This window comes from Glycine soja, chromosome 19 (genome assembly GCF_004193775.1).
Source record: "Glycine soja cultivar W05 chromosome 19, ASM419377v2, whole genome shotgun sequence".
NCBI classification, from domain to species: Eukaryota; Viridiplantae; Streptophyta; class Magnoliopsida; order Fabales; family Fabaceae; genus Glycine; species Glycine soja.
Window position 1 is genome coordinate 1,965,589 of NC_041020.1, and position 72,089 is coordinate 2,037,677.

The 72,089-nt window shown below is 31.2% G+C and overlaps 4 protein-coding genes and 1 long non-coding RNA gene across 10 annotated transcripts in view; 4 read left to right on the plus strand and 1 right to left on the minus strand.

Moving 5' to 3' along the window:
• Positions 1 to 9,368: 9,368 nt before the first annotated feature.
• Positions 9,369 to 13,075, plus strand: LOC114399778. Its single transcript, XR_003663820.1, has 2 exons — positions 9,369 to 9,613; positions 12,414 to 13,075. It is a non-coding gene; the product is annotated as an uncharacterized LOC114399778 (long non-coding RNA).
• Positions 13,076 to 17,015: 3,940 nt separating this feature from the next.
• LOC114400229 (beta-glucuronosyltransferase GlcAT14A) lies at positions 17,016 to 20,954 on the minus strand. The gene is made up of 4 exons (XM_028362569.1): positions 20,116 to 20,954; positions 19,909 to 19,984; positions 19,678 to 19,793; positions 17,016 to 18,108 (listed from the first exon to the last, which is right to left on the minus strand). Exons 1-4 carry the CDS (start codon positions 20,714 to 20,716, stop codon positions 17,594 to 17,596), a joined length of 1,308 nt encoding a protein of 435 aa, XP_028218370.1. The 5' UTR covers positions 20,717 to 20,954; the 3' UTR covers positions 17,016 to 17,593.
• A 10,995-nt stretch (positions 20,955 to 31,949) lies between these two features.
• LOC114400392 lies at positions 31,950 to 39,575 on the plus strand. Its single transcript, XM_028362834.1, has 3 exons — positions 31,950 to 32,625; positions 34,110 to 34,398; positions 39,442 to 39,575. Exons 1-3 carry the CDS (start codon positions 32,002 to 32,004, stop codon positions 39,573 to 39,575), a joined length of 1,047 nt encoding a protein of 348 aa, XP_028218635.1. The 5' UTR covers positions 31,950 to 32,001.
• A 6,335-nt stretch (positions 39,576 to 45,910) lies between these two features.
• On the plus strand, positions 45,911 to 53,229 carry LOC114399178 (uncharacterized protein YtfP). Of its 2 annotated transcripts, XM_028361307.1 has the most exons (17): positions 45,925 to 46,005; positions 46,122 to 46,164; positions 46,738 to 46,863; positions 46,953 to 47,012; positions 47,329 to 47,442; positions 47,528 to 47,615; positions 48,440 to 48,585; positions 48,667 to 48,768; positions 50,501 to 50,572; positions 50,636 to 50,735; positions 51,004 to 51,086; positions 51,564 to 51,641; positions 51,735 to 51,833; positions 51,913 to 51,963; positions 52,058 to 52,114; positions 52,210 to 52,251; positions 52,989 to 53,221. In XM_028361307.1, the coding sequence occupies exons 1-17, from the start codon at positions 45,950 to 45,952 to the stop codon at positions 53,064 to 53,066; spliced, it is 1,395 nt and encodes a 464-aa protein (XP_028217108.1). In that variant the 5' UTR covers positions 45,925 to 45,949; the 3' UTR covers positions 53,067 to 53,221. The 2 variants fall into 2 exon arrangements, with proteins under 2 accessions (XP_028217107.1, XP_028217108.1); XM_028361306.1 differs by having other exon boundaries at positions 45,911 to 46,164; positions 52,989 to 53,229.
• A 3,637-nt stretch (positions 53,230 to 56,866) lies between these two features.
• Positions 56,867 to 72,089, plus strand: part of LOC114399110 (inositol hexakisphosphate and diphosphoinositol-pentakisphosphate kinase VIP2-like) — a 21,852-nt gene continuing 6,629 nt past the window's right edge. Inside the window, exons 1-20 of one of the 5 annotated variants that reach the window (XM_028361218.1) lie at positions 56,867 to 57,129; positions 57,317 to 57,376; positions 57,980 to 58,026; positions 58,701 to 58,784; positions 60,569 to 60,632; positions 61,222 to 61,375; positions 63,168 to 63,238; positions 63,733 to 63,837; positions 63,960 to 64,052; positions 64,626 to 64,700; positions 65,387 to 65,472; positions 66,632 to 66,838; positions 66,913 to 67,012; positions 67,214 to 67,284; positions 69,673 to 69,754; positions 70,370 to 70,525; positions 70,674 to 70,716; positions 70,999 to 71,081; positions 71,257 to 71,319; positions 71,401 to 71,475. In XM_028361218.1, coding sequence (XP_028217019.1) covers positions 57,079 to 57,129; positions 57,317 to 57,376; positions 57,980 to 58,026; positions 58,701 to 58,784; positions 60,569 to 60,632; positions 61,222 to 61,375; positions 63,168 to 63,238; positions 63,733 to 63,837; positions 63,960 to 64,052; positions 64,626 to 64,700; positions 65,387 to 65,472; positions 66,632 to 66,838; positions 66,913 to 67,012; positions 67,214 to 67,284; positions 69,673 to 69,754; positions 70,370 to 70,525; positions 70,674 to 70,716; positions 70,999 to 71,081; positions 71,257 to 71,319; positions 71,401 to 71,475 — 1,770 coding nt within the window. In that variant the 5' untranslated portion in view covers positions 56,867 to 57,078. Of the gene's footprint in view, positions 57,130 to 57,316; positions 57,377 to 57,979; positions 58,027 to 58,700; positions 58,785 to 60,568; positions 60,633 to 61,221; positions 61,376 to 63,167; positions 63,263 to 63,732; positions 63,838 to 63,959; positions 64,053 to 64,625; positions 64,701 to 65,386; positions 65,473 to 66,631; positions 66,839 to 66,912; positions 67,013 to 67,213; positions 67,285 to 69,672; positions 69,755 to 70,369; positions 70,526 to 70,673; positions 70,717 to 70,998; positions 71,082 to 71,256; positions 71,320 to 71,400; positions 71,476 to 72,089 lie in introns of those variants that run through there. The other 4 variants (XM_028361216.1, XM_028361217.1, XM_028361219.1 and 1 more) reach the window with 4 other exon arrangements.

Below are 72,089 nucleotides of genomic sequence, written 5' to 3' on the forward strand. Positions count from 1 at the left end.
TGTATTAAATGAAGTGATTCTTCTATCTTATTGTTACCAAAAGTAATATCTTTTTTTCCGTTTTTTAAAACACATTCAATTGTTTTGTACTACCTCTAATCTTTATGATAAGATCTTAAAGTATGTTTTGGTCTTTTTATAATAATTTAGAATAAATTTAATGTTCTAAATTAAACTAATCAAATTTCTTATGAATGAGTTAGTTGAAACATATAACAAGGATTGATTGCGGTATATCTTTATTTCTTTACGCATTGCATAATGCTATTTAATTATATGCCTATAACTTAGGAATCTCATATTTTGTTATACTCGAACTAGATCCTAACATTTATAACTATTACGTTTTAAGTATTTTATTTTTCCTTTAAATATTATACACTACTTGTTTCTCATTAATTATATACACATTTAAAATAACATAAACCATTCAATTTTTTTTATCTAATAATATTTTATTAAATTATAGAACAAATAAGTACGTATCTAAGACTCTCAAAGATTAATTGCAATAATCAAATTTTAATGTAAATTTTTTAACAGGAAAATTATGATATGTTGAAATTAATTATCACTATATAATTGATCAATATATACATTAGTAGTTAATTAGTTATAATTAGTTCTTGTAGAAATGGATTAGGTAATTAAATTCTACCTATTAGAATGGTCAAAAAAACAAATCTACCTATTAGCTTATTAGCTAGTTTGAATCCCGAAGTCACCACTCTAAGTTGAGATTTATTTAATCACAATAGTGAGTGCAGCTAATTAGTTAAGTTTTATCTCACAATATTGACTTGAAGGTTAATCCCAAAATTTTAAGCGGATTCTATGTTAAAAACCTAAAATTGTCCTAATAGTACATAAATTATAGTAATCTTGATAATCATTTAAATGAATCTATTATTGGAATTTTATAAAAACCGGTTTTAAAAAATCCATACCAATTTTATCCAATTAAATTGATATGAATTTTAAATCTAATTCATTTAATAGGACTTGAATTGAATATGAATTGAATTAAAATCCAATCCATACCAACTACTATGATAATGAATCTTGCAATAGTTTTAGCAAAAATGTCTCATAGTTGTTAAAATATCAATAATTGAATGTTCATATATATGTAAACTATATCAATTATGTATTTTAAAACAACATTTGGTAAATGTATTACAATGCGAAAAAACATAACTTTATGTCTTTTTTTTTATATTTGATGTATATTAAATATAAAAAAAAACAAAATGAGAAATTAAACGTGGTACATTTTAAATTCACCGAAACAAAAAGAAATGAAATGAAGTATAATGTTCTGTTTGTTTTGTTTGTGCATCAAGTGTGGCTTGCTGTTGAAGTCTTAGATAGAATTTAAAATTAATAAATTTTCTATAATAAAAAATATTACCAATAATTTAGCAAATTTTTTTATACAATAATTTACGAAGTAAATGAATTTAAATTAAAGTGTATGGATGATATAATATTTTTTACATTGTCTTGTATCCATAAATTGTTATGTATGGTAAGTATATTGATTTTTGTAATAACTATTTTAAAAATTATATTTAAGGTAATCTATAGTTGATCGATAATGTAAAAATATTTTTTTAAAAAAATAGCAAACTCTAAGAAATTTATATAAACATCAATAAATTTAGTATGATCTAGAATCATGTACAGTTCATGAGATTAATTCAAACAAATAGTGATTAAATTTCTTATAAAATTTATCTAATGCTAACATTAAATTATCTCAAATATAATGTTTAAACTAAATAAAATACATACAAATTGATTCAAAATGGAAATGTTAGATGAACCCTAAATGAAAACTACTTGCAAATTTAGTTTAAGTTGTTTAACAATTTTAAATTAAATATATAACCCATGCATATATTTTATAAATTTAGTTATGATATATAAAAATAGATAATATTCAAAAGATCGAAAAATAAAGATCAAAGATTCATAATATTTGATATTTCTCTTTATTAGTACGGTTCAAGTAAAAAAATAGGCATAAAAATATCTGTCACCGACAATTAATTGACAACTAAATACTAGTATTGAATAAATTTATTATTGTAGCCAACTGCTTTATGAGGGTACGAAATTAAACTAAATGAAATATTGTAGCAAAGAGGAAATGAGTGGTCAAGTTAATTATGAATTTTCTTCTATCATAAGTTTTTTTTTTATGCATATAGTATATTTAAAAGAAGTCATAATTGGTTCTAAGTACAAGAAAAACATTTGGTGATGTCAGCACTTTTTCTAAGTACACATCATCATCATCTTAACTCTTAACTTTTTCTTAAAGAGAACCCTTAACTTAATAAAATCATCATATACAGATTAGTTTCCTGGAATTTGAACTTTAATTAATTAACACCGTTTTTATTGACCGTCCAAGTGATTATATCTGTGTGCATAAAGAGCTAGTGAAAACGAGTTCCTTTTTCTTACGTACAAACCCGAAATTAAATAACAAAAATCATGTCGTATATAGAAAAGTATTATATGGGATTGGGAAGAAGATGCAGCTGTACGTATCTTAGAAACTTGACCTGGTTAGCGGATGGTGCATTATTCCACGACAGATCAACAAATGCATGCATTTCACTTATTTCTTTCAGTCTCAATAAAAAGAAGATATAATTTTATTTAAACGATAATAATATATTATAATAACGTTATTCGATTAACTTTCTTCTATTTCATTTAATAGAAAAATCAAATCATGAAAATAACATTATACATACAATAAATAGTACATTTTTAGTTTTTTTACTATTAAGAATACCTTTTTAGTTTTTAAAATAACAAAATGAAAACAAATAGAATTAATTTAATTATTATATATAATTCAAGAAAGGAGAAAATATTAATTTTAAAATTTTAAAGTGTAAACTGCCGAAAGTTTTCTCCCTCGCCTCGGAATGGGAAGGAATCAATAATGGCAGATGATAGCATTACTCTTTGTCGTTTTAGGATTTGTTTGTGTTAAAATTGATTGAAGTTGCTGATTGGATATTTTAATAAAAGGAATTCAAAATTTTAGATTTTAAAAGGGATTTTAGTTAGTTGAAAGAATATAATTTCAAATTCTATCTTCAAGAGAGTGAATTTCAAATTCTCTGAACCCATCAGCACAATGGACATCCTCTTCGCCCGGATCCAAGTTGACCTCCGCTCCAACGACGCCCTCCACCAGTCTGGTGCCTTCCTTCAGGCCGTCCAGCAGTCCGCCGTGGGTCGCGACATCGCCATCATTGCCAAGACTAATTACCCTAACATCGCCATCATCGCTATTTGGATGGGTGAGTCATTGATGGCCTAAATTTGAGTGGGGGAGAGCCTCATAGTTAGCGACGCGACTGAGACGGAGTCGACGGAGCCAACAGTGTTAGGCTTGGCGGGGTTTGTCCGGAGCCTGAGAGCGACCTCGTGGGCCGTCATGCGTATGTGATCGGCAATGTTGTTGGCGGGGCATGGCAGGGTGTTGGCAAGCTCAGGGAAGGCGTCGCATGAGGCAGTCCGCGTGGGGTCCAACATGCTCAACTGCTCCGGCGGCTTAGTGTTGTCAGCGACAGTAGGATTTGAAATTGGAACATTTGAAAGGAATCCAAACATAGAATTTTAAAAATATAAAGGGATTTAAATTGAAACATTTAAAATTCTCAAAATTTAAAATTCTTTAAAATTTTAAATTGCCTCATTCAAACACACTCTAAAAGTAATTAGAATGTGTGTTTATTAAATTAATTTCAATCATAAAGGGGTTTTTTTTATAAAAAAAAATCATAAAGGGATCGGAGGAATTAAATTTAATATTTAAAAACAACACCCACTTTAAATATTAATTAAAATAAATTTCTCCATCATAATTTAGAGACCCCTTGACTTTATGTGATATTTTTTTTTTGGAAGGCACTTTATGTGATATATGTTTAGATGAGAAGGAAAAATAGTAGTAATAAAGAATAAAGATAAAAATACATTTTTATTACTTATTAAAGAAAAAAGGTAATTAACTTCTTTTCTTATTAAAATCAAATTTGATTTTCTTTCCTCACTATATTGTCTAGCTAATTTTGTGGTGGACATCCATTTCCTCCTTATAAATAGCAGAAAGCTAGTGATGTACTTTTGGTTGGTATAAAAGAGCTAATATGAATAGCAGGAAATAGAATTTATTATCATGACACATGCTTTAATATGAAAGCCCGCATGATATAATATAACTATATGTAAGTCACAGCCAGGCTTATCTCCACGTGACAAAATTGTGTGCAATTACTTTCTCTTTTCATTGACTTATACCAAACACGATGCATGAATTTTGATGAATAATTGAGATATGAAAAATAGTATAAAAAATATTAGAGGATTCGTATAAATAGTAATTTAAAAAAGGTACTGTTTTTATACAAATATTTAAAAATAAAAAATAAAATAAAAATAAGGCAACATTTTTCTTATTTAGAAGTAAAAATAATTTTTAGAACAAACTGAACCAGCTCATTAGTTTTTTACAGGGAGTACAAGGGCACTTCAACTCATACAACTCCTGTTATATACAACAAAAGAAATTTTAAGGAAAAAAAAAACCTTATAATAGAAAATAAAAGCTCAAAACTGGACTGAACTCTCATCAACCTATTTTCTCCATATACATGATTTAGGATTAATAAAATGTACAAATTTGTATAAGAGACAACGACCAAATTAATTTCCAATAATCACGAGATAACTTTAATCTTATCAACAAGACATGTGAGAAATCAACTTCATAATACCGTACCAAATCGTAATCAAACCTTTTCTTTATCCTTTGTGTCAAACACTTCATGTTGTACTAGTTGTAATTTACGTGTGAAACCTAATATATAAATAGCATCACTCTATTTCTTTTAATAACCACTATTAGAAAAAACGTTTTCAACTATGGAAGATTAACGACTGATGTATAAAAACCGTCTTAAAAAAACGGTGACATTTTGGCAGGTTCAAAAGTCCGTCAAGGGCAGCCAGAGCTACAACAATGAGAGGTATCATTCTGTCCGCTAAATTTGATCGTGAAGGTTAGAAATGTTAATTTTTAAATATTAAAAAAAAATATTTTCTGAGATAATTTCGAATAGAATCGACATAGAAATCAAGATTTTAAGTTGATTTAAAAACCGTCATAAATAGTATTATTTTTATATGATCACAACTTTAAAGATAATTTCTGAACCGTCATAAAATATACTAAAGAATTGATGTGAAAAACATTTTTTCTATTAATGAAAAACTAATTAAATACTTCTTAGTTGTAAATGGCTTAAAGAGTACGGCAAAAAAAATTAAAAATAAAAACAGCATTTTCAATATTTCGCTGATGTGTGAACCTTTGAGAGGTGTGCTGGGAAATTTCAATAATTATCCCTATGTCATACAAAAAAAATTAAACCTCTTTAATTTTTTTGGATATTTAAAAATGATATTTAAACGTGTCGTGTGTCAGGATGATGAAAAGGCGACAACATTAGAAAGTTGATTTTTAGTTAACGTTAAAATATTCACATTTTATTTTCTACCCGTTTTTCATTATTTTTTGTCCTTTTAATCTAGCTAGAAATTAAGGTTGTAATTTTCTATGCCTATACTTTTCTAACTTTGGATCATTGATTGCTAGCTTGTAACTAACCCAAGAAAATTATTTTTCCTATAGGGTATGTTTGTTTTTTAAGGGAGAAATAATACTTTAGAAAAAAATTATATTTTTTTTGTATGACTCATATTTTTTTATATTTTACTTTAATTAAAAAAACTATCTTATATTTTCTTTTTCTTGATTTGCATCTTCTAAATCAAACACAACTATAGAGTGTGCTTAATTAGTCACACAAGATAAGACTCTTGTGCTACGAGAGAAGTGAACAAGTCAATAGAGTAGATCACTGCAAATTGCTTGGCAATTGCCTCAAGTCTATAAATTTTTCTTTCGGTCTACGTTATTTGGTCTATGAATTGCTTTCAAGTTTCTTTTGTGTTCTGGCCTTCAGGGAGTAGAAATTTATATTCTGGTCCAAGGGTGTAGAAATATGGACATAAAACTTTCATTTTGTTTCGAACTAGGCTTGAAACTATTTTCCGTTGTTCACAGCCATTTTCGTCATCATAAATAATACCAACTCTTGGGGGTTTAGATAGCAATGAGGGTGCCAATAGCAAGACACGTTTTGGTTTCATTTCCCTACCCATGTGGAGGCATACGACCCCAAGACTCGGAAGACAAATTGCACCCTAGGAAAGGAAGCATAGAATCTTCAACATATATTTTTTTTTTTTTTTGTCTTGGATTCGAGAGATTATGTTTGTCTCTTAACCCACTAGATTAAGACTAATCATATTTGTAATATAATTATTGTTAATTTAAGAAAATTTTACATATGATAAAAATCAAACGTAAATTATCACCTAAATAAATCGTTTCCATAACTATATGTAAAGTGAGACTCAAACTTATCATCACAACCTTTGTTTAGTAAAGCAAATGATTCTATGAGTGTATCCAAAGTATTGCTATATTAATGCTCTTAATCAGCGTAAATTTCTTGTAATTTGATATGATCATGAGGTTACTTTTTTCCATTGTTGCCCCACTTGGAACTTTATGGCTATTATTTTCATTTAATCAATTGTTGACAAATTATTAGTGGAGTTATTACATGGAAGTTGGAAAGAAAGAGAGGAGAATTTTCATAGTCTTGACATTGTCATTAGAGAGAAGCTGTGCGGCCCATGCCCTGCATAGTCGATCAGTCACAAGAAAACACCACATTAGGTGAAACATTTTCCATAAATTTTAGGAATTTTTTATACTATAATACCCTTAATAAAAAAAATGGCTAAATCGTCCCGATCATAATTTAAATATTTGAAATGTGATTAAGTATTAATCATCATACTAAAAAATATTAATATTCTAAGAAAAAAGGAAAGATGGAAAAACCTCCAATATTTCGTAGTGTTTTAGTAAAAAAAAAAAAAAAAACACGTACATTTGCTCAACACAATTTCAATACCCAAGTTAATAGTTGAACCATGAGCACGATAAAAAAAAAAATTGATAGTTTAATATTGTATGATAGTGTTTGATATACAGAATTATAGATAAAATAAAACAGAACAGTTTGTTTTACTCTAATTTCAATACCCAAGTTTTATTTTATTTTAAAATAATTAAGCATTACATCTATAATTAATTGACAACATTCATTTTAATCAAATTTTTAATTTATCAATTCATCATTATTTAATAACAAGTGGACATTGTTAGTGACGGAACTTGACAAAAAAGTTTGAAGGGACCAAAGTAATTAAAATTATAATGTATAAAACTACATACAATAATTATTAAGTATATACATACATAAGAGACAAAGTTTATGTTAATACTTAAACACAAGATAAGAATCCAATTTAAAATTCTAGTCTATTAAGTTGAAAAGCCTCAAAATTTAATACTACATTAAATAGTTTATTTTAACAATTTATTTCATCAATCACAAATCATCAAAAGTAAGAAAATGAAAAAAATTATTTTGTCTAATCTTTTCTGATGGCTTACAAAACTAATTCCAAATCCTTCCTATAGGGTTTAAACCCTCAACTTTTAAATATGAGCATGGAAGACCTAGTAGACTACAATTTTCACATGTGAAATGAATTCCACAAGTTGCGGCGCCTCTGTTCACACATGGGTTGTTCACATTAATTTAGTTACTGTGACATTCAGTGGCACACCTACATAATTATGAAGTGTATACTTATATCTTTTCATTTTTTAAAATTTATTAAATTTATAAATAAAATCTTATATTTTTATATTTTATTTTATTTATATTTATATAATTGAACACATTCATTTTATTTTTTATAATTTACATTAGGGTCTTAAATTCACCTCTGATGACTTTAACAGTTTAACCAATATCATCACATAGTCACAGGTGAATCACAGTATAAATAAGTTACTAAGGGGTAACCAGTCAGGACTTGCCTAAGTGTAGTTCACAATTTGATTAATTTTTTATTAACTCAAAGTGCCCCACTAAGCCGAATCAGGTAATTATTTCATGCCTAATACTTTCACTTTCTTGTCTCATTGTTTTTTTCGTGACATGATGTTATCTACCTTCCGAATAATTTCTTATGGTTGTATCAAGATCGGACTTTTTCTTATGTCTGTTTCAGCTTGGAGTTATTTTTAGAACTTTTACTTTTATTAGATGTCTCCCTCTCCTCCATGAAGAAATTTTATTCCTTAAATACGCATATTCTATATATAATATTATATATACACAGAAATAACATATGTTGTTTTGATTCAAGATTTTTTTGGGTCAGCAAAAAGAGAATTTCATTAATTAATAAGGTACCAGAAAGTTACAAAGTAATTAATGTGATTTAATTGACCCTGCACCCTGCAATCAGTATACTATCAATACATATACAATGCCCACCAAATAATAAAAGCATATTGTGAATAGCACATATTTTGATTCAATTCTTTATATGAATTTCCTCTTAATTACTTGAACGTCGCTAGCTAACAATTTCACACACAATTTAATTTAAAACGCGTGTTACTTGATTAGTCACTTGGCTATTTGTGATAAGAACATGTTTCATATTCTAATCATGGATTACGTTTCACTAGTGATGTACATGACCTCAATCTATGAAACACAATGATAATAAAACTAAAACTGGCATATTATATTGGAGAGTTGTTTTCCTGCCTCATTTCTAGCTGTTTTCAGCTCCTTTGACAATTTAATAATGAAATTATTCAATCATTCGAAAATCCATAAATATATTCGTAATATCTTACATACACATGATTATTAATCAATGCCTTTACCAAATAGTACCTAACCCAAGTCAATTGATTGGTCTTTTGAGAGAAAAGGATAAAACCTAGATATAATATTTATTTATTGTTAGCATTGTTTTTATTTAATGAAAATCAATATTTTATCTCCATTATTATTATTTATATCTATATAACCTAAATTAACAAAAGGTATTAAAATAAAATGTTGATTTTTATTAATTAGAGAAAAAATAAATAGTTTATGCACCAACAATGTAAATAATTTTTACATTATCATCGTATTAATTTACACATTTTAACTATCTAACAATATTTTACACTAAAGTGCATAGAAATAATTAAAGTCTTAATAAAATGAGAGTAATTATAATCCTAGTTATATGTAAAATATTGTAATATGAAAAATTGAAGATATATTTATATAAAGCCGGCCTTTGGGAATCATCTGAAGATACTAAGAGACCCTTTTAATTTCCCCTATAAATATGGTCTTTCTCTTGAAAAAATAGAAGCATGCATGAGAGATTGAAGGAGCTAGATGAGAAAATGTTGATAGAAGAAAGGTTTAGGGACTCCTGTCGTAGGAGAGATGACGCCTTCTGTTAGGTAATTAATATGTTGCAAAGCCAACTTGAATTAGCAGTAGCTGTCATCTTTCCTCGGCTGAAGCCCCTTCACAGATTTCTGTTCAATTCCTAACTTGGCTGAGTTATTTCCAAGGTAAGAACCTCTTGCATTTTAATTCATTGTGTTTTTGTCTGTCAAAGGTTTTACTCTATTCACACACTAAACAAGAATGCAAATGGACAGGCATGCTGATCATATGCAAGTTAATTTATCATTGATTGCGTAGATAAACTGATATTAGGTTTGAGGTTCTTCAAGTCACTCCCAGTCATTATGAGTTCGAGTATTTTATATGTACTTAAAGGAAAAATTTTATTGTTTATAATAATTTTGTTTGACTCGAGTTAAATTATCTATTTCGAACACTCACAATAGTAATTATTGATTGTTCAGTTGTCTTAATATATAGGTGATCTCATGGAGAGAGTGGAGATGGGTTTTAATTAATTTCTTTCTCTCTTGTAATTTCATCAGTTCATGAATTCAGACCGCAATTCTTCCTTAAATTTTGCCACCACCCTTGACATTGTATATATGAATTAGCAAAATAGGGAAAGGGCTTAATTAATTTAGAATGAACAATTAATATGAAGATTCTATTCAGGTTAATTACTTTTTCATGACTGTTTATAAATCAAATTTAGAATTATATTGGATAAATCAAGCTATTAATTAGTCATGACAGTGGTTTAATAAAAATGATTTATAATTATTTTCCATAAGTTGAAGTGACCTTCCATTATGAATGTTAATTAACAACCACATTCTTTCTCCAATGTTGTTGAAATATTCATGAAATATGCTAGTCTTCCAATGCGGTGTATGAGGCTTCTTTCTCTCCTTTTTGGGGGATAAAGGCCACGTAGATCTATTTTCTAATTCATGTTAATATATTTGTGGGGTAATTAAAATCATAAATAAAATTATTTACACTCACAAAGTATGGTGAGAACACAATAAAAATTATATCGGATAAATAATAACAAACACAAAAATTTAATAGGTTCCACACCTCTTACTACCCGAACCATCTCAAAGAATATTTTATTATCTAAAAAATGATCAAAAATAATTACAAGATTATAACTTACCCCAAATAATGTATCACTTTAAAAATTCGAGTATCTCACTCAATGATTACAAATGATAAGACTCTCACACACAAAGACACTTATCTCTCAACAAAGTGACTTTGTTTCATCATCTCTCTTCTTACACACTCTCTTCATGTGTTGTTTATCTGCTAAATCTCTTCTCTATTTATAGTGAAAATTGTCACCAACTATAATAAATAAGTTATCTTGCTAGTTGAAATAAAAATAACTTTAAATGCATTCATTCAACTAAAGTTCATCTAATAAAATGTAATATTTCACTTTACTTTTAAGCCACATAAACCTTAATAATAAAAATCAAATTCTCGAATACACCTTATCTTTTAGTTTGAAATTCTTTGCTATTTTGATTTCCTTATGCTCTCTCGATCAAACACTGAAAGGCAAAAGTAAGATCTGCAGTGTAATTGAAAAATCCTTTCTCCCCTCAGCACAAGCTATAAATATATTTTGATTAATTATGTAGAGCCAATGGGAAGAGGAAATCTCTGATATATTGAATGAAAAGTGGTTAATTTTCTTTCTCCCGTACGTTTCATGCATTAATTAATTTTCTAAAAAATTATACCCCTCCCCCCAAAGTTTAGATCTGCATAAGCATATACTCTAAATTAAGAATCTTTCAGAAGCTGAGCTGTATCCTGTGGAACAATGATCATAAGAGCTAGCTCTTTATTATATTTATGTGCGTGGGTGAGTTTAATTTATATATTATGATTTATGAGGATGAAGATTAATTAATCTTTCCAAATATGGATGAAATGATTTTGCCTCCCGTGAATCCAAAACTAATGGATAATGATCAATTTGCAAAGATTCGTATCAAGATTGGTGTTTTTCTTTTCCTTTAATTAGCTTCTAATCATCAGAGGTGCCATCATGAATAGTACTACAGTACATGAGCCAGACAGGTTTTGAAATTGACATATCAAAGAGTTTGGGTAAGTGTGATAGGATGGGGGAAAGATAGAAAAGAGTATTCAAGAGAAAATTATCTATATAAGATAATTCAGTTTATACTCATTTTTTATGTCTTTAATTATTTGAATTCCATCCAAACTCAATAATATTAATGGGATTGACTCGACTCAATTTGCAGATATCAATTTTAATGTTATATATATAACTAAATAGATAAATAGCAAACTAAAGTATATTTTATATACGAGATATATTTCACAAAATCTATACAAAAATAAATAAATAATAACGTTAGGTTTGAGGAAGAAAAACACAGAACAATCAAAAGAGAGTACAGAGCAGGACTGCAGAAATTCTTTTACAAAATTAGTTGTCTCGGATGCAATAGGCGTATTGGTTCACCAGCAACGTTTGTCTCGGAGTAATAGTTATCAATATTATTATTTTTTATTTTCAATAATTAGCAAAACACATATATAAAATAACAAATTTGTATTCTTATTATTTTCTTTGTAAGCTTTAAAATAAAATAAAAGGAAAACGACATCTTTTTTTTTTTTTGCTTTTATAAGCAAAAAGACATTTTATTAATAAAAATAAATTAAATGCATCGTGCTTTCTAAAATATTAATGAAAAAACTTTTGAGGTTGAGGGTGTGGCTATTTATTTATTTTTATAACTAAATATATTTTGTTAATCTTTTTTAGACAGAAATTATCAAAGTGTTGCCTTTTAATTTATTTTTTTTACTGTGTATGATCCGTGATTAAATAAAGGATTTATAGTGAATACTGTGACTCTTTCGTGTTGCATCTATGTCCATTTGAAGTTTGAACCCCTCCTTTCTCCATTATAGGAGCTGCTAAACAATGGGACCTGGAAAGTCAACTACACATGCCATGTTTTACCCCTAGTAGTAGTCTCTAGAACAACATATATACGGGGGATATGATGACAGCCTACATTTGGAATCACGTACGATAGATTCTTTAAGAATAATAATTTTAAATTCTCCTCTTGATTTTAAGGATCTGTTTAGGATAATTCCAAAAACTATGTTATATTTTTTATAAAAAAAAAACTTTCAAAAGCATCATAACAGGAGGAAGGGATTCTAATTATGTTGGCACAGGTGCATGTAGTAGTTCTTCAATTTCTTCATAGTAACAATGTGTTATGGTTTTTCGGTTGGTGTGGGAATGGAAAGGAATTGTGTGAGATTCAAATTGAAAAACCCCTTTTTTTGAGTTGTAACCGATTTTAAGGAGTGTTGAGTGGGGAAGAGAGAAAGAGAGTGGGGTGCTGAGAAATTGTTGAGGAGAGAGGTGTGTTTGAATGGGGATGGAGATGATGTGGTGTGTTGGTTTACTTCTTTAAAGACTCAAGATGGAACAATACAGATGCACCAAGAGTACAACACAAGAGCTTCTTCTTAATTTTTTATTCCTTGTTACTTGTTAGCACACTTTTCTTATATAAATTATAAATAAATAATAAATAACTAACAACTTGTTAGTATAATGGGTTTTCAACCCAACCCTCTACTAAAATTGTGATTGAGACTAAAATTTTAATAAAAATGTTTGGACGGGTTCTAAAAATAATAAAAAGTCATCGAAAAAACTTACCTTATTTTATATTAGTAACATTTTTCAGTTAACTAATGATCAATTAGTGAATAAAATCTACTACCGACAATCATTCATAGATGCAAATCAGTAATATTTTTTTCAATCTCTACAATTAAAAAATGATAATGATGTTTATCCAATGTTAATATGTAATGAATAATACTCGCGTGTTGGTCCTATAGAATTATTATGTACCATCAATAGAACATCAAATGGTATACTCAACCTACTTCAATCCACTATTACTCCTACTGATCCAAGACGGGTTTTTGGGTTAGTCATTCACTAGAACAAACCCAATAAGATTTGACATTCCAATAAGATTTGACATTCCTCCAAGATGTAGCATGGACAAACTCAGAGATATAATCAAGCAAGTTACATTTTTAGGGGTTCTCCCATATGGAATTCACGAATCACAAGTGGTCAGACGATTATTCTTTCGACAGTTAGACCATGTTAAATATTCAAAAAAATTAATCGAATAGAAATAATAGAGTTAAAAAATGACGAAGACATACTAAAGGTGTTAGTAGAATTCAACTACTGGAAACGATTCTGTCCAATAGAAATTTTAGTTATTTGTAGCAAACCAACCACCCAGATGGAAGAAGACATGCCTCCTGCACAACATCTTTAAGACTATCATTAGTTTCGTCATATTTATGTTGCAATTGTATTTTTAGTATGTTTCGTTATTCTTGTCTATCATCTAAGTCATCGCACTATTTAATTTTATGTGTATTATATAAGAAAGATATATCAATTATTTATTCACGATGTTTTTTAATTTATTTTAATACTACAAACTAATTTTCTCATTTTTTTAACTAACTTACGTAACAAAACAAAACCACTAATGACACATCAATTTAATTTAAAAATACCTACATCATAACTAAAAATTATATCATAATCTTCTCTAATTTTATAATTTTCATTATTTATATTTCTAAAAAATATTTTAAAAAAAATATTTTTTAAAATTAAAAAAAAGAAACGAAAAAACCATGTCGAGAATTCAGGTTGGGGAACCCGAATTATCAACTGGGTTGTTAAAAAAAATTTGCAAATCACATTGTAAATTTAGGTCCCTTAACCGAATTTAATATGTATATTTGGGTAAATAATGTGGAGAATTGTATGTTTTGATAAAAAAAAAAAATGTTGTATGTATGGGGGAAAATCTTCTAATTATGTTGGCACCATAGCTCCTAACTATCATTTACAGCAAACCCTAATTGATATTAACAAATAAAAAACAAATACAAACAAGGGAAAAAAACCAAACCCATGAAGAGAAATAAAAAAGAGAATCTATAAGAAGGTAATCCTAATCTATTTCTGTTAAAATCCTCCAAACAAAATGGAGGGACACTAGCAGACCAAAAAAATGACTGGAACCATATGCCATGATTAGTTATAGAATCCGCACAAGTATTTTCTTGTTTGTATGTATGAGAAACCCTAAAATCAAAATCTTTTGTGAGCACCAACAATTTTTCCATAAATTTAAGACCTTCCAAGAGACCCCATTAGAACTAGAAAAGGCATCTATCACTAACTTGGAGTCACACTTCAACCAAAGTTTTTTCCTACTTGCAAGTTCTATTGACAAAATTGCTCCCATTAACTCGACATGCACATAATTAGTTATGACAAAGGTAATCAACAAAACAACCTATTATGGCTCCCGAACAATCACGAAAAATACTACTACAGCTACCACCTTTCACTAGTGGTAATTTTCACCCAAGAAGAAAGGGGAGAGGAAACTAGTTCACTTGCTTGATAGAATCAACCTTTGGAGGATAGATCTCTACAGAGAAAAGTTTCATTAAAAAAAGGTTTTTTTTATACCAAATTTCTACTCATGTCCTAAATTTTTTTTTTTTTAAATAATCATTGACACAAGTGATAACAACTTGTATCTCTAATCAAGTGGTCAAGAATTTGAATTCTGACTAATCATTGAATATGAAATAAATCAATAAGAGTGATTTACCATAATGAGAACTAATATCCTAAACATGATGAAAATTTGATAAATAAATAAAAAGAAGCTTTAAAAAAACTATAAAGCACGGTGATTAGTTAAATTTTTCAACAGAAATTAATTATTGATAAAGTTGATAAATATTATATACTAACATGACTAAAAAATTATGAAAGTTGTATGCACACGTGAAGTGATGCTTAAGTATACGTGACTAGATGTATAAAAAGAATAAATTTAGAGAAAGATTAAAATAAAAAATATAAGAAAAAATACATAAATCTTTGGTTTCTATAATCTGTTCTTGAAAGTTGCTACTCACAAAATTTCTACAAATATTAACAAGTTGGTCCTTTCGTGAGTTAGATTTCAAAACAATCCAAACCGCACACGTAAAATGATATAAAGAAGATACATATTAGAAGTGGCAAAATGAATTAACTAAACCTGTCCCACTCTGGCAAACTCAATCGCCTTATTTTTATGATGGGTTGGAAGTTATATAATCGGCCTAAATAATAATAAAAAATAGAAAAAAGACAATAAAAAAAGATAAATGCAAAAAAGTGGTGGAAATAGATATGAAACTACAAATGGAAAATGGAAGTAAGAATTCAGAAATAATGAAAATTGGATTAAAGTTACAATATTTGAAAACCAATAAATAAAACAAAATAAAAATTTATCTGATAAGTTAACTTCTTAACTTGCTTCAACCCACGAGTTAGTTGGATTGGTTACTTTTTGCACTCCCCGTTTCTACTAATAGCACTATGATTTATTTTTTCAACTATTATTCCAAAATTATCCCTATCTAAACAAGTTGAGTATGTGGTTTTTTTTTTTTCAGAAATCCCTCATTCTTTTTCTCTTTGCCCACTTATTTTATTCTTAAAATTAGTTTTCAAAATATTTTTTTGGTGAATTTTTAGTTTTTAAATAAAAATACATCCTAGATACTATTTCTTTGAGATAAAAAAAAACAGGTGTGAAGAGAAAAAGGGGAAATGGGAATAGAATGTGCCTTTTTTTTTATTTAGTATGATATACTATTTTTCGGACATTTCTTCTTGTACCCCCACAGAACTCGTTCTAGAAAGGATAATTCAAAATGTACTTTTACCTTCAATATTTTACTATAATGATAATCCGAAAGGATAATCGTTTAAAGGTTGGCATTGCATGAATTATTTTTGCCTTCAATATTTTGCTATAAGAGTACCCTCTGCCGTTGGGCCTTAAATTCATACCATGATTCACTACAACGACCCCCACTATCTCAATGGGGTAAGGTTTCTTCCTATCTCCATATGCTATACTTTCTAAAACAATTCGTCCTTGATATCATTCTTTTCCAAACGGTACAAATGCACTTCATTTTCATTTGTCCTTCATTGCAATAGAAGGTAATGTGTGATTCAATCTCCACCATGCATTTGATGATCATCCCATTAGCCAATGAATGAGGAAATATGCAACTTGTTCAAGATGCATTTGGTATGGGAATTTTCTCACCAATTTAGGCTAAATATTCATAGTAGACTCAATTTGTGAGTTGACTTACCTGTAGAACAGGTTTTGAACGTAATGGAGGGCTAAATAAGACATTACATACCATTACTGATGAATCAAGAATATCCAAGTCGAATAGTCATCTCTACCATACTCATCCACATTGACATAGTCCAAACTCAAATTCCAACTATGACATGCACGGGCTTGTAGATTATGGGTAGTTTAATATACCCGTCAAAGAATATTAATTTAACGTGTTTTACAATCGTTGAAACCAATTTGAAAGCAAAATTAATAGTTGGGCGAGTGTCAATTATAGAAAATTAATAGTTGACATCAATGCGTTCAGTACCAAAGCATACGTAGAGATGCATTGAGTGAAGGATAAAGGAAAAGTTAGCCGTATAACAAACATCAATTGGAAAACCAAATATGAGAAAGAAAGAAAGAAAGAAAGAAAAAATACATAAGAAAAAGTATTACCATTTTCATTTCACACAGTTTCTGTTCTTTTGTTCCCCCTCTCCTACCATGTCATCCTCTTTATCCCTTGTGATAAGCTAGGGAACCTTCAATGCTGGTCACTGATTTTGCTGAGATTGGTCAAAGGGAGGAAGAGGTGACCAGGGACAACAGAGTCAACTGACATATATACCATACTATTACAGTGTGTGATCCAACTCTCTAGTCATCAACATTTCACCGGAATTGTCTCACACTTTTTTCTTCTCAATATTGAAGAGTGTGTATGCTTTCACTATTTCTTCTCCTACTGAAAAGAAAAACTAATTTACTGATCATGCTAACTAAATGTGCACATGTAAACTAAAGCCAGTGGAAAATAATCCTCCAGAACTGTCTTTGGCCTTAGCCAGTTGATTCTTGTTTTTCACCTCACATGCACTGTCTTGGCCGGAACTTTTCATTCGACAACAATGAGTTGATTAATGTTTCAAGTCTCTTGGAACCTGGGCCAGGCCTCAGAACGTTAGTATCACCGACTTCAGAGCAGGGATCGGTGCCATTCTCCCTTTTCCCTATGCACCAACCTCCGGGAACAGTCATTCCAGGACCTCTGGATAATAGTTCAGCATCAATTTTATCCAAAACTGGATCTTCTCTGTGGAATTTCCTTGCAAACGGAGCATTGCTGCCAACCATCCCTTTCATGTCATCAACTGTAAGGTAGTGAGGATGCTGCTTGGGAGGATTGTCCCAAGAAATGAAATGTAAATCACTGTTCACAGTTGTGTTCCTGAACTCTTGTGCATTGCAAATAACTGTGTGGAAGTATCCTTCAGGGGAAGATATGAAATTTGAATAGTACATGAGTACGGTTCGAGGTAGGTTGTCCCATCCCCATATGCAGTAATCAATGAAAGATTTTGACAGTGCCATCCAAGCCGAACCTAACAAGAGAGAATTTTTAGATAATCATTTATGACAATATTCACTTTTCATAGGCACACACAACCCAAACTTCAAGATATTTTCATTCTATGAACTGTATTTACTAATTACAATTTATTTTTAATAAATAAAAATCAGTTAAGCGTGAACAATCCACATTTTGAAAACAAGTGCAGTTATTTCCAAATAAGAAGACCAATTAAACACATCTTGATAACAAAAGTCAAGCAGCACACAGTCCACTTGTCAAGTTCAAGAAAGAAGGCTGAGTCATGATGCATAACAGAATTACCATACAAGATCAGTTAAAATACAATCCACGCATCAAGTTCATTATGGGAAGATGAGACACAACACATAGCAACATTATCACACAAAAGCAGTTCAAAGATAATCAACAAAAGAATCTCAAAGCACCACAATTGGATCTATGATGCAATGGACAACCAAAATGGATCAGTTGGATTTGGCTGCCGCTAGAGGATTTCAATCAACCCACGGACATTGGGAGTATTGTTGTACTACAACTGTTATACTTGTTACAGCAGAACAAAAAAGTGTCAATATCAGTTCAATATTTGATGCTACGCAAAATATCATTAATCCTGCAGGATATACCCTCCATCTAACTCCCTTATTTTGATAGAAACATGATGAGCCCTACCAAAGGCCAGCATAAGTGGTATAATAGCATATAGCAAGAATATGTTGCTGCACTATACTCATCGAACTGGCAGAAAAAATCATCTTGCTATTAACAGAAAACTTAATGTATCCTTCCAAAAAGCTGTTCCCTTTTATTAAAGTTGAAGCAAAATCCTGTAAAGTGAGCTTGTCCCCAAAGTATGGTATATACACCATTAAATTTTAGTAAGTAAAGATCACAATGCACTTTAAAATAAATAAAGAATGCATACACCCTTGCTTGCTTTAGAGACAAGCTCACCTTTGAGGAGCCTTGTCCAAGCCTCCAAGATGAAAAATTTAAGTACCAGAAATATTCACACCTTTCTAGGTGTCCTATGCAAAGTCACCCAATGCAAAATCAGATGCTACATCACCAAATTTGCCCAGTTCCAAGAACAGATTCCAAACAGAGCAAAGCGGTCATTTGCCTCTTTAAGAAAATCAGTGTAATTATTAGGTTCACTTTTACAATTACCTCACACAGGTTTTACCCCTAGTGTCCAGATAAAGTACATTTCCAGCTAAGTCATGCATTAAGAATATAAAAAAAACACTACAATTGAAACTAACAATTAGAGAAATCACGAAACGCCCAGAATCAGTCATGGTGCATACAAACCCCAGAACTGAACTGATACTACTACACAAAACATTTCTTAACCTTCAAAACCTTAATTGTCTAACAATCTCTTCACATAAAGCTTCCTTTTAATAAAGAAAGCCCTGCGCAAGCCAGGATTCATACCTTGCCAAAATTAACAAAAACCTCTATACAAAAATAGAATACCTTCCCACTGAACCACATCAACAAACTTGATTTCCTTCCCCTAAAAAGAAAGGAAGCCAAAAGCAATATTAACAGACAAGAAAAGGATCTTCACCTGTGAAAAGCTTGAAAGCCGTTGGCCTACTCCTCCTCTGTGTAATCCAAAACACATCTTGCTTCTTATTCATATACAAACCCGGATCAACGATGATCGGCCTCGCACGCTGATGACTAACCATCACAAAAACCCAATCACATAAATCACCAAAACAAAACCCACACACAAAATCAAAATCAAAATCAAAATCAAAACAACACCATCATAAAAAAATAAAAAAAGACTCACTCTTTCCATCCAATGTCACTCGTATGATCAATGAAATTCAGATCCCGCGGCAGGTACGAAAACGTATGCAGCAGATCTAACCATCAAAAAACAAGAGAGAAAAAAGACATAAGCAAACAAAATTATAGAGACAACTGTTAACCAGTTACATACTCAGGACTCGAATTCGAGAATGAGACAACTGATTAAGCTGAAACAACCTCGTACCATCTTGTGTGACAAGTGGGTAATCGGAGGCGCTGAGATTGATGAACCAGTCCCAATCCCCAAGCTCCCTCAACAGAATCGCGGCGGCGTGAAGCGTGTTTGCGACCATGGTGGGTCCCCTGTACGTGACGAGATTCGCCTTCTTTATAACCCTCACATTCCCGAACCGCTTGAACAGCGCGTGGCCCTCCACGAACCTCACCAGATCGGAGCGTTCCTCCGGCGAGGATTCGAGGTCCAGGTGGACCACGTAGCGGTTGTTGGGGTGGTAGAGGGCCAAGAGGACGCGGGTGACGGCGGCGCCGTCGCCCTTTGAGCCGGAGACGAGGTAGGCGAGGCGCGGCGGAGGGGGGAGGGAGGAGACGACGGGGAGGGGGCGGAGCTTGGATTCGACGAAGACGGAGTAGGAGGCGGCGGTGATGGAGCGGTAGAAGGGGAGGATGGGGGTTCCCTCCGGGGAGGTGAGGGTGGCGAGGAAGAGGAGGAAGAGGGAGAGGAGGGAGCCAATGGCGAGTGGGAACACCCACTTGCGCTCCGCCGCGGCGTGGTGGTGGTGGTGGTGGTGCCGCAGGTGCATGTAGTAGTTCTTCAATTTCTTCATAATAACAATGTGCCTTATGGTTTCTTGGTTGGTTGGTGTGGGAATGGAAAGGATTCAAATTGAAAAACCCCTTTTTTTTCTTTAGTTGTAATCGATTATAAGGAGTGTTGAGTGGGGAAGAGAGAAAGAGAATTGTTTGAATGGGGATGTGGTGTGTTGTTGGTTTACTTCTTTAAAGACTCAAGATGCAGCAAGAGTACAACACAAGAGCTTCTTCTTCTTAATTTTTTTATTCCTTGTTACTTGTTACCACACTTTTCTTATATAAATTATATATGACTAACAACTTGTTAGTCTAATTGGTTTTCAATCCAATCCAACCCAACCTTTGAGTAAAATAATCGTGATTCTGAGACCAAAATTTTAATAATAAAAGTGTTTGATGGGTTTCCAAAAAATAATAGTCATCGAAAAAACTCACTTTATTTTATATAAATAACAATCTAATCATAATACTTTCTTTATTTTTAAATATAAGATTTAGTTAATAATATTAAATTTATATTATTTTATCAAAATTATCTTTAAATTTATTGACATTCATAATTTTTTTTCCACTTAATTGCTTTTTTATTTAATTAATTAATACCTGTTGTTTTTTTATCTCATCTTTTAAGAGAGATAATGTGTTTATATTTTAAATATATAATATTTATTATAAATAATAAAGAATATTTTTGTAAATAAATAATTACTGTAAAGGAAAACTTAAAAAGATTCTAATAGAAAGGAATAAATAAAACTAAAAAAAGAAATAAAGAGTTTTATATTTAACGAAGGAGGAAATATACGCTGTTATCCGGATATAAGTTGATATCAGTGTTTTATATGGTATAAATTTACTGCAATTAATTAATTTAACTAATAATGAAAAAATATTAGAAAAAACTGTGGTGGAAAATATGTTGTTAACACTTCTCTATTAATTATTATTATTGTTTGTTTTTTTTGTATTACTCCGCAACTTAGGGGATAATTAGGTGTGAAGGCTTTGAATTCACTCTTTTGCATTGATTTTTGGTGCTGTTTTTTGGGTTGATGTGAATGGAGAGAGAAAGGAAGAATGATGTGGATGGATGACTAGTTAAGATTGGATGCAGACAATGTTTAGGTCCTGAAATGGGTAAATTGGATGTGTGTTTTCCCCTAAAATATGCTGTCTTTGTTTGTGTTAGGGAAACCTAATCTTTGTTTAGAGAAAGAAAAAATATCACCAGTTAGGCTAGTTAATGCTACTGTTAGTCTGTTACGAAATGTTCCCAAATTCGTCTGAAACAGAAAATATTAAAGTACTTGCTTTCAATAGTAGAAAAGAAAAAGAAAAAAAAAGTTAAGTTGGGTGTTTAACTCTTTAGTAATAATAGTACTAAGTAGTAACATATTAAAGTAACAATTGCAAATTGCCTTCCAAGAAAAGTAGTAATTGCAAATTACGATGTGCGTGTATTTTGCGTTTGTAAAGGAACGTTAAGGGTGAGTTTATTTATTATGGAATAATTATGATCTTATCTTTGTAAATTGTAAACTCATGATGAAATGATGAAATAGTTATTTTGTATTTGTAGTTTTTCTTAAAGATTGTATTTATAGTTAATGTTCAAAGCAATATTTATTAATTATTATAGTCGCTCTGTCTCACTATAATTATAGAGAAAAAAATCATTACAAAATAATAATTATTTTAATTTTTTAATGTAATACTGATTATTTTTTTTATTTAGATCACTTATAATATTAATGATGGATAATAAAATATATAAATAAATTAATGATGATATAAGATTAATTTTATAAAATTTTTATTTTATTTATTTATTATTTTTTAAAATTTTTGTAAAACAATAATTATTTTTGGAATGCAAAAATATTAAGATAAAGTCTTGAATTAAAGTGGTATATATATTTAATTTTTAAAGTCTTTAATTAAAGCTAAATTCATTATAATATAAAAAACCAAAATTTATTATTGATATATATATATATATATATATATATATATATATATATAACCAGTCAAAATAAATAAATAAAATTAGTTTTAAAATTTATGTTAACTGACTTATGAAATATAAATGCAAAACCAGATATAAATTTTGAAAGAAAAAAAAAAGAGAGTAGAGAGAAAAAAATTATAACAATATTCTTTTTTCTGTTCAACGTATTGTGAGATATTAACTCTTTTTGCTGAACTCGGTTAGCAATAACAATATTTTATTTTTTAATCAGTTATTGTTCTACCTTAGTCAACATTTTCAATAAATGAGGAGTGATGTATAACTCTTTGAAAAAAGCAACACACCATGTATTGAACGGTTAGAATAATACTAAAATTTATGTCTTCTTAAGTTTTTTTTTTTTTTTAAGACATGCCTTCTTAACCTAAGACTTAACAGACATGATAACAACAAAAAATCAATTCGTACTATCAAAAAAAAAATATACCAGAATTAAATCTTTTTTTATACAAAAGTTAAGTTATAAAAATCATTAGTTTAACCTTAAATATGTTTTATTTCCTTAAATTTGAAGTAAGTTTAATTTTCATCATCCAAATTTAAAATTATTTTTTTTAGTCCTTATAACTTAAAAAACAAAAAAACTTAAATCTCTATCTAAATTTGAATGAATATTAAAAAAAACGCTACGATATTTGATTATAAGAATACAAAACCAAAAGGAGGTATCATGTAAACAACTTGTTGTTATTTATAAGATAACCTAAGTTTCTAATAACATTTCAAGAAACTAAAACATAATTTTCTTAAATTTTGGAGATTAAAAAGATTAATTTTAAATTTGTGAGACTAAAATCAAATTTAATTACTTTAAATTTGATAAACTAAAAATATATTTAAATCTATCTAAATTATATAAAACTTGCCATAATTTTTAAAGGAGGTAACGAAGGGGAAACAAACAAAAGCAATCTTAACAAATTTTTAAAATTAAACGTGTCAATTATATTTTTAAACCAATAAATAAATTAACTATCTTTTTCATATATATTTAGATCATGGGCCTTGTAATGGAAGCTTGTTTTTTATTTGCTCAATACAACAACAACATTAAATGATTAACATTAAACAAAAAAAATTATTTAATATTGACCATTGAATGTTTATTTGCTATAATATTTAGTTAATATTATTTAGATTATTAAATATTTATTAAAATATAATATTCTTTCAGCTGTAAGTGCATATAAAAAAAAACTAATTATTTCTTTAGGAGATAAGGTTGATCCTGTGATTTTGGAAAAGGTTGAAAGGAAAAAATTATGGGTTGAATCTTCACAACTGACCTTATAATAAAATTATCAAATTAACATTTACTAATAGAAAAAAAAAAACTTATCTTTTTCTTGTATTATTATTATTATCAAGTTTTTATAATGAACTTGTTACGTATTAATATATAATATTTATTTTGTTTATGAATTTATATGACTTATTACAAATTGTTAACTTTTAAGCTTTTTAATTTGTCTATTTTTTTTTAAGATCTTTTTTTTTTGTACAATTTTTATGGTTCTCTTGGTACTGAAGAAATATTATCAACGAGCATTAATATTCGATCTACAAGTCTACTCTTGCATCTTTTTAAGTCATTTTACGTGATAAGAACTTCATAATGTAATAACGCAGAAACTATAAAACCAAACAGTTTACTTTGACTTTCAGGTTTATCAATTTCTTGCGAACATTTTACGTGTGAATTATTCTAACTTATCCAAGTCAATTGTCAAATTATAGTACCATTTTTTTTAATTCTAATGTTGTCATTGTGCACGAGTAAACGTTGAATGTAAAATTAATAAATGATGTTATTTAACTTGCAGCCAATTTGTACGTCAGCTTCGTAAAATATGTCTTACCCAAATGCAACACATTTAATTTTGTCCACTGGCATTCAATTTGGTAAGTTAATGTCTTGCCAACTTCAAATGTGAGATCATGCGACTTTATTTTATTTTTCCTGGGTGATAAATTAGTTTTTTTATCATGTTATTAGAATGAAATATTTATTAATTTTTTTAATGATTAATTTTTTTAAAAAAAAATTAATTCATCTTTAATAAAATTCTTTTATTTCAATCATATTTATTTCATCTATAATACTTAAACTTGATATGTTAAAGATTAAGCCAGTACAATTCAGATGAACTATTAATTTGTTATTATTACGTAATATAGCTGAATGATATGGTTGGTCCTCAATTAATCACATTTATTTTGATAATATGTTCCTATGTAAAAATTGCACATTTGTTTGATGTATGGGGTTATAATTTTAAATGTGAACCTAAGAAGCGCAAGGTTGGTAATTGCAAATACTGCTATTTATTTATTTAAAAATCATTTAATTCATTCATTCACAATCGAAATAGTTTATTTAAATGAATTAAATCAATATATTTATATTTTGGGGTGAGTAACTTTAATTTGATTCTTAGAGATTGGGGTACCAAACTAGGTGAGACTTGAGATTTCATCCTCTATTGTATTAGTTGCTTCACCTTTCATTTAAAAAAAAAAGTTATTGTTAATAAGATATCTGTGCATTCATATTTTTAAACTATTAATCCATAATCGAATTAGTTTATTTAAATGAATTTCACCAATAATTAGTTATTGGATGTTGAATAAACTATTCACATTTTTAAAATTAATATCTAAAGATAAGAGCAAAAGCATATTATAGATTCTTCAACAAATTATTCTTATAAGAAGAAAAATAAAAACGAATAATACTAATTAAAAATAATTAATCTAATGAAGAAAAATAAAAGCAATCCAATTAATATTATTAGAAATATTGCATGAGTCAATAATCTCTGACATAGTTAGATACATTTATTTTAAATTATAAATACATGCACAGTATTTTTTATAAACAAAGTAAAATTATTTAAATATGTGATACGTCGATATCTATAAAATCCACGTGCCCTCTATTTCCAAAATTTTGGTAAACAATTCCAATTTCTAAATGTTGTACTAAGAAATTTTAATGGCCTCCGAACATGGACCCCACTATAGAAACTTAGAAACGATGCTTCCACCTTTTTATATAATCAATTAAATAAATATATATAAAAAATAAATGATCGCGGCCCTCCAAGAATTCTACTCAATCAAGAGTGTCAATTTCCATGTAACCTCTCCTTTTTTTTTTTTTTTTGGGTTTTTCATGTAACCTCTATTCTCCAAGTAAAATGGATAGAAATAAAATTATTCTTATTCGATCAGGAAAATAAAAAACTTTCACATGCATCATGTGCTTCTAAATAACACAAATATTCAATAGTTTCATACTGTTTAATATATAAAATATAAAAATAAACAACTAATATTAAATACATAATTGTATAAGGAATTATTTTGTGTTTTTGACTTATAAATAAATAAATAATTAGTGTTAGTTTATAGATAAGTTTTTAGAGAAAAAAATATGAGCATATAGATAAGTTTATTAATTTTTAAAATAATTATTTTAAAAATTATATTAATATCAATGATGATTTATAATTAAATAATAGCATAAAATTGTTTGACATTGTTAACGCATAATTATTAGACTCAATTTTTTAAATAAGAATGTAAACACTAGATTTACAAGTTTATAATTTAGTTATTTAATAAGTTTGTCATATTTGATTTGAATTATTTAAAAAATTATGTTTGTTATACGTAATAGACATATATAATGTTTTGTAGTTAATTTATTATGCTAAATTTAAATTTATTTAATTTTTTTATTTGTTAGTATTTATAATAAAAATATGAAATAAACTTTATTTAATAAAAATATAGGTAATGGACCTGTATATGCGTGTCTAGATATTCATGGAATACGAGAATAGAAATATTACCTCTAATCCTTTTTATATGTGATAATTTAGCTAAATCTTTATTTTGAACTACTTGTAAATGTAAATTATTTATATTTATATTTTGGGGAATTTCTTTAACCCGATAATATTTTTTTTCTCAACAATTCCCATCTAAATTATCATTTGAATTTAACATATTCTAAAATAGTGCATGATAGATTAAATAAGATGTAACGAATAATAATGCCACCCCCCTTAGGATATTTCTCAATAGTTGTTGACAAGATTAGAAGAAAACTTACATCTTGGAAGCACAAATTTCTTTCTTTTGATGGGAGAGTGTGCCTGATCAAGTCGCTATTAACATCGATATAACTGTTCTACCTTTTCCTGTTTAAAGCACCCAAGATGGTAGTAAAAAAGATCAGAAGATTACAGAGAGAATTCTTATGTGGTATGCGTTTGCAGATTGGTGTGGAATTCAAACAGCATATAATCAGTCAGTGGAGAAATTCTTTTGGGTTGGTGCAAGGAAAAGAAACAAAACTAATGTGGTGGAAGAATGTGTGGTTAGCAGCTCTATGGACTACTATTTGAACAACAAGAAATAATCTGTTCTTCAATGACTATCCTCTCGATCTGGAAAAGGCTATGGAGCTCATCAAAGTCAGATCTTGGAAATGGAACACGGCCAAATTGAAGCACTTCAAGTGTTCCATGTATGATTGGATTTCTAATATAAAGGTGATTATGAAACAAGAGCCATAAACCAACTGTCACAAGGTGGAACTGGTATATTCAGCAAAATTAACAGATGTGGAGTAACAATGAATTTCCAGAGGCAAAATGGTATCAGTCAATGAATTGTGAGAAGAAGGGTACTAATGTTTTGATTTTAAAATCAGACTTGGAGTAGTCATGTTACTCAAGCTGTGATAATTTTCGAGGGGTATATGGAAGTAAATGGAGTTATGCTTTTTTGGTTTCTCAGTAAAGTCTAGTAGCTTGATTTTCTGTAATTAGTTTGTGTACTGCTGAAGTTGTTGTGTTGTGGGGGACTTAATGAAGGGTTTAAATGTGTGGTGTATTAGGAGAACACACTTACAGAGGCACAGGGAAGGGAAGTTTTCTTTGGAGGTTAGAGTTTATTTATAAACAAACTGTTTTTGGTATAAATAAATTTTAACCTCTGCGTTCCTTTTCTCCTATAATGCTACACTATGTACTCTTTACCTTTAGGTACCTCTGGTACCATTTATTTTATAATATTTGATTGGCTGATTAAAAAAAAAAGAAAATTTAAATTGGGATTTGATGGTATCATTAAAATTGTTTTTTTTTTCTACAAATAAAAAGATGTAGAATTTTTTTTAGTATGATTTGAATATAATAATAAAAAAGTTAAATATCTTTTGTTCCGGAAGGGCTCTCGGCCATGCTAAAGCCAAGGAGAAACTTTTCTTCAAAAACCAATAGTAGATGTAGAAAAAAAAAGGGGGGGATTGCTTGGCACTTCCAGTTATTGATATTATTCATGTGGGTGTCTTTTTGCTTTATCTCATCATTCTCCCTGGACAAAAATATACCAGGATCAGAATTCTATTGTGTTATTAGAATGAAAAAAAAAAAAAATGGAATTATGATTGTTATACACTTGTACGTATTTTTGTTATTTTTTTTCACATACGTTATCAAACTGAATCACAATTTTGTTATACATGAGTATAACGGGATGAGAATTCTATGGTTGATTTTTTTTGTCCTTAATTGCATAACAAAATCATGATTCCGTTATGTTATTTTATTTTCACCCATCGTTTAGTAAAATCATGATTCTGTTGTATTTTAATTTTAAAAAGTAAAATTTAATATTTTACATTGTGATTTAACAATCATATTTATGATGGTCTGACAAGTGCCCTTGTAAAATCCAATGCAATCTGAATTGTCTATTTTATCGATGCAATTGTAGTCGTTGGTGATAATTGACTCTCAAGAGAATAGTACAAGATGCTAATAAATACAAGTGGTTTAAGGGGCAGCTCAATGTATTGTGTTGATATTTCACCATATTGGGTTGAAAATGCAGAAATTCGTTGTTGTTATGTATTATGACAGTGATGTGGTATCAAATTTTGAAGGGATATTGTTTGAATATCCTTATGGTCCTAAATTCATTAAAATCAGTGAGGAAATGTCACTTGTTGTTTTGAGGAAAGCAATTATGAATGCCTCAAAGGTGGAAAAAACTTATTTGAGGTTTTTTTTATAGTAAACATGTATATGTAGGTGATGGTTGTGTTGAGTATAACTATGGAACTTAATTAAAGACAACGATGAAGTGGGAAAGATGTTTTTCATTTTTTGGAGTTTAGTTCTAAAGGACCAATCGAGTTGTATGCAATTGTTAATCGATCTCCAAAAGAAATTCTTGTCTTGTTGTCTAAACCTAGAAAACCAACATCAGCCAAAGAGATCATTACTTTGATGCGTGAATCAATAACGACAACAAACTTTAATGAAGAGGATAACTCTACGTAGTTATGTTTTTAATTGATGAAATTTATGTTTGTTGTTGTTTGGGTAAGCATAAAAACAAGACAAGCATAAAACTGTTAAATATAAGTTCATAGAACATAAAAATAGAATTTTACAAACAACATCATAAGTTGAATACATAATAATTATACAAAATGAAGAATGTCTTTAACAATGATCAATCGCCTTTGTTGGGTTTCTTCCTCTACTGCTCCTCAGGTAAACTACATCCAGTTGCAAGATCCTCATATGCCATCAACAAAAGTTTTGTAAGAATTGATGACTATTTGGTGCCTTCAAGTACAACTTTCATGTCCAACAATATCTATGTGAACATTGACATCATCAGGAATCAATCTACATAAATATTTAATAATACAATCAGTAATTTTCTTTTCATTAAAAATTAAAACAAAATGGTGACAATATTATTTGCATTACTTGGCATGAGTAGACGACACCTAGTACATAATTTGGTATCTGACTACCATTAGGCTGAGACTGTTTGTGGCAAAAAATGTATAGGACTAAGTGATGTCTCTTCTTTCTATGGTGGAATTAGGTATGGATGTGAATGTTCATAACACCAAGTAATTTGTAGTGTAGGCCCATGGAGCCCCATGTGGAACAGTCCCACCCAACGACACAACATGTAGCTCCCACTTGTTCCATGTCTCACTACACTTTTGTGAGTGTCGAGTCCACATGGACATTATTTGAGCTCATATTTTGTATATACCAAATTTTAAGTAATGGAATGAAGAAAAGTTGGTATATTTTAAGATAAAAGTATAGAAATGTAGAGTTCAAGAGTAATAAAAGACATGAAAAATAGAGCAAGGTTCAAAGAGACAAGAAAAACAAACACTTTGAGTCTAAAAATGACAACTTGGTGTAGATTTTGTAGAAGTATTGGGTGTTTGGCCTATCAAATGAACTCTAGATGTAATGCTAATGATTTTTCACCATTTAAATTTATTCAACTATTCACCAATTAATCTACTCTAACCATGATCCTTGAGAAGAAGAGTCTAAGTCACTTGATTTCACTCATATTCCCTTAGGAAGCTAAACCAAGTAACTTGCTTTAAGAGTAAAGATGCATAAATAAGACTAACTAACACCATTTCATCCCTAGATATGAGTTATGTGAAGATGTGTCTCTAATATTAGTTTGCAAGCTGCCAAGTTAGTTACAAACAGTTTTCTAATAAGTTAGTCGGTGACCAACAACTAACTATTTTTTTAGTTTTTTTGTTTTGGCAATTTTTTCTTTGATATCTTGTTTTTCTTGAGTGATATATAAACATAGGAGTATTTCCTTATGAGCATGTTGCAACAGAGGTCCCGTTCATGTAATCATATTGAGAGGAAGATCAGAGTGTGTGAGAGAAATAAAGTGAAACTTAGGGATCCTTGATGTTTTTATCTCAACCGTGAAAGGACCAAACAAGATCTTATTTGTACACATAGAAATAAAGTCACTAGCAAATCTACTTTTCTTGAAACAACAACTTTATTCTTTCAAGATGACAGAGGAAAAAATGTTGTAAGATCAAATTGCTAACTTAAACAAGATTCTTGATGATCTTGAAAATCTTGAAGTGAAGATGGAGGATGAAGACAAAGCTCTAACGCTACTCAATGGACTTCCAAGCAGCTATGAGCATTTTAAGGATGCTATGTTGTTTGGAAGGGATCAAACCATTACCTTTGAAGAAGTGCAGTCATCAATTCGAACCAAGGAAATGCAAAGGATACATGAATCCAATACTAACAACAATGCAAAAGAATTGAATGTGATGAGGGGTAAATTAGAGAAGAGGAACTCAAAGTCAAACAAGCACATATCAAAATCCAGAAGTCAATCTCAAAGCAAGTTCAAATGTTTTCGCTGCCACAAGAAGGGACACTACAAGAAGGATTGCCCCTGAAAGGAGAGGCAAAGATTCAAAGAAATCTCAAGAACCAAAGATGTGGACAAAAATAATTCAAAGATAAATAATAAAAATATGAATTAAGAGAAATATTTAAATTCATAAAAAAATAATTCCTTTAGTCCCTCAACTTAACAGAAAAATCTTTTAAATTCCTTCACTAGAATTTGGCAGACTAAAAAGATAAAAATTTATTTTAAAAAATGGACTAAAAAGAGCATTTTTTGGATTTGAATGACTATGAAGAATTATTCATAAGGACTTGGAATATCAAAGAACTCGATTATTTATGTCTCAAATTTACATCCATGGATACATTAATTCTTTCTCTCTAGTCTTGTTATTATATTCTTGGGGATTTAACATAAAATTTTATGTTTATAATAATATTTATTATTATCTAATTTGTCATAAGATTGATTTTCTTAATTATAAACTCAAGGAATAACCTTTCTATAGTATTGGATAAATAATATAAAAATATTGAAAAGATAGTAATAGTAATAATAATAATAATAATAATAATAATAATAATAATAATAAATTCATTAATAAACAATTGTACGCATGATCTCAAAAAATATCATTTGAACAAAATTAAATTATTCTACCGTTAAATATATCCTCAATCACCACTTGCCAATGAATGGTTTCTCCATATTCACACCAGATTTTAGTTAGTTTATATCAAAGCATAATAAGCAAACTAAATGAGAATTATGCATAGAAAGGTGAACTTCTTGTAACAACTAACAAATTTTGCATCATTTTAGAATGATTCATCCGTATGTAATTGTCTCTCCTTACTCTAATTAGACATGAATGACTTTATGACACGTAACTTATACATACACATAAACGTGTACTTCCCAACTTCACCATTTTTCTATCTTAATATTGCCTTATTCTTTCTACCCTTGTTGCCTCAAAGTATTTGCATCTCATTCTCCCTTTTTTGCTCATCATCAACCTTTTGAATGGAGTTCTTTCAAAAGGCTAAAGTGGTGCGCTTGAGAAGCCACCATGATAAATACATGTTGGCTGATGATGATCAAGAAAATGTCTTCCAAGACCGTAATGGGTGCTACATGAATGCTAAATGGATTGTGGATGTTGTGGAGAATTCCAATTTTATAAGGCTGAAGAGTTGTTATGGAAAATACTTAACAGCCTCAAACATGCCATTCATATTGAGAGGCACAGGAAAAAAAGTGTTGCAAACATTGCCTACTAGGTTAAATTCTTCAATTGAATGGGAACCTATTAGAGAGGGGGTTCAGGTGAGGCTAAGAACACGCTATGGCCAATATTTACGTGGTAATGGAGGGTTGCCACCTTGGAGGAACACCATCACCCATGATGTTCCACACAGAACAGCAACAGCTAATTGGATTTTATGGGATGTGGATATTGTGGAGCTTCGTCCACAAACACAAGCTCCTAAACCAAGACCAAGGCCTACACCTATTACCCCACCTAATCATTCTATGAATCCAACCCCAACAAATCTTTCACCTTGTCCTTCTCCTTCATCATCACCATTAATTTCGGAGATGGATTCCTTGGTCAAGATTGATCTCAGGTCTCCCACAACATCTGAGGTTCGTCATATGAAATTTCGAAAAAAAATTAAAATACAGAGAATCTTGGCTATTAATTTTTTTTCTTTAACATCAAATATGAGATTGAAAAATATAAAAATAGATTAAATTATGTCACTCTACAACTTATGTTCAAATTGTTGGTGATCCATGTCCACAAAGTTTATAATCATCTTAACCATAAGAATTTGAACAAGAAATTGTTCATAAAATGGAGGGCTCCTAACTTTTTAGTTTTGTGCATGGCTTGACACATATGTATTGAAGTTTCTCATGGAATCAAGTAGGTGTATTGTTTCCAACAAAGCAATATGATAATAGAATGATTTGTTTTCCTTTGCACAAATCATTTGTCGCTTTGTATGTCTCGTTATAACTTTCTTGTTATTCCATTAAAAGAAAGCATAAAATGCATCTAAAAGATAATAATAGTTAAAAAGGAAGAATGCTTTATTTTAAAAGATAAATTAATTTTTAGTTGCATGTTGTTTTCCAATATATAAAGAGATAAAAAGACTTGTTATTTTAAGTAATCAATATTACTTAAATGCATGTAATAACTATATCTACATAGTTTCAAAAATTATTTTCCTTTGATCCATTTATTGTTATTCATTTCATATATTTTTTTAATTAACTTCTTTACATGTCGAATTCCATTGTTGTTTTGAAATATGATAAATTACAATTAATAAAAAATTACAAAAATTAATAAAATATATTATGCTATAAGATAGTATTATTTTCATTCTAAGGGAAAAAATGACATATTATAAAAGCTAAAGACAAATATTACTTTTTTTGTTTCCAAAATTCATTATCAACTCATTGTATTTGTGCCTTTTAAAAAAAAAAACTCACCATATTTGTTAGCCTAACAATGTAGTCATATGTATCTTTGTCATATAGCAAGACCATGTTGTTCAAAAAATATATATTCATTATTACTAAAAATACATGTTGGGGTGTTTTAATATATTATAAGTATTGTTTTTTCTATTTTTTAGTTATTATTTAGCTTTAGTATATACAAGTAAGTTTCCTAACATTGTTAAGTATTCTCATCTTTAAAATGTTCAACTTGAAAAATCTTTCATTAGTAAATTATTCTTATTTTCCCTTTAAATCTCCGTTAAAACTACAATATTTCATCTTTAAGAACTTTATATAATGAATTTTGTTTATCGTTCATATAATTTTCTATTATTTTTCTTTTTTCTTGAGAAAATTATGATACTTTTGAAAATAGATTAGAAATGTCGATAAAAAAAATGTAAGAACAATGCACTTGATTTTTTCTATAAAAACTTGAGGATGGTGGGAAAGTTCTTCATTCACACAAATAAACAACATAAAAATGTATATGTTATTAATTTAGTTCCTTTTTCAAGTAATATCTAAATTGACATTTCAGAGTTAAGGTATTGAAATTAAAAACACCACTATTTATATGGAATAGTCATTTTTTTCTTTTGCATATGCAGTCCGAAGATGAAATAGAATGCTTGTCACCGTTGAAAGAAGGAAGAATTATATTTTATGATGTGGGTAATGATAATGGTGATATTGATGATGCAAAAAAAGAGTCATTCTTTACCTTTAAAGGAAGTTGTGCGAGTGAGTTAAAGGATAAATTGAAAGAGGAAACAGGACTTGATGATATTATTGTATGTTGCCGCAATCCGTTGACTACAAAACTTTATCCACTTCACTTACAACTACCTCCTAATAGCATTGACATGCATGTAGTTGTGGTTCCTTCTTCATTCAAACGTGAGTTTTTCTCTACCTATTTGTTTTATGATGCCATTTGCTTGTTTAACAATCCTTCTTTTATTAGGAATGTTCTTTGATCTTGAACATAATAAAGTGCAACATTAAAATCTAGATGGAATGGTATTGATTTGTTTTTAATTCACATAATTCGTGCTAAACAAAGAAACTAGAAAAAAATTATCTTTAACAATTGTTAGAAGCATAGTGTCCTAGATCTTGTTACATTTCCTAAGCTTCATATTTGCTATCTTTATATGTGCCATGAAATTTAGACTTTATTTCCTTCTTACTCATTTTTTTCTTCTAACAATATACAAGTCTAACAAAAACCTCTCACCAGTCCAATGATACCAGGAGGTCACAATTTGTTTAGCAGATGAATGCTCCAATAGTTGTGCATATGCATATTTCCTGAATTGAACCTAGAAGTGCGAGTGATACAACTAATCAATCATTCAAACAATGAGTTGATATGAGCAACCAAGAGGAAGTAAAAATTTTAATTCATTTTTAAGTGGTTGCTAAAATTTATTATTATTATTTGAGATGTAACGCAAATTAATGATGTATTTTTCTCTATAATTCTTCACTAGAAATTTTATTGTCTCTTACAAGAACAAACTATTGGCATAACTTGGAATGAAGTTGTAATTTTCTAGATATAGACTTCTCACATTTGATTAATATCCCTACTATGCAAAAAGGTGTTAGCCTAAAAGTTCATATTAACCTTTTTGTGAAATTTTTAACACGAACAATGTTGGCAAAATGAAAAAAAAAATCATATCTTTGAGTTTTGGTTGGATTAGCTGGTTCGAGTTGGATATTAAAACATTGAGAATAATAGATAATATGTAAAAATATATTATTAATTGAAACTTAAAAATGCAATTAAAGCAATTGATTTATAAATGTAAAGTTACATGAGCTTAAAATTAATAAAAAACTAAAATTATAAATATCCTAAAATATATTTTTATCATTAAAATAAAAATAAAAATAACATACAAATATCATATGAACATGTTCATCTATGTCATTTTACATTTTTTATTTACTTCAACAAATATTTTTAATCACCAAACAATTATAACTCAGGAAGCTAAAGTAGCTTTCAACTACCAATTTTTAATCGCCAACAAATTTTATAGTTACTTTTACTAAACATAACCTAAAAGTTAAATCAATAATTTTAATTTAGTTACAATATTTTTTTTAGATCGACAAAAAGTATTTATTAATATGAAAAACACAAGAAGTGTGAATAATTACAACAATTTGGAACCACTCATTTATGGTCCATGTCTCAAGCTAAGGTTCAACAACAACACAATGTCTCCATGAATCTTACATTATATAACTCAAAATGAATGCATAAAATAAGATCACATAGACTTTCATCAAGAATAAGTCACATGAATTGCCAATCCACTCTCACACTTCCTATACTCTCCTCAGTGCATGTCTTTCACAGCCAGTCAAGCTCCTTGCACCACAAAGCCACCAAATATTGTAAAGGCAAATATCACAAGAAAAGATGTTGAATTGTGATTTTATCATTTTTAAAGCATTTGTGTAATCAAATAAATTTTTTGTCCAAAAGAAATACTTTGTAATACAGATAATAAATTTTTTAAAACATAGACAAACGATGGGATGCAATTTCGCAAAGCATAAGAAATTTTCAATTGTCTAAAAATAAATCCAAACCCTAGGTCAGTTAAAGCATAAAAAAAAACAAGTAAAAATCAGGCACAATGAATTATATTGGTTCGCCTCTACCACTAAGACAACGTCTAGTTCTTGACAAACCATCAAATTCCACAAGCTTCTCACAAGTTACAAGTATTTTGTCATGACCACTTTTGACTCTACAAATCAAGCTCTACCCTAAGCTTGATCAACACCCCATATTTTTTTACCCTAAGCTTGTGTTAACATTAATTTTTTTTAATATAATGTTTAATTCTTACGGATAAAAAAATAACACAATATATGAATTATCATAGATAATTTGCTTGAAAGAATTTTCATACACTTTAAAATCAGAGTTTCTTTAATTAAATCCTCAAGCTTACTGATACAACTTATTTAATTTTAAAATAATTCAAAGAAAGTCTAAAACACATGCAACTTGAGTTATCCTTCAATAAAAAAAATATTATTTTTTTTCCTCATTGAAATTTATGTATACAAATTAATGTTCTTTATTTTCGCCATTTTTAATCTCTAAGGTAATTCTTATGTAAATAAAACTAGGTAAGATAAAATAAATGTGCAATTTAGGGGCAACACTTTTAAGATCAAATGGTTCTCACTTTCTAGGGATAAAGAAGAATGGTCATTCTAAGTAGCAAAATATATTGCATATTTAATTTATAAAATTAAGGAGTAAATAAAATCGAATGAATTAAATAGTGTTTCTTAGTTATAAATTTGTAGAATTGCTTTAAAGATACTAAAAAAAATAGTGCATCCTATAAAAATATTCAATTCATTAAAGTTGATAAATAATTCTAGGAAGCTTATTGTTAATTATTGATACTATCTATAAAATATTATGTTCACATTAAAAGTGGCTGATAAGTTGATACATAGATATTGACTATAGTGATAAAAAAGTATTAAATACATATAACATTTCTTATGTGTAACTTCAACAAAAGGTTTCTAGAATTTCGAAGTATAGGGACATAATGTCTCAATGCATAGTATAAGTATCCACCTATTAAATATTTAATTTAATAAATATCTCTTCTTGCGTGTTTTCTAGTTCATCTATGTACTATCTCGAGGTTCAATTTTTGAAATAGTATTGAAAGTAAAGTGTATTTTATAAAACTTGTTGCCTTGAGTGTAGTTAAATAGAACCATTGCTATCCAATCTTAATGATAGCAGTTTCCTTGCTATTTCCATTTTAGATATACATCAAAACTTTTATAAAATTTTAAAAGATAATGAAAACATTGGTCAAAATAACTCCCCACTCATCTTTAGTCTTTTTGGATTCTATGTGTTTACACTACTAGTTTATGGAAAATTGTTTAAAATTAGCATCAATAAAAGTTTAACCAATATGCTTGTACATTAATGCATATTAACCAACCATATTTGCAAGGCGAGTAGATTTTTGATAGCCCATTAGGCTCAATTGCTATTATCTGGCCCAAACATGTTTCACATAGACCTGCTAGGTTTAGTGGCTTTGTCTAGAGTCTACAATCTAAACCGTTGTGGGTTACTTTTGCCTTTTCTCATTCCTAGAAGTCTCCTATTATCTTTTGACAACTGTATTGTTACCAGCTAAATTTTAGGGTTTTGTTGCACTATTTAACTCTGAAATTTTATGAAAGGAGACAAATTAGAATTTTGTTTGTTTTATTTATTTGTTTTCATCTTTGGAGACCTTTCCCATTTTCGAAGTTGGGAAAATATTTCTATGAGCTAACAAATTGGTGCTTTTATTTTACACTATGCCAAACAAGACAAATAAAGATCTTGAGGAGGCTATTTTGGCCTTAGTAGTTGAAATGGAAAATTTGCAAGCTCGCCATGAGAATCGCCACGAGCAACTCCAATCCACCATGGATGCTAGGAATGACGCCCTCCATGGAGTTTTGGCCTCCATTATGGACAAACTAGCCATCATTTCGTCAGCCCCAGCACAGGTATTCTCCCCTACTATTTTTGCCACTACTTCTCCCACATTCCACATGGCTTTTGATGGCACTATCCATATCACCACCTCACCATTTGGGGGTCATATTCTGTCCTCTTCTACCTTACTACACCAACATAATTTCTCCCCTCATCACACCCCAAATTTTTCTACCAATCCCTTCATCCAGTAAAACCTTTTTTCTACCCCCACTTCTCAAACACCTTTTCCTTTTTCTATTGGGTCACCCACATTTGGCCAACCTTCTCCTCCCATCCCCCTAAACTATACCTCCTTTTGTTTGATGGTTCTAAACCATTAGATTGGTTGTTCCAGGCAGACCAATATTTCCAACTATACCAAATTCCCCTTAACTAATGAGTCCTTATGGTTGCCTTTTATATGAAAGAGGATGTAATGGGATGGTATAAATGGATGCACTAAAACCAACAATTATCTGATTAGGGTTCCTACTCACGAGAACTAGAGTTGTGGTTTGGTCCATCTACTTTTGGTAATCACCAAGCTACTTTGTTCAAGCTCAAACAACAAGGCTTAGTCACATCTTACCAACTTCAATTTAAGTGTCTTTGTAGTCGAGTCCATGGCCTCACCTTAGACACTATTTTGAATTGCTTTATCTGTGGTTTATCTCCTAAGATTCAACAAGATCTAACTATTTGATGACCACCCAACATTGCTAATGCTATTGGGTTAGCAAAATTGATAGAAGATAAGGTCAAGGATGCTAGACCTAGATCCTTGAGTAGGCCTTATTTTACCCCTGCACTGAATTTAACACCCCAACCCAACCAGCCCCCACCTCTAGGCACTACCACACATGTTTCCAATTGGCCAATCAAATAGCTTATAAGTACGCAACAAAACAAATGATGTGTCAAGGGTTTATGTTTCTACTGTGATGAGAAGTTCCATACAGACCATCATTGTCAGGCAAGACAATTTCTCCTTATGTTATTGGAGGATGATATGCCCGATGATTCCTCCACGGGTGACGGTTTTCCAACCGAAATAGAAATTGTGGATATCTCCTAACTCAACTCGATACATTTCCAGCTCTCACTTCACAATTTGGAAGGCTTCTCTTCTCCGAAAATGCTTTGTTTTCAAGGCCTTATTCATAACCAACCGATGAAAGTGTTAGTGGATTCAGGTAGTTCACATAATGTAATGCAACCATGCATTGCAAATCATCTAAATCTCCCTAAGTCTTCTACACCTAGTTTCCCTCTTATGATAGGTGATGGGTCAAGTCTAACTTGTAATGGACGTTGCTTTGATGTTCCTTTATCTATTCAAGGATTTTACAACTCTATATCTTTCTTTTTGTTGCCAATTCATGGAGTTGGTCTGGTTTTAGGCGTAGAGTGGTTGAGCACCATTGGACCTGTGACATTTGACTTCTCAGTTTCATCCATGTCCTTTACGCTTGATGAGGCTCTGATTCTTCTCCAAGGGGATAACATGCACACCAAGGAGGTTTCCTATCAATAGATTTGTCAATTTTTGCTTACAGACTCTTTGGCATTTGTACACCTTGTATCTATAGAGGGCACCTTCAACCAGCCTTTGCACCCATCCCCACAAGATATTACCCAACTACCAACTTTTAAACACTACCCGTTTGCTCTCCAAATAGTTTTGTGCCACTATGCCAAGGTTTTTTTTTTCCCGAAATCCTTGACCTTCCCCCAAAACGACCCCATGATCACCAAATAACTTTACTTCCCCACACTCCACTTATGAAGGTAAAACCCTGTCGTTATCATCATGCCTTAAAAAAGACCATGTCCAACCTCATTAGTGCCCTTCTTAAGGATGGCCTCATTGTCCCCAACAACAACTCTTTCTCTTCTCTGGTCCTTTCAGTGAAGAAGAAAAATGACACCTGGAGAGTTTGTGTTGGTTACAAAGGCCTTAATGTTGTAACCATTAAGGATAGTTTCCCTATCCCCGCTATTGACAAGCTGTTGGATGAACTGGATGGTGTGTCTATTTTTTTAAAAACTGACTTAGGATCCGATTATCATCAAATCCATGTGCTTGTTAACTCGTTGGCAAGTGTATCAAATCGTCACAAGTAGTAAAGTTCTCGGAAGTCCGAGTGTCGAATCCACAGGGACTTTGTTTGTACTTAGATTAATGCAAACCCAATTTAAAAACAAGAGATAAGAATTTAAAATAAAATATAAAGAAAGATAGAAGATAAGGTAAAGAAAAGATAAGATATTTAAAGATAAAATTAGAAGATAAAAGAAAAGATAAGATATTTAAAGATAAAATTAAAAGAAAAAGATAAAAGATTGAAAGATCAAAATAGAAGATAAAATATTTAAATTGCGATATGATAAAGATAACTACTTCTACAAAATTCAAATAAAGTCTAAATCTACAAGCCTAAATACTTACTAGAGAATAACTACTCCTAATAAAAGCCAACAGAAAAATAAGGAATAACTACTTCTAAGAAAAGAAAATAAGAAACTTCAACAATAAAATAGGGAATAAAATCTATATAATAAAATTGCTAAAACCTAACAAGTCTAATCAACCTAGATATATGAATTCAGGATTTGTCTGTTATCAATACCAATGAACTAATTCCTGCCCCACATCTATCCATCTACTTGCCCCTGATGCCTCATGATGACAAACCTACCTTAATTACTTATCTTCCAAATGCCCTTTGCGAAGACTCAATAACTAAGATGCATTAAGATTACATTCTAGATGCTTGCTAAAGCATGGGCATTGGGGCATTAGGTCATGTGAACCCTATGATTTCTTTCTTTTATTGTTTTATTAAGTGTTACCCTCTCCCGAGTGGCCTAACCCTTAAAACCGATTCACGCATTCATTCCTTATCCCTAATTAGGCTTTACCCTCTCCCGAGTGGACTAAAGACTAACAGAAAATAAAGTCCGAGATGCAGAATAAATAAGAAAGAAAAGCAGATAAAAGAACCTGGAAGGAAAACCCTCTAATGATAACCCGATAATTTCTTCCTTTTAGTGTTCTATTAAGCGTTACCCTCTCCCGAGTGGCCTGACCCTTAAAACCAATTCAAGTATTCATTTCTTACCCCTAATTAGGTTTTACCCTCTCCCGAGTGGACTAAACCCTAATAAAAAGTAAGGTCTGAGATACAGGGTGAAAAAGAAAGAACAGTAAATAAATAAAAGAACCTGGAAGGAAATCCTTTTTTTATTGATAACTCTTGAAATGCTCCATACATCATTGGCTTTTTAGGCCTGCCAGGCCCTAGCTAGGGGTTTAGCCACTCATAGTCATGAGGGCTTTACAATAAGAAGGGGGGTGAAAGAAAGAAAGGGAGTAAATGAAACTCCTAGGAGAGGGGGTTCTGTGGTGGTGTCTTTTTTCCCTTGGACTGACTTTCTATTTATAGCTACTGAAGTGGGCTTTGGGCTTTCGTAGGCGCGCTTAGTGTGACACCCCGCGCTTAGCGCGTGTACTTCCTGGTCCGCTTAGCCTGTGACGCGCGTATTGGGTTGGGTCTTCTTCAAATTTTTTTCTTTTCTTCAATTTGCTGCCCTTTTTGCTTGTTACACCTCCAATTTTTATATCTGCAATCAAAAATTCAATTTAATTAATTTTCTAACTTTTAATCACAAATAACTGCTTAATAATTAATTTCAGACCAATATTTGACTAATTTTCTACTATCAAAATACAATTATGAGTTTCCTGTTATGTCATTTGGTGTTACAAATGCTTCACCAACATTTTAGACAACTATGAATTATTTGCTACGCCCTTACTTGAGACCTTTTGCTGCTGGTTTTCTTTGATGACATCTTCATTGATAGCTCTAACTATACTAACCACTTACCTCATCTTAATTTGGTTTTAAAATTACTATTATCTAATTCCTTTTACACTAAGTTGTCTACGTGTACTTTTGCAGTGCATACAATTGATGATTTGGGCCATATAATCTCTATGGAAGGGGTACAACCAGATAATGGGAAAATTCAAGCTATTTTGCCTTGGCCACAACCTTGTTCACTCTCGGCCTTAAGAGGATTCTTTTACAAGTACAAAGTATAATTGGTAGCCTATTATAAAAGTTTCTTTTACAAAGTTAAAAGAAGCAATAACAACAACCAATGTCTTGAGGTTTCCAGATTTCACGATCCCCTTTGACATCGAAACAGGTGCTTTAGCTTCAGCGGTAGGGGTAGTACTAAAGCAAGTCAGACATCCCATTGCTTTCTTCAATAAGAAGTTGGGAGACAAAATGAGGAGTAAATTAGCATATGTGAGGGAGATGCATGTTATTACAAAAGCGGTTAAGAAGTGGAGGCAATACTTTATCTGTAATCACTTTCGCATATGCACTGATCAGCAGAGTTTGTGGCATATGCTCAACCAATCTGGAGCAGCAGAGGTGGACCACCAAGCTTCAAGGGTTCTCTTAAGAGATAATTTACAAGCCTGGTTGCCAAAATCGAGTTGTTATTGCTCTCTCTCAGTGCCAAGAAGAACTAGAAGCCATCCTCAAGACTTTCTCTTCCCATGTTCCGGCCTTGTTTGTTGACCTGCAAAAGTTGTATACATCAGATCCTTAATGCAAGAAATTTATGGAGCAATGTTAAACTGAAAATGATCTCAAACGAGTATTTCATGTCTCTAAAGGGCTTATTTTCTTTAAAAATCAGATCTACATCCCTGAGGTTCGTTCGCTTCGCCACACACTTTTGAAGGAATATCACACTTCCCCAACAATGGGTCATTCTGGGTTCAAACCCATGCCCAATCATTCTCTTTGTGTCTTTCTATTGGCTTGGTATCTCACGAGATGCGAAGGGCTATGTTGCATCCTGCTCCACCTACCAAAAGAACAAATATATCCCATAAAAAACGTCGGAGTTATTGCAACCTCTTCTAGTACCAAAACAAATGTGGGATGATATTAGCATGGATTTTTTAACGCACTTACCTTCATCAAAGGCGCATACTACCATTTGGCTGATAGTTGACAGACTACCCAAGTATGCTCACATCATTGTGCTTCCCCCAAAATTCACTACACAAACCTTGGGTGCTAGATTTTCTACAAAGATTTCCCGCCTACATGGTGTACCCAATTCAATTGTTTCTACCTGAGACAGAGTTTTCTTGAGTCACTTTTGGAGGGAACTATTTTGCCTGTAGGGCATGCTTTTGAGGTTTTCTTCAGCCTATTGTCCTAAATCAAATGGCCAAACAGAATTTGTTAATCGCTCCATTAACGCGTATCTTCAATGTTTCATAGGAAATTGCCCCAAGAGATGGTACTTGTTCCTTCATCTCGTTGAATATTGGTCAAGAAATAAGCTAAGGATTAATCTGAAAAAAAATCTTAGTTGTCTATCTTTTGAGGGAGGAAAATCAAATAGCACATAAACTGACCAATTATGATTTATCCATAGATAGACAACTAAGATTTTTTCAGATTAATCCTTAGCTTATTTTAAACGTTGTTATAGCGAATGTAACTTCTATTGTCAATATTATCGTGTGCGCTACGAATTGAATGTGTTTTTATCTACCACATTAACAGGAAAAATAAAAAATAAAAAAACACTCTACTAAAGTAAAACAATAAATAAAAGGTAAATAACATGAAAGAACAATAACAATAACAAAATAACAACATTGATCAATGAAGCTCATGATAGCATAAATTCATTTTTTTCCGAGTGGTATTAGACTTCATCTCCTTAAGTAATATTTCAGTTTAAGTCTGAAAAAAATCTTATTAAAAATGGTCAGTTAGGTTCTTCGATGGAGATGAGTCATCATCGACAAAATTGATAGATATCCTATACCAATTAACATAGTTAAAAAAAAAAAACCATTTTCTTGAAATTGATAGTTTATGTCTCATGTTGTTCATGCATTATTTTGTGCATTATAAGGATACATTGTGGCATACCTGAGTGGGACGCATGGCAGTTTCGAGTGCGGAGAGGGGATGATCAAAGGAACCGAGAATAGAAACCATGTTATCGGTGATGGTCTGACTCTTGTGAAGTGACTCTTTCACAAACACTGCTCTTTTTCGAAGAGCGTCCATGGCTTGTGATACCCCCATTGAGATTGATTTTCTCTCACTTTCTTGTTTTCATTTGGTTGCTAAAAAAATGAAAAAAAAAATGTCTAATGCTTAATTTTGATTCGATCCAAAATTGGTCGTGACTCCTTTTTTGTTGCTTCGATGTGTGTTAGTTTTTATTCTCATTGTGTTTGCATGCACCTCGCTAAACAGTTGAAAGAAGTAATTGAAGTTATAGGTTAGTATGACTATTATACTTGTATTGTGGGGACCCGAGTTGTTTACAATGTTTCTCTATCGTTTTTTCTCCACGTGTTTATGCCAATAATTTTATAAATTTATATTTCAATAAATACAAAAAAAGTCTAGTCTTCCGTAATGTTAGCAACCTAATTAAATAAATTAATAGACCAAAAAAACCTAATTAAATAATTTTAGCATAATATTTTCTAGGTATACACAATTATTGTAAAAAGTTACATTATTAATAGATTTTTTATGATTTTTAATTATTTTAAAAGTTAACTAACTTATTATCTACCATCATTGTACACATGTTGTTTATTTTATTTATTGTTGGAAGAAATTTGGTGAGACATATTAGTTGACATGGATTTCATTAAATCCCACTCTTCATTTTATAGATTTTAGGAAATTCAGAGCAATAATAATTTTAAATGAAATAAACATTTGAACAAACATGGTTAATTAATGTTGGATCATTTAATTTCTTTAATTGTTTAACTTATTATCATTTAACTAATAAAACATCAAGGTATAAATACATAACACCATTCTTATTAATTTTATTTGATAAGAAATAATATTATTAGCACTCCTTTTGTTCGTGGAAGGGAACACAAGTGTGCAATAATTTAAATAAATTTGGCTACTATCTTTTTACTACATATTTAAAAACCTCTCTAAAATATTATTTATTGTACACGATTTAGAAACCATGAATTAAAGTGGAAGGTATCAATGTAGAGTAGTTTAAGGCAAGCCAACTCATCTATCACTATGAAATTATGTGTAATTGAAGATGGATCAATGCACCTAGCTAGGATCTAATCTATCTTTATGAAGTGTTTATTTTATGTGCAAGGCATTTTGTTGCATTCCGGAGCAACTATTCCAATTTCTCTTATTTGTAAAAACACTATTTACTTAAACAAGATGCAAACAAACACATATCATCATTTATGCCTTACATATTCTTTGAATGAGTTTAAGTTAAGGTTATATGCAAACTTAACATATAGTTGATGTCTTGACCTTAGTAAACATGTGGCATGAAAGCTATAGGGCACAAAAAGAACTATAACTTCATGTGCACAAAAGATTCCTTCTTGTCTTAAATATAAAAAAGAAAAAAAATTACCTTTTGTTAGTCTCAATATAAAATAAATCTCAACTAATTTTATATTATTTAATACTATTATTTTTAAAATCTCAGCTAATTCTCATATCATTCATTTAATTAAGATTTTAGTTTTAATATTTTTTTTTTAATTTTTGATACCAAATTTTAATGAAATTTAATATAAAAAAACTTGTCATCCAAATCCAATCCATACATATTCAATTCAAACAATAAATAAAAGAAAAACTCGATCCAAATTGGTTTGATGAATTAATCGTATCCAAAACGGGTTGGGTTAGCCTAATGCAAAACTAAAAAGAATTGCAAATTCTTACAAACTAAGGGGTGTTTATAGAATTTCCGAAAACTTGAGAGCGGTGTGAGCAAAACGTAATGTGCACATAAAGACACACGCACTTAACACTGCCGAGGAGCATCTCCGATGAGATGATGAGACAATGGCAAGTATTGCCGGCGTGTTTCAGACTCTGCAATATGTTATGGTAAGACAGTGCATCTCAGGTTTTGGACAACCAAACCACTCTGTTCTCTGTCTTGGGTTTTCCTCACTACTTCCTACCATTCACTACAAACATATGAACCTTTTCTTCACCCCCAGGGCAAGGAGGTGCACTACCCTTGCCATTTCCCAAGCCACAAAGGTGGGTACCTTTTCTTTTCTTTCTTAATCCTTTGCTTCAGTTGTTTTAAAAGACAAAACAAAGCTTAGTACAGTGCTATCAATGTTTTCTTATTCCAATCAAATTTTGGTTGAAGAGCATTACAAAGTATAAAAGTTACGACTTGGGTCTAGCGGAAGGGGTTAGTACCCGTAACATAGTGAACTAAAGTTCGAATTTTTTTTAGAGAGAAGTGTTCATGTTTAATGTCGACAGTGTTATCTGCAACGTGGAAAACAAGGTTTGAACTTTTGCAGGGAGAGGCATTCACATTTAGGGTGCCTTCATTTGGAGAGTGAGTGGAAAAAGAGAGAAATAAACAGTAAAATGATGTGAGACTCACACTTTTACAATATACATTATTTCTAAATTTTCATTTCGATTCACTTTTTTCCCATTTCTTCCTACTCTACCTAACGGATCCTTAGTATTCATAATGTTTGAACATTGCCTTCAAAAGATAATAAATAAGTTTTGTCTTTATTTTAACCAACTATGCTTTCAAACACCATTTGACATGACTAAGACTCCAAAGTTGTGTTCTTTGTTGTGAAGTCAAAGGAGGAGCTGTTGGTGGTTGTTGGGGGTGGAGCAGCAGGGGTGTATGGAGCCATTCATGCCAAGACTGTAGCACCCCATCTTAGTGTGGTGGTTATTGAGAAGGGAAAGCCTCTCTCCAAGGTCTGTGTAATGATATCATGTGGATAAATAATGCTACCGTGCTATTCAGTTCTGCAGTGTTCTCATTCTTCTCAATGTACTATTGGCAGGTGAAAGTTTCTGGAGGAGGACGGTGCAATGTGACTAATGGACATTGTGTTGACAATATGGTAATCCTCCTCTCCTTTTGAAGTTAAACACACATGTTTTCTTGTGGCATAGTCTGTTAAGTGTTAACCACCTTGCACTTGTAGCATGTCACTTTTCCTTTCTAAGATCATTGTTTTATTTTATTTTAAGAGAATGGATTAACTGAAGTTAATTTGGTGTTTGTAATCAACTGCTGTTGAGCTGGTCATTCTATCAGTTTTATCTGTGTTGATTTTGGTCTTGGATATTTGTTTTGCTGTGTCCTACTTGCATCTAATTACTTTATTGGATTATCATAATGGTAACTTAAATGTTTGGGATATGATTAGTTTGTAGATTTTGGCAGAAAACTATCCGAGGGGTCACAAGGAACTGAGAGGATCTTTCTTTAATACGCATGGCCCAGTGGATACAATGTCTTGGTTTGTCTCTCAAGGGGTGGAACTAAAGGTTGTCCTTTGAAAAAGCTACTTGTTACTTGTTTCTGTTTCAACTTTCAAATGTACATTTCTTATTTTGGATTAACTGCTCTTAGGTTGAGGATGATGGCAGGGTATTTCCAGTCAGCAATAGTTCTTCTTCTATAATTGATTGCCTCATGTCTGAAGTGAAGGAAAGGGGAGGTATGTTGACTTAAGTAATGTTTGTGGTTGTTTGCATAATGTGGATTCTGGTTGATGAAACCTTGTGTTTAAAAACTACTGAGCTTTCTTTTATCTTATGTTTCCATTAACTTATACAGTGTGACTCTTTCTCTGAACTCTGAAGTTAAATCCCAGTCTCCTGATAAAACATTTTTGTAGCTGGTGAATCATGTCTTTTTGTCTTTTTGTTTTCTCTGTGAATATGAATATTAGTTTGAGGTTCACTTTTTTCATAAGCCAAAATGTTATATGGTTATAGTATAGGCACATATTTTAAATCTGCAATTAATAGCTGCCACAGTTTCATCCCGCTTGGGTATAACATTTGCCATTTTCTTAAGTCAAAATGTTATATATGAAATGGTAGATTTAAAATCCAAGTAAAATGATGCAATCCGAGCTACATCATAAAATTTTTGTTTTTTGTTCTATTTCATAGTTTACTTTGAACAATTATCTAAAAAGCAATTGAAAGTTACTAAAAGTTATTTTTGCCTCCAATACAATAATATACTTTCCTACTGATAATTCGGTGTAACCCTCTCTTTGCTACACTTATCTTGGTTCTACATAAACTTGAAGTATCCACTTTTCAAAATGGATGATTCGTCAATAACATGGTTTGTGTTCAAGTTGGAAATGTTAAATTCATATTCCTTGATCCCTATCTATGAAATGCATTATTAAATTATTAGAAATCATAATTGTCCACTTCTTTTGTCTCTGTTTACAATCATTTGAATTTAGGATTTATCATGATATACATTCAATTTGTCAGTGCTGAACTGTGTATTCTCAAATAGTTTCTGTGCAGACCAGAAAAACTGTAACAGCTGTATCTATTTTATCTAGTGGCAAATTCCTTCTTGAGGTTCAGCAGCATACATCTGTTCATGCTGAGCATGTCGAAGCTGATTATCTATTGATTGCTAGTGGTAGTAGCCGTCAGGTTGTAGTGTATAATTGATTTATTTGAATTAAGATGCATGAATCATGCCATATTTTTTAAATCAATTTCTTTATGTCACAGGGTTATACTCTTGCATCTCAGCTTGGTCATTCAGTTGTAGATCCAGTGCCGAGCTTGTTTACTTTCAAAATAGAAGATTTGCGTTTGCGAGAGTTGTCTGGGGTAAAGAATCTATCTGTTAAGCTATTACTGTATAGTTTTAAAAAAAATTTCAAGTTCTGGTTCTTTTTCATTACCATTGTTTTTTTCCCTTTTCTTGGCCATGCCACTTTTTTAGTATTGATTTGCAGTATAACTGTATAAGCATGCTTATCTACTTTTTATTGTGTTAATGGGAGTTGCCATCATTCATTTGTGAGCTTTAGATTGAGAAAGGAGAAAACATTGAATGATGTACGGTATCACTCAAGCTACTTTCTCCACATAATAACGAGAGGTTACCAAATTACCAACTAAAAGATAAAATCTGATGCAACTCTGTAACATTTTGGAGGAGTATGCCAGTGGGTAGCTTAAATCAATGTTCGCTGATCAAGGCTCTGTCAACTGTGCAATGAATGGTTTACAATACACCCTGGATGCTGTTTGTTAATGATAAGTGGATAGTATTAGAAATGGAAATGGTTTGCAATGTCAGTTCCAATTAGATTAAGATTGAGGATGAGGATTTGGATTTGGATTTCACTACATATATAGAAGAAAAACTGACAGTAATACTCCCTTTTCAATTATGAGCAATAAATGGAAACAGTAGAAACACACTTTCTAAACTAGAGGAAAGTGTGATGCAGGAAGGTGAGGCTGGGAATGAAGGATAGTTACCAATGCCCATACTGTGCAAAAGAAATTACAGGTTGCGCTCAATGTTTTGACTTTTGACTGAGGAAAGCTCACTTATTGTCACTGGGAATGAATTTTTTACATTTGATTTCATCTATCCCTTGACTTTCACCTGCTGGCAGGGATCTTCAGCATAGTGATTAGAGTGGACCAATTGAGGTTATAGGTTGCTCAGTTATTTTATGGATATTATGAAGGCAATAAAAGTTGGAATTGAACTAATCATGGCGAAAATGTTACTATTGTGAAACTAACTGATGAGGAACACTATTAACCAAAACAATCTGAAGAGTTTTGTTGGCAAATCTCTTGGACAACCAGTACTGAAATGTTTAGTCAGGGTTTGGGAGACAGGTTTCAGAGAAGTTGTAGCATACCTTGTTGAACATGATCATTTTGCTAATGTGCTGTTTACTGCCCTTGTGAAGGTGACGTGTTCTATTTTTAATGTTAAAGACATGATTAATGGTACAATGCATCGCAATTCGTAACAAGAAGCAAATAAGCAAGTTTGCATCACTGCAGCAGCTCACACTCCTTGTGATTTTTTATGCAAATGATCATGGAACATTGGAAGTAACTTCCTGTAGCTGCCATTCATAAGATTGGGATTTTGGACATACGTATTTTAAATGCAGATATGACAGAAATTGTCTGGTCAGGAAGCTTGAAGGGTTTGGAAGGTTTGATCCGGTGGAGCTTTTTCCTTTGATCATAAGTTTGGACTTTGTAAGACCCATATTTTGAATTTATCTATTGGCCTCAGGCATCAATTCGTTTCTTTGATGATGAGCTTGACTATATATATCATCTAGACCTGTTACATGATTCAGAAATGCTTATAATGGAGTTGCACATGATTGGAGAAGCATGCTCGTGGGTTTCATGATTCAAACTCATTATTGCTGATTAGTGATTATAGAGTTGTTTCTAATTAACATGAGCTTCTTTTCTGTTTTTTAGTGATTATAGAGTTGTTTCTTATTAACATGAGCTTCTTTTCTGTTTTTTATTTCTTTTCTAGTCCTTTATATTTTTTTTCCTTAATTGTCAGGTTACATTCCCCAAAGTTAAAGTGAGGCTAAAATTGGATAGTGTCCAAAGGAATATACCTCAGCTTACTCAGGTACGTTTTGTTATTACCACCGATTAAATAGTGAAAAACATACATAATATTTTGAAATTTTAGGTTGGTCCCATGTTAGTTACACATTGGGGGCTTAGTGGGCCAGTTGTTCTTCGATTATCTGCTTGGGGTGCTCGTTTTCTGTTCAGTTCAGGTTACAAAGGTAAAGGAAAATCTTTTCCCATACCCTGTGTTTGGAGTCTTTAAAATTATTATAAAATTGATACGAATTCTTGTATGAAACTAGTTTTGAGATGATGGTTTAGGATTTCAATTTATTTACAAATCATTTCATTTGTAATTTTATTTTATGGTTTGTAACTTTTGGTAGGATTTGTAAATCATTTTCACACAAGTGAACTCTTTCTATTCTGAAGTGCTCCAGCATTTTCATTTTTCCTTTTACAGATATTGTTATAATTTGGATGCAGGCAAACTTTTTGTGGATTTTATCCCTGATCTGCACGTGGAAAGTTTGAAGTCAGTTCTTTCTCATCACAAGCTTCAATATGCGGTAAATTATGGTTTTAGTGCTTCTGCAAAATTCTGCAAACCTATATTATGCTTTATTAAGTTGGAAGTGGCAGTTGATTATATATAAGATTCTTTTCTCAGTTGGTTAATTTTTGTAGCATAAATCTATTTACTTTGCTTGACATTTTACGGAACTTGTATGCTTAGGGAGAAGAAAATTTTTGTTTGGCTTGATAGTTGGAATGTCTAATATGAATCTACAAAATGGAATTGCATGTACAGATTTACATTATTTAGTATAAAGTTGTATCAAGATAAGCTACAATCATGCTATAAATTTCTCCTTTCCACAATTTTATTTACTTGTGTTCAGAAACTAGCATTAATTCAATGTAATCAGTTTGATCAAAAAGACTATTTCCATGTAAATTTCAACTATGATGCCATTCACTACAAAGTTGCAGCCAATTGTGTTAAAAATGATTGAAGTAAGTTGTTTTGCTTGTGCCTTTTGCAGAAACAAAAGGTACTCAATTCCTGTCCTCCCGAATTTGGCATAACAAAAAGATTTTGGAGCTATGTGTTGGAACGACAGGTTTTATAGCAATTACTAATTTTTTTTAATTAATGTAGAGTTGTAGCTAAAAAAATTGTTACAAATTATATAAATAATATTCATCATATGTAGGGTTTAAGTGGAGATATTCTGTGGGCTTCCATTTCAAATAGTTCATTGATGTCCATTGGTTCTTTGTTAAAGGACTGTGTATTTGAAGTTACAGGCAAGGTAAGATTTTCTGTACTTTCTTTAATATTAATATTGTCGTGTATCCTTGATTTAACATTTTTTTTTGGTCCTAACAAAGGGTCAATTTAAGGATGAATTTGTTACTGCTGGTGGTGTGCCCTTATCAGAGGTTCTCTTTCTTTCTCAATTTTTTCCTTCTTCCTCCCTACCATTCCATTAATTAGAAATATAATTCAACTGATTTTTTTTTAATTTTTTTTAAGATTATGCTTAATACAATGGAAAGCAAAATTTGCTCACGCCTGTTCTTTGCTGGAGAGGTAGCTTAAATTTAAAACTTGTGTCTTTTATTGAATTTTTTTAAGAAGTAACTATAACTCTATGGCATGGTAATACAATAATGCTAATTTTGCAGATACTGAATGTTGATGGGGTAACTGGTGGTTTCAATTTCCAGGTAAATACGTGTGATTATAAAAATATGAAGGTTTAATGGACATAAATTTTCCCAAGTTATTAAAAATATAACCTTTTATATGCCATACGCTGTATTTTTGAATTCTTACCATGGAGCATTATTTTGGTTCGTGGTATATTCTAGTTTGGAAGTTTCACTTCAACTTTAATTGTCACTGGATATTCTTATTGTGCTTTCATGTTGCCTCACATTTGACGTATTTCTTAAAATAGCGTAAGCCCTTTGATTTTTCCTCCCAAAGTATTCGTAGCATATACTATATCTATATGCTATATACTATATTATACAACTTTTTGTTTGGGGGGGTAGGGGGGTGTTGGGTTTTTGTCTATGATTTTTTTATAAGAGCTTTTTTTATAGAAAAGCTAGATAAACAGTGCTCAAGAAGTCTTCTATTTAAAGGTCAATGTATTTTTGGCAATTAAATGAAATTTTACGTGGCCTTCTTTTATAAGGGAAATAATGGACAGAAATAATTATAAAGTAATTTATATTGAAAAGGAAAATTTTATATTGTATTTAATCATAAATATGATATTATACCTTGGTAAGTTAGCATTAGAAATGTAGCATAATTTGAGGGTCAATTTTTCCCTAGAACCATTGGCTCATTCACTTTTGGCATAAAAAGAAAAGGAGAACAACTTTATGACTAATTGATTGGTGGTATACTCAAGACTCCGAACTTCATGCATTTTCCTTTGTTCTGTGTACAGAATGCTTGGTCGGGAGGATTTATTGCAGGAACCACTATTGGTGGATTAGCACTTGGTTCTTATCTGGGTTCAAAGTAAACGCAAATTTGCAAAGTCGCATGCTTTTGTGTAGGCAACTTGATGTTTCTGTTTTGGGATGTCAACGAGGATAAGTGTTACATTTTATCTCATTTCTTTTTGGATGTACTTTTCCTTTTCTGAGGATAAACATTGTTTAATGGATGAGATTTTAATTCGGAAAGTTCTTTTTGAAATGGGCTGTTGAAAGTAACCTAAAAGTGTCTTTTTTCCGACAAATATCTTTTTTTCGTAAAACAATTATATTTGAGACATTGTTGTTGGTACTTTAAAGGTCTACCTTTTCAAGTGCCCACACTAGGGATGGAAATAAGGTCGGGTGAGCATGAGTAGTAGTAGTCTCCTATCACTCATCTCCTTAGATAAAAATTTGTCATGTGTCCGTCCTATACCAATACCGGTATACCTATGAATTTGATTAATTTCGTGGCTATTCATAGATACTTATTAGAAAATAGAAAAACTAGCTATTATATTAATAAATTATTAATTCAAAATACATCAATTAATGAATGCAAGAAATGAAGCATAAAATAATTGTCCTAATCAACAATGATTCTAAAAACAGTACTTGAAATCTATCTACACATTAATGAAAATACTACAATTTAAGTAACTTATTTATATACGTGTGATGATATTTAAGTAGTTTTATATGAACAAGTATCCATGTGAACAAAAGTCTTGATATTATTCATTCTAAGTCTTATCTATTGTAATATATATTTTTGTCATCCTAAGCCTGTGTCTCTTAGTCTTGTTGCTTAAGGGGTTGTGAATCATCTAGTCAAGGAGGTTGACTTTATCAAGTGTTCACACATTTTAAATTTGACATTTGAGGGATTGTAAGGGTTCATATCTTTCGGGGTGGACAGTTAAAGGGTCATGAATCATCTAGCCAGGAAGCTTGATCTTATTAAGTGTCCATGCCTTTTATGCTCGATGCTTAATGGATTATGAACTATCTGGCCAGGTGTTGACCTTATCAAGCACTCATGCCTTTCAAACTTGACACTTGAAGGGATGAGGACAGTCTAGCCAAGGAGACCAACTTTATCAAGCATCTATTCCTTTTAGTCTTGACACCTGAGATGTTGTACATCATGTGATTAAGGAGACCAATTGATATTCACAAAATAAGGTCAAGCTCTAAAGAAATATCAAGCTAATGAAGATGTTTGAACTAATTAGAATGATTGAGGGAAATTTAGCTATTATGTTGCGATGCCATGGTGTCATGACCCTATGTCCACAAACCTAATGTACCCATACACAATGGGGTTGTAGAGCTTTCTAACACATGAGTAAGGTGTGATAAATAGCACCACACCTTCACACATGGAGAAGCACAATAAGTATCACACTTTAACACACATCAAAAAATGGTCACAAGAATTGTCGGAGAGCACATAGCATAAACATGTTCTCAAGTGTTTCAATCACACATAGAAAGACTCATTGAGTACCTTGAGTCTCTCTCTGGCTTAGGTTTTCTCAAGGATTATGTTCTCTAGTACGAGTAGTTGTAATAAAATAGCATCATCTTGATTTTCTTTGGTACATATATACAACATTATTTTCCAATAACTTAATAAGTGTTTTACAACTAAAAATAATTATTAAAAAGATAATTATATTATCTTTTTATACTACTGTGTTTTGGAGGTGGATTGATGCTTATGCCTACAGCTGTTTCTGATCGTCTAGGATGATTAATTTATGTATGGAGCCGTGGAGTAACTAAAACTTGTACTTTTCTTATAAAAAACTTAAGAGGGATATACTATAAAGACTAGGGGAATACTTTAATCTTATAATAATAATAATGATATCTGACTTTATATATATATATATATATATATATATATATATATATATATATATATATATATATATACTTTTTTCATATTTTACTTTTTTTAAAATTAATTACAATGAAACAAATACTAAAAAATTGACAAGATATATGCATTTTAAAATGATAAGAAAACAAAAGAGCAAATTGGTTGAAAGGACTGGGAAGCCCATAGACTCTAGTCAATGATCTCACTTGTGGGGCCTCAAATACCAGACACCAAATATTTGGTGCTCATACATCAAATTCCACTTTTGTCTTACTTATCCCAATAGCTAATATTAGGTTCTAAGGTTAATTCTTGTAACTATTAATATTGTAGCACGATTGACATATAATCATGTGCTTTAAGGATTTTTTAAGTACAAAACATATGTATTCATTTTTACAGTGAATAATTTTATTTGAGTCAGATGGTAATTAATAAAATTCTCATTTTAAGTATTTAACAAGTATTAGTAAGTGTGATTTTAACTTAAAATTATTAATTAAGTTAGAAGAATCTCGCGCTAATTAATCTATGCACTGTTAATAATAATAATATATTTTTTTTAAATATACAATCATGAATTCAATTTTATTTTTCTGTATCTGGAAAATATATATAACTGTTGTAGCAAGTCTCACTCTAGGATAGTGACTTAGAAACGTAAAAGTTGGGCTCACTTTGATGCTTTGGTATCAGAAAATCCCAAAATCAAATTCAACTTGTCCACCTTTTTCCACCCTCTCTCTGCAAGTCTTCTTCCTGGAAAAGGTTTACCACCCTCCTTTCCATTGCATATTCCAGCATCCCAAAATGTCCATTCTCACAAATCCATAACAAACCCACCCAAATCAACAATAAGAGTGACACTTTGAATTTGATGTTCCCACAAAAATATAAATTTCCTATTCCTCTTAATTAACAATTTCTTGATGAAAAATCTTTTGTCCATGCAATCATAAGTGCCACATATTTGGAAATATTCTTAAATATATTTTACACGAATTTCGGTAAATACAATATAATTTTAAACTACTTAATAAGAAGATGTATATGAAATTCATTAATACTATTTAAAATACATTAGTAATATTTTTTTTATGTTACATAACCGATTGCATATGATAACAAGAACAAAAAATTATAACATTCATTATCATATCACTTAAACATGGAAGAAATATCGTTAAATAAAAGAGAAATTAATAATTCTTTTTGGTGAATTGAAAACATTTTCTTGTCAAAAGTTAGGAATTAATTTTTCAAAAAAACCGATATTTGTTTAAGAGAATAATTTCTCTTAATAGATAACCTTCCATACCCGTAAAAAACTCCTTAAATAAAATATAAAATTAATAAACATGTTTAAAATTTTAGTTGAGGAATAAAAGATATAAAAAATTAAGAAAACTTATTAAATTATTCAACTTTTATCAAAACTACTCGTAATTTATTTATTTTAAAATAGAAATATTGACAATTGTTATATTTATAATTAGTGAATTTCATCCCTCGTTCTGACCCATAGAGTAGAGATTAGAATTAATTTGACCCGTATATGATATACTTAGATAAAGTACCATTAGTGGTAATTTTTAATATAATTTTCCGTAATTTTTAATAATAAAATATTTTATTTAATAGTGGTAATTTTTAATTAGTTTTGTTAAGACATTCCTTATCTTGAGGAATTTCGATTCGCTACAGTTAAACAAATGTGCCACTGGCAGTTATACAGTGCTCACAACATTCTTTATAACATTACATTTTTTTTTTCATTTTCTCTCTCTCTTTCTCTCTGTCTCTCCTCTCGTAGCTTCCTTTAAGACTCAGTTTTCCGCTGTCCGAACCAATTTTCGTTTATTTCATTTATTCATATATATATATATATATATATATATATATATATATATATATATATATTTTTTTTTTTTTTTTTATTTTTTTTTCTGAGTATATATATATATTTTCCGAGTTGCTCGCACTCTTCAGTCTTCGCTAACACTCAAATAGTTTCCGCCATTTCCTCCTCGGTTCTCACGTGCGCATTCTCTCTCTCGCGGAATGCGCGGGGATTCAGTTACAACAACGACACCGTTTTGTTCACAGTTTCTCACGTTCGCGCCATTGCTCTGGAGAAAGCGAAGCTGAAAGCTGAATCGGTCGCAGTGATGGCGGTGACGGAGAAGATCAAAATCGGCGTCTGCGTGATGGAAAAGAAGGTGAAATGTGACTCCGAGGTTCTCTTTCCTTACGCTCAATCGTGCTTCGCTGTTTTTATTTTTTTGTGTGTTTTTGTGTTTCGGTAAACGGAGGTTTTTGCGTTGCGGTGAGTTCGAACTCGGCAGAATGCGCGTGATTCCGTGCCTCTGCTTTTCTGTTCTCATTTTTTGGATTTTATTTTTACAGGTTTTCTCGGCTCCTATGGGGCAGATTTTTGACCGGTTACAAGCGTTTGGTGAATTCGAGGTTGGTGAATCATGAATGCGTTCGGGTTTTCAGTGTCATGTTTTTTCCCTGTTGATGTGGATTTTTGGCTTGTTCATGAATCAACTGGAAGTGACAGAGTTTGGATTATTCGATTTCTTTCGTATTGCTGACGCATACTATTACTAATGAATAATTATTATGTAGTTAGTTAGTTCATCATGCTTTGTCTTTTTGGTATTTCTTTGAGTGTAATTTCTATTCACTATTTTACATTGTTAACCAAACGAATGGTTGACGTTGGTATGACTTTTAAACTAAAATATTTACTATAGTTGTTTTTTTTTTATATATTTCTATGAGTTTAATTTTTATGTATTGTTAGGACAAAATATTGTATACTGTCAATCAATAAATTGATTTTTAAGGTAGTTATGATAAAATTCAATAAATTTATTATATGTGATAATTTTTTATTAGATGATAATGTAAATCTATCCATGCAGACTATTTAGTCTGTTTCTATACTATATTGTTTTGTTCTGTAAAATAAACGGCAGAGTTAGTAGCTGTGCTTTCCATTTTTTTTTTCAATTTGTTTCTTGTATATTTTTTTCCTTGGTTGATATTTTGTATTATTTGTAGGTCATACATTTTGGGGACAAAGTGATCCTTGAAGAACCGATAGAGAGGTACTATAGTCTAATTTCACTAGCTGGAAACTTGCTTGAACTCTACATTTTTTAGAGCAATATTTGTGGTTCTGTTTGAAATAAAGTTTCTCGTGTTTATTTAAGTGACTGCTTTTATTAAAATGCATCTAACCTAGGGAATAGGATCAAACGTTTGTGAAGACAACATATGGGAATGAAAGCAAGGTGAAACTTTTGTAATTTTTATTGAAAACATATCAATGAAAAATAAAAAGGAAAACAAACTAAACACTCCCTTTTACTGGAGTTTTTACCAGGAGCAAATGATGGAATTTTTTTTGTGTATGTGAGAAGTTTCATTAACATATATCAGTAAAGCATTTATTATATTGTATTGTATGTATGTGATACCATTTGCTTTTACTGGAGTTTAAGATTGCTGAAGTGTTTGACCTTTTTTGTACAAATCCCTACATATTTAGATTTTAAAAGAAACTAAAAGCAACAGTGCCAACGTTGTTGTTTTACAGCTACAGTTTAGAGTTTTTAACTCATGCATCTAAATTCACTACTTAAAAATTTCATGATGACATCACAGCATTAATTGTATTTACACTTGCAACATTTAAGTTATAGCTGAACTATTTTATTTTTGTTCACCTTTTAGATGTTAAGAGTCATGCTGTTAATTTTTAAATATTGTGTTATTTCAGCTGGCCAATATGTGATTGTTTGATTGCTTTCTATTCCTCGGGATATCCCCTTGAAAAGGCTGCGGCATATGCTACTTTAAGAAAGTAAGCTTGTTTATTTACCTTCTTTATTTGATTTGAATGTTGTATATATGTTTTGTTACTCATCAGCCTATATGTAAGATTGTCAAAACATTGAATTATGAAACACTAAAATGTTCCAGAATTACATATAGGGCCATGATTAGTTACACTCATGATGGTCAAAATTCTTGTATAAATATAATAGGACAATACATGTATACTAGCTTATTGACAATCATCTAGAAAACAAAAACCTTTATTTTCTGGTGTATTTAGTTTATATAACTTTTGATGTGATTTTTTTTTTATGTTGCTTTGCTTGCGGGTATTTCAAGGGATTTCTGTTTCGGATGCTGAAATTGGGAGGCATTATTACTCTTACATGCAAGGAACTCTGTTTATATGATACTAGTGGTGCACAATTTTGTAGCCCGTAACTGGCTTTTTATTCTAGTGGAACTGTAATGCCTTTGTGCTAGTCTTTGCACATTATGTGTGGAGAATTAGGCAGCACCATTGACCATGGAATTCTTACCTAAGTTTTGTATGAGTGTGAAAAGTCTTATTCCTGACTTCACATGCAGATTAAGGCATGTGAAATGTACAATTGTGAGAATGTCGTCATTCTTAAACTTTTAGGTTGCTTCTTAATCTTAAGAATAATTAAAAGTGATTGTCACTGGAGTTAGCCTCTAACTTCTAGGAAGATTTTGAAATGTCCACAGGGTATTATTGATCCACTATTGGTTTGACTTTCACCTCCTTTCCTATGCGAGGTTCCTACAATATTGAATCTAATATCATGAAGTCATCTTCTTTTCCTGGAGAAGGATATGATAGAGATCTCAATTAGCCAGACTAAATCATTCTTATTTAATTGGTGTAACTGTTGAATCAGTGGGCTATTGCTCAAATTTACTGCATATATTGCCTGTTGCATTGGTTTCTGTTCCTCAGTCAATGGTGAAGCTCACTTAAAATATTTGCACTCACAATAATTTCTTAAAATTGATAAAGGTAGGTGGTAAAGGTAGACATTCCAAGAAAATGAGAATAAGAGTAAGATAGCTAGAGAAAACAGAGAGATAAATCTGAACTAGTATTCTGTTATTAAACCTTATCTTTAAACTGAGAACAATTACAATATATGCTTAGACTGACTGCAGCTAACGGCACTCAGTTAGAGTGTTAGGATCCAATTGCAAAGTATGAGACTTGAGTCCTACATAGGAAGTATGGAATTCTTGTGTGGGTTTGTAAGGCTTTTAACTCTCCAACTGCAATGACTTGCTTTTGTGGTGTGGTTTTCTCAAGGTTCTTATCAATTGGTATTAGAGTTCTTCTCCATGTCTCTTAGCTACAATTGAGTAGCACGGGTGGTGCTGTTGGCATTGTTATTGTAGTGTTTGCCTAGGATTAGTTAGAGGGCTAGTGCACAACCAGCCTATGTGAGTGCTGAAGCTATGGAGCGTGGTGGGATGTTAGGATCCAAATGCAAGGTATGGAACTTGAGTCTCACATTGGGAGTATGGGATTCTGGTGTAGGGTTTACAAGGCTTTGGACTCTCCAACTGCAATGCTTAGCTTTTGAGGTGTGTTTCTTCCAAGGTTCTTATCAGAGAGTCAGTTTTATGACTTTTATCTAATTTTAACTGAATGTAACTATGTAACTGCTGACAAAAAGACTAGACAAGCAGAAGTAGCTACTCTAATACATTCCTTTGTTATTTTTGTTGTATTTTTACTTTGAATGTTTGGATGAGAAGGTTTACAGGTCTAAAAATTATTCATACACTGTGATGCAGACCTTTTCTAGTAAATGAACTGGAGCCCCAATACCTTCTTCATGATAGAAGGAAAGTATATGAGGTACATGGATGTAATCAATTTCTCTCTATCTCTCTCTCTTCGTTTTTTTTCCAGTTAGGCTGTGCTCTAAATGCTATGTAAAGTTCAAGTATGATGAAGCCTTGTTTTTTTAGCTTTGAATGCTTTGCAAATGTGCTGTCTGGTTATATGCTGATAACTCTGCTCCTCATGCTGTAAAGATTGACTTTTCCTTCAATGTTCTGGCTTAGGTTTCAAATTAAGGCCTAACCTGTTTGTCGTTGTTTATTAGAAGTCTGATCTTTATATGTTGTTTTTTAGCATGAAGCCAAACCAAGGACTACAAAAACTGAAGTTTGAGTTTGTGTTAGTTCAAATTTTTCTAAGGAAGAAATAAGGGAAATAGAAAAAAATACACTCATTAAAGTTGTCTTGGGCTTGGGCTGATCTGTTTGTCATTTATGTCCCTCCCCTCTTCCCCCGGGACATGCATTTAAACTTAGTGAAAGTCATATCTCTGTTTATTCATGTTAGTTATTAATGTATGACCAATACAGTCAAAATGCTTTATGCTATTTCTTTTATGATATATAGTTTTTTTTTTTAATAATGTTCAATTTTGGGCTTCAAGCGTCTTGAAATGTTTGGAATCCCTGTTCCAAGATATGCCCTTGTAATTAGGGATGTCCCATACCAACAACTGGATTACTTTATTGAGGAAGAAGATTTTGTTGAGGTTCATGGCATGCGGTTTTTTAAACCATTTGTGGAGAAGCCTGTTGATGGTAAGCTTGTTTCTTGTGTGGGTGAAACTCTTTACTTTGCTACCGTTTCTTTCATCAGTTTTTTCCCCCCAAGAAGCTACTGATATATGCAATGTACATTGCATTGTCTTGTTTAAAAATAAAATTTACACATTAAATTATAAATAAAGCATAATTTTAAAAAATTAGATCATTAATTTGAAACTGGGTTTTGTTTTTGAACTACTGGTGATCCTATTCCTAATATCCTATGGAGTGGAGACACAAAATACTTACAAAATTTTTAAAAAATTAAATATTTTACTACAAGGCCTAACATGGACATTTATATAGATGAAAAATTAACTAACATGCAATAAATAAGTGATATTCTAAATTTCAAGCGGAAACAATGGGGGATAGCATTCACATGGTATAGCTTACAAGTTGTGTGAGGTAAATAATTGTTTACACAGTTGGCTAAATCTAACATTTTACAGCTGTGGACACTTAAAATGTGGGTTTGGGCCTAACGTAACTCAAAAAACTAGTTCATAGGATGAGGGTTGTCTCCCACTTATATACTCCATTTTGGCCTTATCTCTAAATGTGGAACTTAAATTTTTCTCAACACACCCCCTCATGTCCAACACTTTTGGACTTGGTGCGTGGATGACATGATAGGTGACCCATTTGATGGATCTAGGATAGACTCCAATACCATCTTAGAATGTGAGTTTAGGCCTAACTCAATCCCAAAAGTTAGCTCATAGCGTGAGGGTTGCCTCCCACTTATATACTCTATTTTGGTCTTATCTCTTGATGTGAAACTTGAGTTTTTCTCAATATGGACTATGTATGCATTATTGTTTAACTATCTGTAAAATAATGGTATTCATTCTCATTGTAAAAATGAGAGGAATTGCAGTCCTATTTAAACTGAATATAGCTGGATTTCCAGCTATGACCCATGGCATAAATCCCATAAAATCAGGAATTTCTGCTTCTAATAAATCCTGATCCTATTTATTAGGAAATAAACTACATACAAAAATATCCTAAAATAGCACAACTGTACCTAAGTAATTGCAATAGGATCAGCTCCTTTTCTACACTCCCTCAAGTTGGGTCCTATATGTTATACAGTTCCAAAACAGGTTGTCCTAGGAATCCCTATTTTGGTGAGAATATAGCAAGCCGCTGTCTTGTTGGAATCTAGGTCAATTGAACAACTCTGTTGTTGACTTTTTCTAAGATAAAATGTCTATTGATTTCAATGTGTTTTGTCGTATCTTGATGGACCAAATTATTGGCTATACTGATTGTTATTTTTGGTGTTTTGAAGGAGGAAGCTCCTTGTTTGAGGGCAACCCTGTGTTTGTACTCAAATCTGGACTAAAAACAGATGATTTCTATAATTTATTCTGAATTCAGTGTCTTATTATTTCTTAAGTCCAACAAAAACACTTTTATTGTTGGTAAAATGAAAATTTCATATTCCTTTTCGTTGCTCTGCGTCTTACCAATTTATCATGACTTTGGGACATAAGATGATGAAATGTTGGTTGAATCCATTTGCATCATGTTATTTATTTGGCATACCTTAATATGTTAGTGTTTACTTATTAAAGTACTTTCTATTTTGTTGGTTTTGCCATTGCAAGTCAAGTTATCTAACATGATTTTCTTGTTGTATCATATACTAAATGAATGGAAGTTATAATCTCCAAGATGCCATAATTATGCAATTATTATTGGACTATGCACACACAATCACAATTGGAAATATATTTCTCAAATTTGATAATAACTGTTATTTTTGTGCCTTGTGAAGCTGATAATCACAGTATAATGATATATTATCCCAGTTCAGCAGGTGGAGGTATGAAGGAATTATTTAGGAAGGTGAGCTTTAGGCACTCTCCATAGGTAGGTGGGTCATGGGTGTAATATTGTACCATTAACATGATATGATTTAGAAGACATTCTTTTTCCAATAGACTTGTTCAAATTGTGACTACTGTCTTGGTTTGTTTACCTGCCTAAATAACTAACACAAGGGTGAGGTTTTATTGGTTCTCATCTTTGTAAAAAACATCAACCTATTCAATTATATTTATTTTTAAATGGGAGGATTAAATTGGTTGGGATGTGTGTGCATATGCTATCTCCAATGATTATATTGCAATACAATCTTTAGAAAGCATATATGGTTTGTTGGGAATATAAATTTTAACATTTCTATGCCTTCTAACTTGAGCTTTGACATAGTTTGTTTTTCAGTAACATGCTTTTTTGATAATTTCTGGTTTTCCTTTCACTCTTATTAGTTATATTACTGATAGTCTGATGTATAACTAATCAACTTGATATCTGTTTTGGGTATTACATTATCTTAGGTTGGCAATAGGTCCAGTGAATTTCACCCAGAAGTGAGAAGAGTGAGGCGTGAAGGATCCTATATTTATGAGGAATTTATGCCTACTGGAGGGACAGATGTTAAGGTTTGGCAGTTTTGAGATTTATGTTGCTTTCTATTCCTTTTCTCTTAAATGTATTTGGAATGTTTCTCCATATCCTTTAGCATATTAGAATGGTCTCCTAGAATTTTCATAAATGACTGTAGGTGTATACAGTGGGTCCTGAATATGCGCATGCTGAGGCAAGGAAGTCTCCTGTTGTTGATGGTGTTGTTATGAGAAATCCTAATGGGAAGGAAGTAAGTAGATTTTGTCTCTTCTCTCAGATATTCTTTCTCTGTTCTCATGATCTACATTTTGTTTATCCTTGCCTGTACATTTAGCATTACAAGATGGTCATTGCAAAGATTTTGATTTCGTGTTGCTTGGTGAAGGGTTGCAAATAACTCTGAACTACCTTTATGGTATAGGAGTGGTCAAACATTGTAGAGTACTAAGGCGTCGCATAAGTGAGTTGCAATCTCAGTTTTGTACCAAGAAAGTGTGATGTAACTTTTATTCTAAATTAGATACCTCTGCCTCCTCAACCAAGCAAAGACTAAACCTTCATAGATTTTCTAAAATCTTTCAGGCACCATCTTCCTCTTGGGTCTTTTGATTCTTTCTGGTTGCCTAAATTGATTTTTCTTTTTTGTTGGTAATTGTTAAAAAATGTTTGTTCCCTAATCATGCAAACATCTCATGGTTATTTTAATTTTGTGTGGATTAATAGAAGGAACAAACATGTACCATTGCAAAGCAGGCCAGAATTGCTTGCTTGAAACAGTAATTTAACTTCTGTATTGAAGCATGTTTATCATCTCATCTGACAGGTTAGGTATCCAGTGTTACTGACTCCTGCTGAGAAGGAAATGGCAAGAGATGTTTGCATTGCATTCAGTCAAGCGGTATGTTGTAAGAATGTGATAAATACACGTTAATAAAAGAAAGTGTTCTTATTTTTTTTTAAGTGTGTTATTTTCTTCTGAAACAGGGTGTCTGGCTCCTTGTTTGTTAGATTTATTTGTGTACAATTTATGAACTAATCAGTAATCCTAGTGTTGTATTGAATTGTAGTATTTTAAAACTGCTATTGAACCATGTCAATCGCCATATTTCTATTTCTCTTTTCATCTATTGTAGTAGCTTTACCTTCTGTGTGAAGTTTGTTCTTTAGCTTAGAAAATATGTTCTAAATCCTTTTGCTGATAGTTTAACCACCTTGACAAGTCCTATCATCAAATACTTCATAATGTTTTGGAAAATGAATCTTATTATTTCAGTGGATTAAATCAGAAGAAATAGTGTAGCTCCAAATTTTATTTTTCCAAGGAAATCCTAAGTGAGAATTTAATATTCTATTTTTTCACTTTATCTAACTTTATAAGTCCTGAACTGTGAAGCTGTGAGCTAACTGTTATAGTAGGTAAAATGTGCCTATGTCAATGGAGTTTGCACAATGTTTTATGAATTTGAATTTAATCCATGTGATTCTCTCTTTAGAATATGGATTAAATGAAATCTTTCAGTGACTAAAAGAAAATAATTTGTCTGATCCTCTTCATGTGATACTATAAATTTGTGTTGCTTGCAGGTTTGTGGGTTTGATCTATTGAGAAGTCAGGGACGCTCATATGTTTGTGATGTGAATGGATGGAGCTTTGTTAAAAATTCATACAAGTAAATTTTGTAATTAGATTTTTTTGTCAGTGCTGTTTTGATATCGGCAGCATGGTTCAAAATACTTTAATAGTTATTCATTTTCTTTATATAAACAGAAAATCATAGTATCAGTTCTTCCCAATTTGATATATATCTGATTTGGGGATATTATAATTGTTCCCTTCTATCCTTAGTAAATATTGGAAAGGTAGAGATTCCAATGCTTGAAAAAAATATAAATGCTACACTGAATGATTATTGAGAACTTCTATCATAATAACCAATGTGAATAGGGTGTTAAATTCTGACTCCATCCAATAAATCCCCTATTTCCTAAAAGCAACATTTCTAATAGTTGCCATTGGGATTAATATGCATATATAGTTGATATCTGGAAACGAATGTTGCAAATTAGTACTCTTATCTTGTTTTTTAGGCAATCAATTCCCAAATGCTGAATTGTAGGCTGGAGATTGTCCATCATTTGTAATATATTTTATAAAAAATAATAGTTTGATCTAAAGAATACATATATGGTCATTTTACAGAACATGTATAGCATAAAACTCTGTGAAATAAGGAAAGACAAATGAAATGTTTTCCATTTCAAATATTAAAGCATTATTGAGCTATCCCTCCTTGGAAGGTGATTTTCAAGCTCTCACTAAAGCTTGTGGCATGCCCTGGCTTCTCAATGGGCTAAAATTTTGTCAAACCAAAGTTAAATCCAAGGGAAGAGAATATGAAGAGGTATCTAGGTGACAAAACCTTTAAGTCTCTTCGTCTCTTATACACTCTGCTTACAAATCTCAGACTCACGCTTTATGTTACCCCATGATTATTACACATATGATGTAGATATTCTATATTTTTGTTATGGACTATCCTTTTGTGTTGTAGTCGTTAAGTAATGAAAATTAGTTCTAGGAAACTAAATTCCCCTTTTCAATATGTACTTTGACAAAGATTAGAAATTTGGAACTCTTATAAAAATGTTGTCACACTGCAAAGAAAAAAAAAACTTGTTTCATGGAAATTTTGCTTGTGCTGATGATTAGAAATAAACTCTTATTGCAAACTATATTTTCTGCAAATATTTTCTTTTATACTAATAAATACTATACATTGTTCCCAACTTTTTTGTGCTGGTGAAAATCACATTCTGTTGCTAATGAAGGTATTATGATGATTCTGCCTGTGTTCTGCGGAAGATGTTGTTAGATGCAAAAGCACCTCATCTTTCTTCAGCAATTCCGCCAACTTTACCTTGGAAAGTAAATGAACTAGTCCAACCTTCTGAACCACTAACTCGTCAGGGTAGTGGTATTAATGGCACTTTTGAAGGTTCTGAGGAACTGCGTTGTGTAATTGCTGTTATTCGTCAGTATGTTTTATTCCCTTTTTTTTTATCTGGTTTGTTAAATGTGTTCTTCCCTATATACTCTTCTCTTTTGGCAGTGGTGATAGAACTCCAAAACAGAAGGTGAAGCTAAAGGTTACTGAGGAAAAGCTGCTGAACTTAATGTTGAAATACAATGGTGGCCGGCCGAGATCTGAGGTAATACTATTTTGTGGTCCTTCAGTAATGGTTATTAAATTTTATTTGAGTTACTGAGTTTTTAATCTTCTGTGTGGTTGATCTATTGGTCTTATGTTTACAGACAAAACTTAAAAATCCTTCAGTAATGTTTATTAATTTTTATTTGAGCTACTGAATTCTTAATCTTCTGTGATTGATCTATTGGTCTTGTGTTTGCAGACTAAACTTAAAAGTGCTGTTCAGCTGCAAGATCTGTTAGATGCCACAAGGATGCTGGTGCCTCGCACTAGGTATGTCACCTGCATAAATATTGATCACATTAGTGTCTCACGCAACTCATTGTCAATTTCACACCCAATATTAATGAAATCTCAAACATTGTGATTGGCCTGCTACATTCTTAAAACCTTTTATCTTGAAATTTTCTTTGCTTTAAACTAAAACATGGTTTGGCCAACTTTCTATTTTCACATGAACGTTATTATGCAAACTTTTAACCAATGAAATTGTAAGAGAAAGAGAAAAGAGAAATAAAAATTACATATTTTTCCCTTATGGAAGAAGAATTTTATAATTTTTATCATAAAAGAGGAGAAATACAGGTAGCAGACAAGATATTCTCTTAAAAAGAGACATGAAGTGAAGAATATCAAATTGAAAAGCACGTAAATAAAGCTAAGCTTGCCAATCATGCTACAGGAGAGAATCATTTGAGTATCCTATTGGCTAACATCATAAATGTGCTAAAGTCAATTTCATCCGATACTTGTACATGGGAAATCTTCTTCCTTTGGGAAGATTTCCTCTTGTGAAGCTAAATACAATTGTTTTTAAAAATTCTTAATACCCTCTGAATCCATAGAACAACCATAGCAAACCAAGCCCACTTCTTGAAGACTTCCATGTCTTTGCTTAAATAATTTCCAGTAGCACTCATGAAATCTGCAACTTGAAACAAGAAGTTAGTGGATACATGACAAAAGGTTGCAAGTTGAAACCGCTGTTGATGGTTGACAGCTTTTTAATTTCTTCCATGTGAAAGTATAAATAGCAAGGATTGAAATATTGTAATATGTAATTCAACATTCGTTACATTCTAAAATTAATTTGGCCAAATCTAATCATATTTGGCAATGTTTTATAAAAATATTACCGAAAAATGATTTCAGTAAGAAATTTCAAATTAATAAACTTAAGCAATAGAAATATTTCAAGTTTTTTTTTTTAAATGAATTTGTATACCAAAATATATGGAAAATATCCCATAATATCTTGAATTCTTGATCATACTTTAGAGTATCTTGGATTATCTCTGAGGATTAGTTTTCCTATTTGCTTGGTTTCCTTATTTAGTTAGGATTATTAGTATAAATAGGGAATAATGCTTTTTTTTTCATTGTCACCATATATCATCTCATCATATCAAGTCAATATCGATTTCTAAGTATTTATTCTCTATTCTCTCCATTTTCCACTCTTTATACCTAAAACCCCATAATTTCAACAATGCATACTGCAAAAGTGCATAAGTGGGAACCAACCATTGATTAGCTTACTTTCTGGGTAACTGGTTTTAGGTTTCTAGGATACATGCATGCGTGCATGTATATGTGTGTTGAGTGCCCAGATTCCATGTTCCTAAAATATGTTAACAAGTAATTACTCTTCACAGTTAGTAGGACTGTAGGAGTGCTGGATACTACTGCTCCAATGATGTTTTACTAAATAAATATTCTTAATAATATGGTCTCATTGTGACAATATCTTGTTAGATAAATCAGCTTAGCAGTTCTCTTATTAATTATTGCGTTATAATATTGGTTAGGCTTAGGCATTATGATGTATATTTCAAAAACATTTTAGGGACTTGCTCAGCAGTTTAAGCAGCACATTGGTCATGTTCTTGATCATGGTACTAGAGCTTGATCAACTAATCCTAACCTTCAGTCAGTATTATAATTAAATTTTCCATATAATCTAGTATATATCTTCTGTACAAGGTAGTTCTGTGCCTATGCTCTGAGCAGCTTTCACTTTTTCTGGGTGGTGGGTTGTTTATAGTTAGTTATGTAAACTAACTCTTGCTTAGCCCAGCTTATGCTGCAAGGGAGGTGATTGATGATATGCTTTCTAGACATTCAGAGGAATTGAAAAGCTCTTTTGTACTGATGATTTATTTTCTTTGCTTTGATTACTTTTGTCATTTTCTCAACGTTTCAAGGAGCAGTTATTCTAAAAGCTGAAGCATTTGGGCTGATTTGGCCTTTGGCATGGTATTAGAGCTTCTATGGCCTACCTATTAGAATTTCTATCCTTACTTCCCCATTCTTTAATAACAATAACAACCCAGCCTTATCTCACTAAATTGGGTCAGTTACATGGATCATAATTATTTATCTATGTGGTGGATACCTTAATTTCCTTGTGTTTGCAAGTTTCTTTCCTTCCAAATGAAATTTCCTCATTTTTTTTTCCAAATAAAAATTCCATAATCCTTTTTTTTCCATGTTCAAGGTAGAATGTATCTTTCATTAGCTAAATTAAAAAACTGACTCTTTTTCTGTTGCATATATACTTGGCCATTTCTACGTACTAGTAATAGTTGCCACCAGTTTTTTAGTCTATATGTGTATGCTAAGCCAGAGTTTTGAATTAACTTTATCTTTGTATATATTTAGACCAGATCGAGAAAGTGATAGTGAGGCTGAAGATGTTGAGCATGCTGAAAAGCTTCATCAAGTTAAAGCAGTTCTTGAGGAGGTTATTAATTCTCGACACTGTTTTTTCTATGATACTCATGAGTATGTTTTGTATTATGAACCTACTAGTAATTGAAATTTGAAAATTAAATTTCTTTTTATCATAAATTTAATTTTTCTTATAACTTTTCTGCATTAACTTATATCCTTTGGTTTCTTTTTAGATGTTAATTGAAATTTCAGTTCTATATTAGCTGTCGGGTACAGCTCTACTTGAAAAACTTTTCTAATTCATAGTCATTTTGGAGTTTGGGACACATGCTCTTATGAGTGAATAATTTTTTTATATATATAATATTGATTAAGCTATATGACTGAATGCAATGCCTTCCTACATGGCTGAAGCCCATGACTTGTTGACTAAAGATTAGGCAAGAGTAAGAAAAAATGGAAACACTTTCCTACCTGGGATGTCAATCATCAAAAATTAAATTAACGATATTTCTCTGTTGTGCATAATACAGGATATGTCTGTTACCCGAGACATGCCAAGCCATACTGATACAGCGTATATGCTTGCATGTCCTTTTAAAGCCCGTAAAATTGCTATCTTTACATCTTTTTTTATCAAAGTCTTGAATTGTTTCATTTCTTTTCCTTTTCTTCACATTATCAGGGAGGACATTTCTCTGGCATCTATAGGAAAGTTCAACTAAAGCCACTAAAGTGGATCAAAATGACAAATGACAATGGTGAAGTTGAAGAACAACCTGTTGAAGCTCTTATGGTTCTTAAATATGGTGGTGTTCTTACACATGCTGGCAGAAAGCAGGTTCTGATTAACAGACATATAAGATACAAATGATTCTACTCAGTTGAGGCTGAATTTTATCATACTTCTATTATTGTTGAGAATAAAAAAGAATTTTTCATTTAAAACCTTCTTTCCTAGTTGTATGAATTACTTTCTCTTTTTGCAGGCTGAAGAACTGGGAAGATATTTCCGGAATAAAATGTATCCAGGTAAAATTCAAATAGCTTTTTTTGAAGCAAATGACATAAATAGTTGAAATATGAGGAATATTATTGATATTCAGACTGTACAGGGATTCCTCTTTTTTTATAGGAAATTACATCAAGTAATTTGCTAAAAATAAGGAAATTGGTCCTCCTAGTATTTTTTTGTGTTTTAGTATGTGTAAATTATGTTTCATACAGGATCATGTATTCTTATTACATGTAGCATCAACTTGACAGTGGCTTGTACTATGTATAAAGGCAAAATTTTGTGTTTTAAAATTGCAGGAGAAGGTACAGGGCTTCTTCGCCTCCATAGTACATACCGTCATGATCTCAAGATTTACAGCTCTGATGAGGGTCGTGTGCAGGTATGGCCTAAGTTGTGCTCACCTTAATAAAAAAAAGGCTAAGTGGTTTTCATTATTGGTTGCTACATTTTTATACATTTTGTAAGTGTTTGATGTCTAGGCAGCATGTTTATAAGCCTAATTTGTCCTTTGGCATCATATGTGAGCCATTTTTTTCATGACCCATGCTAAACAGATGTCTGCAGCTGCTTTTGCCAAAGGTCTTCTTGACCTAGAGGGGCAGCTAACTCCGATCCTGGTTTGTGGTCTTTCCCCCAAAAAAAATATTTGATCTGTTTTTTTATTGGATGTTTGACTGATTTGGTTAACTTTTTTGAAGGTTTCCCTTGTTAGCAAGGACTACTCCATGTTGGATGGGCTTGAAAATGCAAGTTCTGAAATGAAAGAAGCCAAGGTTTGTACTTTGTAATCTCTTCGGTTATTTATATTTCCTTCTATATTATAGGCATTTCAATGGTGGTGAAAGGGAATTGTGGTTGGAAACATAAAGAGGTTTATTGCTAAACATTTAAGAGATGGATGGATATTGGAAGCGATACTTGTTTTCTTTTTGTTTCTCTATCATTTACTGTATTGAATCCCACAACCAACAGAATTCATTAACAAATTTGGACCAGGCTTATCATTTTTGTGGTCTTAAGGAGCTAGATATTAGCCACCGGGGATGGGAAAATCTAAATGGAATGCCTCACCTTTACTGGAGAGTAACCATTCAGTCAAATTTGATCAATAATTTTGTTCATGATTCTTTTGCAAATTCATAAAATTATTTTTCAAGAGTTGGAGAACTTGTTACCAGACTTTGTAATTTAATCTAATGTTTTATATGGTTAATTGCTTAACATGAAAATTATTTTATTATTTAGTCCTTTTGATGCATAAGAAATAATCACATGTTTTGATAGGAAGTCAATAATGTTACATTGTTTGGAATGTTGACAATAAAATAATTATAATAATTATGCTATAAAATTAGGGATAAATTCTGAAAGTTATCAGCGATCAAGA

Coding starts and splice junctions, on each gene's coding strand:
- LOC114399178 (XM_028361306.1), top strand. CDS start 45,961: ATGGCAAGTATTGCCGGCGTGTTTCAGACTCTGCAATATGTTATGGTA. Junction 51,087..51,563: donor ATCACAAGCTTCAATATGCG/GTAAATTATGGT, acceptor TGCCTTTTGCAG/AAACAAAAGGTACTCAATTC. Junction 51,642..51,734: donor GCTATGTGTTGGAACGACAG/GTTTTATAGCAA, acceptor CATCATATGTAG/GGTTTAAGTGGAGATATTCT.
- LOC114400229 (XM_028362569.1), bottom strand. CDS start 20,716: ATGAAGAAATTGAAGAACTACTACATGCACCTGCGGCACCACCACCAC. Junction 19,794..19,908: donor AGTGACATTGGATGGAAAGA/GTGAGTCTTTTT, acceptor TGTGATGGTTAG/TCATCAGCGTGCGAGGCCGA. Junction 18,109..19,677: donor GGCTTTCAAGCTTTTCACAG/GTGAAGATCCTT, acceptor CTCTCTTGTTAG/GTTCGGCTTGGATGGCACTG.
- LOC114400392 (XM_028362834.1), top strand. CDS start 32,002: ATGGAGTTCTTTCAAAAGGCTAAAGTGGTGCGCTTGAGAAGCCACCAT. Junction 32,626..34,109: donor GGTCTCCCACAACATCTGAG/GTTCGTCATATG, acceptor TTGCATATGCAG/TCCGAAGATGAAATAGAATG. Junction 34,399..39,441: donor GGTTCCTTCTTCATTCAAAC/GTGAGTTTTTCT, acceptor GTCTGGTTTTAG/GCGTAGAGTGGTTGAGCACC.